The 72,089-nt window shown below is 32.3% G+C and overlaps 3 protein-coding genes and 1 long non-coding RNA gene across 5 annotated transcripts in view; 1 reads left to right on the plus strand and 3 right to left on the minus strand.

Moving 5' to 3' along the window:
• Nucleotides 1-1,009: 1,009 nt before the first annotated feature.
• LOC126717321 (40S ribosomal protein S24-1) lies at nt 1,010-24,464 on the minus strand. 2 transcript variants are annotated; one of them, XM_050418913.1, is made up of 5 exons: nt 24,282-24,464; nt 23,271-23,312; nt 22,951-23,121; nt 21,383-21,469; nt 21,075-21,298 (listed from the first exon to the last, which is right to left on the minus strand). In XM_050418913.1, the coding sequence occupies exons 1-5, from the start codon at nt 24,351-24,353 to the stop codon at nt 21,260-21,262; spliced, it is 411 nt and encodes a 136-aa protein (XP_050274870.1). In that variant the 5' UTR covers nt 24,354-24,464; the 3' UTR covers nt 21,075-21,259. The 2 variants fall into 2 exon arrangements, with proteins under 2 accessions (XP_050274871.1, XP_050274870.1); XM_050418914.1 differs by lacking the exons at nt 21,075-21,298; nt 21,383-21,469 and adding an exon at nt 1,010-1,404.
• A 2,252-nt stretch (nt 24,465-26,716) lies between these two features.
• On the plus strand, nt 26,717-35,177 carry LOC126717322 (uncharacterized). Its single transcript, XM_050418915.1, has 6 exons — nt 26,717-27,547; nt 29,591-29,693; nt 31,669-31,724; nt 32,315-32,479; nt 34,678-34,791; nt 34,870-35,177. Exons 1-6 carry the CDS (start codon nt 26,876-26,878, stop codon nt 34,960-34,962), a joined length of 1,203 nt encoding a protein of 400 aa, XP_050274872.1. The 5' UTR covers nt 26,717-26,875; the 3' UTR covers nt 34,963-35,177.
• Nucleotides 35,178-45,348: 10,171 nt separating this feature from the next.
• LOC126717323 (probable serine/threonine-protein kinase WNK9) lies at nt 45,349-49,035 on the minus strand. Its single transcript, XM_050418916.1, has 7 exons — nt 48,546-49,035; nt 48,413-48,450; nt 47,964-48,191; nt 47,613-47,833; nt 47,197-47,354; nt 46,661-47,099; nt 45,349-46,553 (listed from the first exon to the last, which is right to left on the minus strand). Exons 1-7 carry the CDS (start codon nt 48,618-48,620, stop codon nt 45,505-45,507), a joined length of 2,208 nt encoding a protein of 735 aa, XP_050274873.1. The 5' UTR covers nt 48,621-49,035; the 3' UTR covers nt 45,349-45,504.
• A 22,368-nt stretch (nt 49,036-71,403) lies between these two features.
• The window catches only part of LOC126717325 (uncharacterized), a 952-nt gene continuing 266 nt past the window's right edge, over nt 71,404-72,089 (minus strand). The window contains exon 2 of the long non-coding RNA XR_007652522.1: nt 71,404-71,837. This is a non-coding gene — a long non-coding RNA (uncharacterized LOC126717325). The remainder of the gene's footprint in view (nt 71,838-72,089) is intronic.

Below are 72,089 nucleotides of genomic sequence, written 5' to 3' on the forward strand. Positions count from 1 at the left end.
CAAATGGTAAGAACAACTATCATAAAACGAATGTCATGAGTTTAAATCATCTCTTAACTTAAAATTATAATAATAATGGGAATCCTTTTTTTTTATTATAAATGAAATTAGAATTTCAAAGAAAAAATTATTACTGACTCATCAGTAAAAGAATAATGAATTATTGCTAGATTTTTGTTCCAATTTCATGAATAGAGAGAGGACTGTACATTAAACTTGGGGAGGTTGCACTTAGGGACGTTGTGTCCATTTTTACTTTTTAAATATGGATTTTTTTAATCATATAGGACATATAATTGGATTGCCTTCAAATGAAGCACAATCTATTAGTATTTTATTTAAATGTGACTATTTTATTAGAGGCAACAGACCGGGTTTTTTTGGGTTATTATAAACCGGGGTTTTACTCTCACAATACACATATAATAGAAACATCATAGATAGAAAATGGAAATGCATACTTTAACAATCTCATTACAAGACAAACCACCTAGCCGCATCTTTTCAAAAGTAACAAAGCAAGCTGACTAATCTCTAACCAATAAGGAACAAGGACTCGCTATTAAGTTAACCACAGAAAATGAGAGCTTTCGCATCAACGTAACCGTTGACCTAAACTACAGCATTCTCTATTGTTTTTAGCACGTTAACTAAATGACATTTTGGCTAATTAATTGATAATTCGATGCTGACTGTTTTTCTTGTGTTCATATGCTATATTTTAAATAAGCCATGTGAATGCTCCAAGAATGCCTTTTGCTTGTCCAATCGAACACTTTAGTAACTCCCCCACTTTAGTATTCTGGAAAAAGAACTTCCACCCAACACATATAATAGCCCAAGATTGAGTTGAGATTGTGTACTAGACAGGTAGACAACACAATTTCAATCTTATAAGAAAACCCAGAAGCATCATTTTATAAGCCCACCCCGCATGGTCCTTAAATTCTACAACTAATTATCAGTGGCCTTATTCGCAGCTCATTGATGGAACATTTCTGGAAATGTGTTGCCAAAAATTTCAAAATCATCCTCTGCATAATACTCAAAATCTGATAGTATAACAAAACATCAGAAAACACCAAAACCGATGCTAACAACAAAAGATTTCATTTTGAGAAAACCTAACAAGAAAATAGAGCTATTAAATAAAGTCCATTGCTGCAAATCAGGTCTATAAGAATCACGAAAAACTCATTTCTTCTTTGCCTTGGCAGCATCTGAAGACTTTGTCTGCAACACAAATGGAAGAAACAAATACGTAAGAAGTGGATTACCATCAAGAAAGCACCAAACAAATTTAAGAAATCAGCTTACCTTCTTTACTCCACGGATCTTCTTGGCCCTGTTCTTCCTTTCCTTCATCTGCTTCCTTGACTTCTCTACCTTAGTATCAAGTCCATTCTGCCATGGAAAAATAATAAAAAATCAGTGCATATACACAGAAAAATCAACTATAAACACATGAAGAATTCTAAGTTGAAACATTATTTCAAGCTTAACTTACTATCAAAACAAGGATGTGCAATTATGACAGTATATTCAAAGAGGACAAGATAACAAAGTAAGGAACAAAGCAATGCAACCAACAATAGAAAAATGACATATGTCCCTATCAAGTGCAATGTACATGATTTACTAAACCACACCTAAGTGACCCTATACAATCAAGATTGACTAGCCAGCTAATATTAACTTCAAGATTGACTAGTCAGACCACCAAATATCTAAACAACATTGCCCAATAGACATAAATAATAAACACATTTTCATCTGACATACAACGATAATGGCTATTGTCCCCTCTTTAGCACTTATTGTTCATAAAACACCATAAATAAAGTGATAAACAAATTACACAAGTCAATGTAATTTGTTTATCACTTTATGATGTCGAAGAAACTCAAGACTTTGCTGCAGCCTGCTAGGTTTCCACTGTGAGCATTGGTTCCATAAATCCAGTAGCTTTGGGCAAGAGTATAAGGCATGGACCACATCCTCCTGTTGGACCTTACAGCAGTCACAAGTAGCGTCGTCAATGACCCTTCGCTTAACCAGATTTGTCTTCGTTGGGAGAGAGTCTCGACATGCTCGCCACACTAAATTTTTTACTTTTGCAAGAACATTCATTTTCCAGATTGCTTGCCACAAGTAGTGATCCAGCAAGTCCTCCCTCCACCTACAATTTTCTTGGTTAATAAACATACTTACTTTGGAATTTTCTGCGCCAATCCAACATGGGGATAAGATTTTGGTTTAATTTGTTCCTGGTAGCCAATTATTCCCCCACACCTGGACAGATTCTCCATCTCCAATTCGCCACATCGCCCCCCTTCCTTATCACCTCCCTACCTTTGATGATGCTCTTCCAAGCATAAGATGCCGAGCTTGGGTTTTTTGCTTCCATAACCAAATTGTTTGGAAAATATTTAGCTTTAAAAACTCTATAAAATAAAGAGTCTCCATATATTGTACCATGACTTGTTTAAAAACAATTTTCGAATCAATTATCACTCCTTCCAGGGCCGGCTCTATGGTGGAGCAAAAAATGCAACCGCCTAAGGCCCTAAGTAAAAAAAAGGCCCCTAAATTTTAACCAATACAATAATCAATAAATAAAATAAATTTTTTTATTAGATGAAAAAAAAAATAAAAAAATAGAGAAAAATGCAACGTCGCCCACAATATTTTTCACAACACTTGTACAACTAATGCTAAGTTGCAAGTTATTACAGCCTATTGTTGATGGCAAAAAAATAATTATAATGATATTTTCAAATAAAAAACAAAAAACAGTTTAAAATCTAGGATTTGTTGTAAAAAATATTGTGAATGTTTCACTTCTAAAAAAAAAAAGAATAATAATAAGAGTTTAATTAGCAAACTTTTACTAGTTTTCATCTAAATCTACCATTAACACCACTGTTTTACTTACCACTATCAATCTACCACATCAACAAGTATGAAAATTTTTGTCAATTTTTTTTTCTTAAAAATTCCAAAAAAAAAAAAAATCTATGTAGTTCATGTTAATTAGTAGTAATTTTGCATCTAAATAAGATGATCAATTTTCGCCTTAGGCCCCCAAATACATCAAGCCGCCCCTGACTCCTTCCAAAATCTTTAAAATGGGTAATTTGATCTAATATTTTATAATTATTGGATGATCACTTCTTAGATGTTCACGTGAAACTAATTGAATTGTGACCGAGTGTCCTTGACTTTTTCGAAAATCAAATATTTACATAACAATTATTATGAAACCTAGTACACGAGAAAAAGAAATAATATTTTTCTTTGTGATTAATTGATTAATTATATATTTCCTTCTAAAAAAATTGATTATATATTTCAAGTTTCAACATATCAAAAGTCAAAACAATAAAAGATCGGTTCAAATTACATATATATATATATATATATATATATATATATATATGAGGGAAAAAAGAATAAAAGAATGAAATTGTCCATCTCCTTTTTTGGATTCCTTATGACAGTCTTCTCCAACTATTTTTAGAGATATTTAAACTCCCCAGCATTTCTCAAAAAATTTATCAAAAACATGCCTCTTTACACTTCTGAAAATAACAAACTACAACCCTTGGTTCTTGGAAAATGAAAATAAAATAATTAAATAAAATAATTAACTGGATTCAAAATTTAAGTCAATTTTTAAGTAAATTTCCCCTTTCTTTTATATTCTTCAAAAACCAAAAGAAAATTCTTCAACTCTAGGATTAAAGAGCAAATGAAGGATCACACAAAAAGGTTTAATTCAAAACAAAAATAAATCAATTAGAACAATAATGCAAAACTATTATTAAAGAATGATTTCCAAATTGAAAATTTTTCTCTTTGTCACGTACAAGCCAATTGATTACAAAAAAATTTCACATACAAACTTTTCTCTTTACTTTCAACAAAAAATTTCAGAATTCAATCCTTCCTCCAAGCATACAACAACAAAGAGAAGCCCCCATTACTCCCACATGACCTAGTGGATGAAGAACATGATGAACTCCTCCCACCATCACTACTCTCCTCAGCCCATTGCATGCAGTACACTTGAGCATGACGGTGACGGTGACAACCATATCGTCGATGGCGTCGAACCGGAACTTGATGAAACCGATAAGCTCTTCCTCATTAATCTGTTCTCTGGACCTGCCATTTCTGGCCACACCCCACCATCACCAACTTGAAACACAAACACACCATGCCCAATGCCATTAATTAGTACCACTATTATTGTTATTACTGTTACTAGTACTAATATTATTGACCCAATTAAACACGTCCCAAAAAAATTCCACTTCAATGCCACCCACGTAAATTTTCTCATTCCCTCTAAATTTCCATGCTAACCTTTTTACTACAAGCCTAATTTCACCATCTACTTTTACTTTGAGCACTCCCCCACTGCACTCAATTCCAATCTCATGTTTGGTTCCCAAGAACTGCGCCCGGGATACATAATTCCTGCGTCCAAACACGTGGTCCCGCCTAGACAACAGAGTTGGCTCACAGAGCTGGCGAGTCATGGCCAACCCGGATCGCCAATTCAACTCGTCATGAAGATCACCAAGGAAAAACTCAAGCTTGGTATTGCAAGAGATGGCAACGTAGAATCCCGAGTCAGGCTCGGCCGAGTTGCGAGTGAACTCAGCCCGAGTGAAGTCCCAGTAAAGCTTGATTCTTTGGTAGTGGTGGTGGGTTAAGTAGATGGACTTGGGAGCCTGGGCGAGATTTGAAGAATGAGAAAGTTGATGGGTTGAGAGAGATGGTGATGGAGAAAGAGTCAGTGGCGTAAATGGTGAGGGAGTGAGAGAAGGGGGTTTTGGACCAAGTGAGTGTGAGATATGTTGGTGAGTTGGAGAGATGAGTTTGGTACATGCAAGTTATGAGGTTTTGAGGGAATTGATGATTAGAGGTGTTGTTGTGGCTTGAGACTGTGTTGGGTTGGCCGAAACATGCTGGAATCATGGTGTGTTTCATTAGACTTTGCGTTTGTTCTCGAAACATTCAACTAGTCTTTAGAGAGAGAGAGAGACAGAGTTGGTTCTTGGCTTAGTGACTTGAGGAGATAGTTTGGGTTTTGAATTACTTCAGAGTGAGAGAGAGATTTGTGTGGGTTTGCAGTTTGCTTCGTTTCAATTTTGGGGGGGTACATTACCTCTCTATTTGGATTTTTTTTAAAGCTTATTTGCATAAAGCAGGTAAAATTACAAATAAAAATTGTTTTTTTATTCTGAGTTCCGCTCTATGTTTAATTAATAATTATAACTTGTTACATATTTTTTATTTTCCTTATAAAATAATCAAATGTTAAAATGGAACAAAATCAAATATATATATATATATATATGACATATTCCAATTTTTAGAATATAAAATAGAATATGGGGCAAAAAATTCTATTCGTAAAATTACAATTACATGTAAAAAGATAAAATTTTAAAAAATTATACACAAATAAAACTAAAAAATTCCTAATACAAATGTACATTAGCTTTATTTATTTTTAGGTTTTTTGGGAGGAGTTTTGACATTCTTTCACATCTGTTGATATGTACACTTGTACAAACATTGTCCATATAACGTCACACACAATATCCACGTTTTAAATGTGAAGTGAGTAATGTGTATAGAAGATATAAAAGATATGTAATAAAGATGTGTACAAGTGTTCATAAAAAAAAAAGGATGTGTACAAGTTAATGTCCTTTTGGGCTTTGAAGGGATAGTTGCAAAAGGGTATAAGGTTTTGAAAAGTACATATGATTTTTGTTGTACTTAAGAAGTAAGAACCTCGTCCCACTCCCAGGACTCCTTCTCTCTCTCTGTTTCTGTCTCTCTCTCTCTCTCCCCCCAAACTACATAAATTAATGTTACAATTCGTGGACCAGTTTTTATTGTCTTCCTTTTCACACTCTCTCTTTATCCCTTTTTTTCTCTCAACACTTTTCTTGAATACCTATTTTCTTAAATCCTTCATTTCCCTCTCATTCTTCTTAGTTCCAATCATGGAGGAGGCCAATGGTAAGTTTCTATACAACTATTTTTCTTTGTTTTAATTTATTCCTCCTCTTGTTCTACTTGTAAAAACATGAACTTTCTTAACTTTGCAGTCTATATTGGTTGTCATTCTCTCTCTTGAATTATAATCTAGAGTTTTGTTTTATGGGAGTTGCCATGTGGATCCATTATCATCAACATGTATGTATCATGTATATTGGTTGTCATTCTCTCTCTTGAATTATAATCTAGAGTTTTGTTTTATTGGAGTTGCCATGTGGATCCATTATCATCAACATGATGTATAACATGTATGTATCATGCATAAATCCATTACCATCAACATGATGTATAACATGTATGTATCATGTATGCATGCATGATACATACATGTTATACATCATTATTGAAATTTGAAATGGGTGAGTTTATGATATTTGGAGTAAGGGAACACAATTTCTATGATACTCCTATTATGGATGGTGCTACCATGAGATGGATGTAAAATTATGCAAATTGCTTCTGGTTTGAGAACAAATGACTTTGTTGGTAGTGAGAGATATGAATATGCCAATCAAGGGATTCCTTGAGTCCTCATAGTCTGTTTTAGGAAATTGCACACAACCACTGTTGTATGTCTTTGTGAACTTTTCTTCCTCATGTTCCACCTAGCTATTGTTTTCTCCTCCTATGGTAGTTCAAGGATAATTTTGGCTTGTGTGTGTTTCTATTTATATATTTTGGCTTGTGTTGTCACTTACAGTCTTTTGCCCTCTTTCTGTTCATAGTGCTGGAAGCTAAAGACGGAACAATTTCTGTGGCTTCTGCATTTTCTAGACATTAAGAAGGTAATTTCAAAGTTGTCTCTTATCTCATCTCCTCCCACCCCTGAAATGAAGATTTAAGAGTTAGCGTATACACAGCTGATCATATACTTTTTGGTGATCAAGTCAGTTGGTCTAGTTACTCTTTTTTTTTTCCTTGAATTATACATGACATCATACCATATTATAGTTTTACTTTTAGTCTTCATTATCACAAACTGACTCTATATGGAGACGTTGTTTTCTAATCCTTTTTGAGTCCATTTTTACCATTCATCAGCTGGTAATCATCTTTAAAGAGCTGTTTTTTCCTTGATCAGTGTATTTGTGGAAAAATGTTTTTATAAAAGAATTATATATTCATGACTAGTAATTTCATCAGCCTCATATGTAGTCTACCAACTGAATGGTTACATTTAGTCTGTCTATTTCAATCAATAGAGTAATGATTTGCAAACTATATACACCTAGTCTTGTGACATTATCATGGTGTCCTTTCCTTGTAATTGTCCAACCAGTTGTACAGGATAGAGATCACAAGTTTTTAACCAAAGCGGTTGAAGAAGCATATAAAGGGGTTGACTGTGAAGATGGAGGCCCATTTGGTGCAGTTGTTGTTCATAATGATGAGGTAGTTGTAAGTTGCCACAACATGGTTTTGAGAAACACTGACCCGACTGCACATGCAGAGGTTACTGCAATAAGAGAGGTTAGACTAGAAATTATTCTGTTGGCTTGTGTGGGTTATTTGATTACTTGGAGTATGGTAGTGTCAGTTTTCTAGAAGTTTTTCAGTTGAAGTTTTATGTTTATATCGAAGGAAAAGATGCTATTGATAATCATATGAATTTTAAAAGCTTATTTAAAAATCTTCAGTTGATGGATGAAGTTGAAAATATCCTAGAAAAGAGCGGTACTTGGTATTAGTCAACATATCCTTACCGTAATACCTTGTTTGTCTGTCTGTCTATCTCTCACACTCTCTCTCTCTCTCACACAAAAATGTGTGTTGCTATAATTGTTTAGAAGCATTTATTGGTAGATCTTGCATTTGCATTGTGCTTCAAATTGATTCTCATTTGATGATGTTGATGAAATGATGGTTTAGACTTGTAACAAAAGAAAAAAGAAGGGTATAGTGACTATAGTCATATTGTTAGTAATAAGTAGTTTGTATTGCTTTGTTTCAAGTTTACATATAAATAATCTTGTTTATATTAAAAATGCTTAATCATTAACATTTAGTTCGATCATTGTCACTCAGTCTCTCTCTCTTGATGTATAAATTCTGAGATTTTTGGAATTGTGAAATAATATACAGTTGTAAACTTGTAATTCTCAAATGCATGGACTTGTGGGAGTAAATTATTGTATATACTAAATAGGAAAAGACAATCTTCGAAAATGTGTGGTCTCATATCACCAGTGAATTAGGTCCAGCCCTTAGCATGTTAGCATCTTCTTTGAGCACCTATATACTGGAGCTTTCCCAAAATTAACCTTCATCAAACAAAGGTTAATTTTAAGGAAAATACGGTGTAAATTTGGGGAAAAAATGTAACTCATAGACATATAATGCACGATTAGAAGAAATGCTGAGTGTGTGTAATGCATCTCAGCCAAACAAAGTCTCGTATATATATTATGCCTTGACATTTTCAAACATTGCAGAGAAAATACTCAACCAAAATGAAATACGTTCTGGTTACTATCTTCTTCCTCTCACCCGCATTCTCAGTTTCAAAGGGTATGGATGATGAGAGAGAGTCTCCCACCTATTTCACTCTTGCCATGCATTGGCCGATCTCTCTATGCAATGCCGGACAATCGTGCTCCAAGAAGTTCAATCGTTATCTTCTAAGTTCATTCACAATCCATGGGCTTTGGCCGCACAATGCAAATGGAGAAATACTAAATTATTGTCATACAACTGAAGCATTAACTAATAGCAAGGTATATTTATAGTTACTAAGTACTTTAATTTTTTCTTTTTTCTTTTGATAGGAACTAAGTACTTTAATTAACTAAATTAATTATTCGTTCATTGATACTTTAATTAACTAGATTAATTTTATGTGTTCACTGATTTAAGAATGAACTGATTACTAAGTACTTTAATTAACTAAATTAATTTTGTGTGTTCACTGATTACTAAGTACTTTAACTAACTATATTAATTTTGATTACTAAATACTTTAATTAACTAAATCAATTTTGTGTGTTCACTGATTATAATATTGTTTTTGTAGGTCAATATTATAAAGAATGAACTACATTCGAAATGGCCTGGTTTCTATCAGACTTCTAGACAAGGAGTTTTGGACAACTCAATGGGAAAAGCATTGAAGTGGCAGCAGAAAAAGTGTTGAGGATTATTTTCGATTTACCTTGCATTTAGCTTCTCTAGTCCAACAATCTCTAAGAGTTGCCACTCAATTAGCATTAAGTATGAATTTATTTTTTGAAAACATGACATTTTACTATGTTTTGCAATTTAGGTTTGAAGTTCTGTTGGTTGTTAATTACTTTCTTTCTGGGATGACATACGGCTATCACCAACCAAACATGGCAATGGAAATTAAGTTAATCCAATGCCATATTTTCAGGCTATAAATGCTAATAAACAATTATGGGAGTCTAATGTCTACAGTATATGATTGTAAACACATAACTAAATTGAATTTTATTGTTATTGGAAATGTAATACTTTTCGTATTTCATTAGTCAATGCAACTATATTTGAATTTAATTGAAAAATCTAATGTATGAGCCTAGATTTTATCCTAGTAATCATAATATATTTGTTGAAATCATTGAAAGTGCTTGCACACGTGCAGTCATGCTATATCATATTAGTATCTTGTTCAAATTAGTATGATATATAGTATTAGGTGGTTGAAATTCTGTCGTATATTAGTATTTTGTTTATTACTTTTTCCTGGATTGTTGTTGTTTATGTTAATCATTAGATACTTATTAACAGTTTGGTTAGATTCACTACAACAAAAAATGTTTATTACAACAAAAAAAATCGTTGCAATAACATCAAAGTCATTGCAATAGTTTATGCCAAGTGTTGTAATAAAATTTGAGGTAATAAGTTTGTACTACAAAAAAATTTTGTTGCAATAAACCTTAAATATTTTAATGAAAATTTTGATGTAATAATATATTTGCAATTGCAATAAACAATTTATTACTTTGAATATCTTGTAGCAATAGGCTATTATTTCATGAAATTTATTACAATAGATTGTAAAGAATTGACAAAAATAATTTGGATTCAAATTATTACAACGGTATATTTATTGTAATAGTTAAATTTTTCATAATTTTTTCTTACAATAGATTATAAAATAATTGGAATTAGATCATTGTAATAATATATTGATTGCAGTTTCATGTTTGTCATTGCAATAGATTGTAAAATAATTGATATTTTAGTTATTGCAATGTTAAATTTGTTGCAATAAGCCATCTCTTTGAAATTTCGATCTATTATAATCTATCGCAAAATATATAATTGGTATCAAGTTATTACAATGGTTTCTTCAATTTAAGTTATTAAAAAAAATTGATTTTTTCAATTTAAGTTATTGTAAAAAAATTTCTAAATTCAATTTAGTATTAAAATCTCTATTGCAACTGAAAATTATAAATTATTACAACTAATTATTATTAATGTAATAATTTACTATTTTTAAGTTACTATTGTAACGAATTTTAATTTTTAGATGTGATATTATGTCTAATACCACTATACTAATTTTGTTGTATTAACACTTGATGTAATAGACTTATTTTGGTGTAATGGTTGATTCTGTCTTAGGCCATTTCGTTTGCTCTTAACTTAATGGAACTAATCACTCAACGAGACAGAAAGTGAATATAATAATATAATATCAATAAGTCTTTGTGGATATGGCACAGATCTAAATGGGAACAAAAACTATGCATGACTAAGAACATTTTGTTATATGAAAACTTTTCTCTATGGTATTAAACACAGTAGTTGAATACTGGGAATTCGTGTCTATTTATATGTGTGCACACAGGAGTTTATTATACTGAAGGTAATATGTGGTGCTAATCTTCCAGCTATGTCTGAAATTCCTTAAATGAGCAATTCCTTTCTATTTCCATAATAAATAAAAAAGTGTGTCTACCTTTAAAGATATTTGGATCTTAAGAATTTGGTTTGGAATGATGTGGGTTGGAATTATGGGTTAAGTTTTGGGAAAATTTGGATGTATAATGTGTTAGAATCCTGTGGTGATTTGGGTGTTTGTTTGAATTGTTGTTTGTCAAATTGTCAGTGGTGCTATGAATTCACTTAAGTTCTCTAACATGGTAACAATTGATGCTAAAGGAAGAGTTGGGGGCCTGTGTATAATGCTTAAGTTCACTTGTAATTTACATTTTTAAATCTCTCCTTGTTTTGTTTTATTTTATTTTCTTTATGGCTGAAAGTTCTTTTTTTTTGGTTTTATCTTGGAAGGTTTGGGGTTTGGATTTTCTGTGGTTAGGTTTTCCTAAATTACTAATGGCAATTTTGGTTTCCTTCTGTATAGGTGATCGTAGTGGTTGCAATGGACACCTAAGGGATGTTTTATACCATAAATTCAATGCCGAATTTCAACAAAATGTGCAGTTGAAATGTAACTTTAGACAAGGTGCACCTCAACTATTTGAGATTCACATTTGCTTCGACACCGTTGGAATTCCTATACATTGTAGAGAACAATTTGATAGCTGTGGTGGTAAAACTAGGTTTCCGAGAATTTATTTTCTAGATGCAAATACACTCCCTATCAAGTGCGTTTTCTTTTTTATGAAATTTCTTTCTCTTTTTGTGAGTTTAAAATTTCATTTTTACTTTGGAATTAATTTTCTCATTTTGTTTTTCTTTTTGTTGTGCAGTTATATTAGCCGTGGTGAATTGTAAGATGTAGTCATGACTCAAATCAAAGATGCTGATGAGTGATTATGATGCTTATTTTTGGGTAATTATATGTTAATGTCACAGTGATGTAAGTGAACCCTTTATTCATCCTTAATTGACTTAAATGTGTTACTATAACTTTTGACAATTACAACATGGAAAATATATAGCTGATTATGTGTATGTGCTTACTAATATTATCTACCAGTGTATGTGCATGAAAAAAAAATTATCATTATTTTTCAAACTAGATAACTGATTTACAATGAGATCGACTAACCTAGCATTTGTTTCAATTACCCAAACAAATCTTTCATCTGGAGGCAATTCAGAATATATTCCATAATACTGGATTATATGTGAAGCCAGAGGATGAGTAGGGTGGACATAATGCAAATCAAGCATCACGCTATTCTGAAACTTTTCTTAAATCCTACATATAACAGATTGACATTGAGTTCAATTTAGCATTCAAAACATATAAATAATATGCGACAGCATCTAGGTTTGTGCTGTTAATGATCCCATAGATGATAGCTATCTTCCGTGCTTGAAATTACAGTTGGAGCAGAGTAAGGTTCTAAACTGACAATGCTGGAAAAACCAGAGTCAGCACATAAAGGGGTTTGGAGTGTTCAGTAATAAGCGGTACCCAAACACACCCTCACGGTCCTTTTTGGTTAAATGTTTGTGGGTCAATGGTGATAGATGCATACTCTAGTTGGCAAGTGCTTTTTTGTACAGATTTGGTTAAATATTTGTGGGTCAAAAAGGTGAAGGTGGGAGGCGTAGTTTCCTGACGTGGGACAAAACTGTGAGGGTCACACCTGAACCCAAAGCAGCCTTCTAGGGGAGCTCACCCCTCCACAAAAATAATTAAAATAATTGATGAAAACTCTTTTTTTTTTTTTTTTTTTTTTACAAGACATAAAATCTGCATGCACAACCCACCAAAAAAAAGAAAAAAGAAAAAGAAAAAACCCTCTAATCCTAGTATTTAGTTTAATATATTATTATGCTTATCTTGAAATACCTATGCAACTAATTAATATTCTTTTCCCACTAGTAAGCCCTCCACTCTAGAGGAAATACTTCTATAGTTCTATACCTAATCCTCACACGAGCAAGTGGTAGAGAGAGAGACATCGGTGCATGAAATAATGACCCACTTAGTTAGCATGATGACTTGGGTATGCACAAGTCATGACAAGAATAGGGACTGAGTTTCACAAAAAAGGGAGGGGTTTTTGACCAGTGGTCAGTGCCATTGGACGCGTTGGATATGCAACATGTGTCCAGTCTTGGACACGTGTCGCGTATCCAACGCGTCCAATGGCCACTGGCCACTGGATAGAAGCTGCGTCCACAAAAAAAAAAAAAAAAAAAAAAAAAAAAAGAATAGGGACAGAGAGAGATGTCGATGCTTTTGTAACTTGTAAGTTAGGTTATCTACTATTTTGTCCACTGGGAACTAATATTTACTATTACATTTCGTTTTAATTTTATTTATTTATTTCTTATAAGCCAAATCCAATTATACAAGAGTATTGCAGTTTAAGCAGCTGTCATTTTTTTTTTTTTATATTTTCAACAAAAACATTTAAGATTAAAATTATTTTATCCTCAAGCAACAAATTATAGAAAAAAAATTATATAAAAGGATATATGCCTATATATAGTATAATAGGAATATGTAAGGCACCTCTCATGCAATAGGTGTGATAGGAATGTGTAAGGAATTTACAAGATTTCCTAGATTTATGAGAGGCAAAAATAGAGAAAATATGCACACACACACAAAAAAAAAAAAAAAAAAAAAATCACATATGACAATATTTACGTGATTCGGCAATTTATCTACGTTCACAGGATTACAATAATTTTACCATTTTCAAGAAAAAATACAAGGTGCGGCAATATAATTTTTCTTTCTCAAAACAACACACCAAAATTCTAATAAGAAACAACGGTATTTATATCTCACGCAGAGGATTCACAATGGACTAAGAAACGGATCAAAAAAATTTCTTCGAGCTTAGCCCAAGCCTCCACTCTATAGATTAAACCTCAAAAAATCTTTCATTCAAAACCGTAACACCTTTATGTCAAGTCATAATTTGGATTAAACACATACTAGACTCCACGTAGCCAAACAGAATGTTACTATGATCATTACGGGATATGTTTTTCCAACTATGCATATATTTTATCCATAAAAAATTAAGATAATATGACGTGTACCACCTACTCTTTTTCTGCTTCTCTTGGCTAAAGGACAACTTATTCTACATTATTTTTTGAAATGACTAATGATTAACCAATATAATCAGCTTTCGTAATGTATGGGACTTTTTTATTTTGTTGTGTGAAACACAAGTAGCACCTTTCCTTTATTATATATGTATGGCCTATGGTGTGTATGGGCGGCTCACCTTGATTATTATTTTTTTTTTTTTTTTTTTTTGGCTGACACTATGAATTGTATATGATCTTTATAGGAGGAGATAGAACCAAAATGTGAATCGATGATGAACTATCTTAAAGTTAAACAGAATGTTATTAGGGTCATTACAGGATATGTTTTTCCAACTATGCATATATTTTAGGCGAAAAACACATTTTCGTCCCTATATTTTCATGCGATTCCTACTTTGGTCCCTAAGTTTTTTTTTTACCGCTTTTAGTCCCTATTTAGAAAAACGTCTTCTGTTTTAGTCCTTTCCGTCAGTGCCGTTAGGGCACTGACCTACGTGGCAAACGGAATTATTAAAATAATAATAATAAATTTTATTTTGTCATTAAAAAATGCCAAGTTAGCATTTAAATTTTAAAAAATAATTTATTAATTTTAATTAAATAAAAAAATAAAAAACAGAAATAAAAATAAAAAATCATATTAATTGAGATTGAAGTATGTCTTGAGCAAGAACAACAAGAACACAAACTCAAATCTAAGAACACAAAATTAAAATCTAAAAATCACAAACCCAATAAATAAGAACATCAAATTAAACCTGAACAAGGAATTAAACATGAAAACAAACACAAAACACAAACCCAAAACCTCACAAACCACTCCGTCTAACCTAAACACACAAAAAGAAATTCAAAACCTCACAGACCACTCTGTCTAACCTGAACACACAAAAACAAATTCAAAACCTCAAATTGCGGCCCAATTAGCTCTAACCAAAACTAATTCCCTCAAAACTGAGATCGATTTTGGTATCTCTCTATTGACTGAAACTTTTTCTCTCTAAGGTTTTTGGATCTTGGTTTGATCTGGGTTAGAGATAGTGAGAGGCTGAGATGGTTTAATCCGGGTTAGAGAGAGATGCTGAGATCAGTTGCTGGCGGCGGCGCAATGCAAGACCAGTGATGGCCATGGCTGATGGCGGCGCAATGCAAGACTAGAGAGATGCTGAGATCGGTTCTGTCTCTTTGATCTAAATGAAGAGATTCGGTCTCTCCCTCATGAGCACCGCTGCCAAGACAGCCACCACGACCACAAAGCCAAACCCAATGACATCTCCGTCTCTCCCTCTCTTCGATCTACACGATTGGAATGGGTTTTTGCTATTTGGTTTTCATTTGGGTTTGCTATGTTGGGTTTGTAAATTTGGTTGAAGGTGTGTAAGTTCTTTGTGTTTGTTGAAGGTCTTTGTGATTTGAATCTTTGAAAGTCTTTGTGTTTGTAATGAGAATGTGAAAGAATCGACTGAGTAATTGTTGAATGTCTTTGTGTTTTGTAAATCTGTGGGCATGTTGTTGTGTTTTGTAAATCTGAGTGATTCTATGGGTTTGGTTGCTAAGGAAATGTAAGAAAAGAGAAAAAAAAAATTGATTCTTTAATTTTCTGGGCAAGGTTGGATGATTGACCGCAAAGAACACATGTTCTTCAAAAAAAATTGTGTTCTTAGATCTGAGTTTGTGTTCTTATTGTTCTTGCTCAAGACACACTTCAATCTCAATTAATGTGATTTTTTATTGTTATTTCTGTTTTTTATTTTTTTATTTAATTAAAATTAATAAATTATTTTTTAAAATTTAAATGCTAACTTGTCATTTTTTAATGACAAAATAAAATTTTTTATTATTATTTTAATAATTTCGTTTGCCACGTAGGTCAGTGCCCTAACGACACTGATGGAAAGGACTAAAACAGAAAGCGTTTTTCTAAATAGGGACTAAAAGCGGTAAAAAAAAAAACTTAGGAACCAAAGTGGGAATCGCGTGAAAATGTAAGGACGAAAATGTGCTTTTCGCCTATATTTTATCCATAAAAAATTAAGATAATATGACGTGTACCACCTATTCTTTTTCTGCTTCTCTTGGCTAAAGGACAACTTATTCTACTTTATTTTTTGTAATGACTTATGATTAACCAATATTATCAGCTTTCGTAATGTATGGGACTTTTTTATTTTGTTGTGTGAAACACAAGTAGCACCTTTCCTTTATTATATATGTATGTCCTATGGTGTGTATGGGCGGCTCACCTTGATTAATTTTTGTTTTTTGTTATTTTTGGCTGACCACTATGAATTGTATATGATCTTTATAGGAGGAGGCAGAACCAAAATGTGAATTTATGATGAACTATCTTAAAGTTACGCTTTCACACCTAGAAAGATCATACATCATACATGTAAATTTCAAAAAGACTTGTTTGGTAAGAGATTTCTAATAACGTTGTTTAAGTGTTGCATGTGGAAATACGTGTAGGTGAAAAAATATTATAAAAATACGTGTTGTGTTGTGTTATTTAAACAACAAAAACTGTTGTTTAAACAACATTACCAAACATACCATTATCTTCCAATCCACCCTGTAGGTTGGGGCCCTACTTCTCGGCCTAGAGTTAATTCCCATTCAGTGTCTTTATCAAGACTTGGAATCTTGACCTCCTGTTTGGTGAGAGTCAAAATGTTTCATTCAATTCACATGGAATAATATTGGCATAGATTTCAAAGGATTGAGAGAGGGCTATGCTACATTGCTACTGCAACAAAAAAACATAATTTAGCCATGAATTTATAAACATAAAAATTATTCTTCCAAAAAAAAAAAAAAAAAAGGTGAAGGCAACAATTGGCTCTTGTTTGGCTTCATGCTCAATTAGGTCACCCTTTTTAGGAAACCACACTTTCATTGCTTCACATTAGGGAAAAAGGAAGGAATAATGCTAAGGATATAAACTTTTTTTTTTCTAATTTTCTCAAAATTATGGTAATTAAGTTCTGCAACACTTTCTCAAAAAAAAAAAAGTTCTGCAACAAATTTACTCAGCAATTGTGAATTTAAACAAAGAAAAAATTGTTAAAAGGTCAATGTCACTAGAATTATTGTTCAAGCAATTAATGCTAAGCTCCAGCATTTGAATATAGGGATAGAAAAATATGTTTAAGATTTAAGGTCCACTTTAGGCTCTTTCCTAGTGCCTTCGGGAATGGTTTACTTTACGGTTTACATTAAACCTATAAAACGCCACCACTTCAAACTCTGTTTAATATGACCCGGTCAAATCCAGGAAAAAAGGCAAAAGCCTGTCAAGTGTCTAAAAATTTTTGGGTGCAAGCTATAGCGGATTTGGATTTCATAGGGTTAGAATTTTTTTTTTTTTTAATCATTATTTTTTGTTTGACAAATTCAGAGATGACAGAGAAGTCGAGAAGTGCATACATATTTTTTTGAGAAGTATAGTTTAACAGCCAGTTGATAAAAAATAGCGGACTTGGATTTGGATTTTATGGGGTTATACATATATATATATATATATATATATATTTAAAAACGAGGTTATAAAAAAATAAAAATAAAAATAAAAAACATATTTAAAAACGAAAGACCACTTGAGAAATTTTGGTTTTGACAGGCAGTTGATAATATATGCAGAGTCTTGCTTTATTTCTTTGACGAAATGATCTGCTTCATACCCAAAAATAGAGGTTTTCTAGTGAAGCACATGGAGCAAAAAGTGAAATACCAATGGTACCGACCAATTTGTATGCACATATATATATCCAGAGTCCAAAACTGAAAACTCGTCAAACCGACCAAAGTTAGAACCATTAGCCCCACAAGCAATGCCAACTAAGAGGACTACAAGCCCCACTGTGACATTATTGTAAGATTCATTAGGGAAAATTTCAGCCTAATTTTCTTGTCGTAAGAGCTAAGCACTAGCCTTCTTTTCCACCAAAATGCACGGAAATGGCAGTGGTTAATTACTCGATCAAGTAATCAAACTAGATGGTCCGTTTGGCAAGTTTTGCCATCAAAAGTCTTGTGTCATCGAATAAGAAAACTCGGATTTGAATCCCGTCTACACCAAAAATTCATTAGCATCTTGACTTGATAGTAAAGATCAATCATCATAGAGTAGATATCATAAATTGAAATTCTATTGTATTTATCAAAAAAAATTATAAAGTTTTTTTCAAGAATTTTGTAACTCAATGACATTGCTTAGAATTTTTAATAAAGACATCAAACTTGAATGATTATGATTATTATTAACTCGCTCTCTCTCTTTTTTTCCTGTTAAATCCATAATTACTATGGGAAGGGGTTTTGAGCAAAATATTATTTCTATAATAAGTTAGAACAAGGCATTAAAAAACTTTGATGCTAAAAAATGAATTCCAGTGTTGGTCTAAAGCTCTCTAGCAAGATTACAAATGTGTAGCAATTCCTTGTTGGTAAAGGCTTGCAAAAGATTTTGCAAAGTAGATTCCCTGCTTTTTCTCCGAAGTTTCATCCCTATCTTCCTCTGACATTATTTAACACTTCGCTATTTGACTAAAAAAAAATTAAAAAGAAACGATCCCCTTCATGCAGATCTCATCTTAAAAGCAAACAAACAGTGATAATGAGCTGAACTGAATGTACTGTACTGCTTTCCAATCCATCTTTAGAGAAACTTTCAAAGCCAAGTGAATTGATTCCATTTTTCTTGTTTTCCACATGTACCAAACAATAGATTTTGCCAATCCTAAAGTGGAACCCACTAAGGTTTCAGACTTCAGAGTGTCCAAACCGTTGTCACCCTAAATTTCAAAGTAAATGGTTGGGATTTGGTACCCAATTGGGGCTACAAATAACAATTTGAAATTGATAGGACATGATTCCATGCTGTTTCTCATAGCCCAATCAATTGATTTGGAAAAAATTTGGAATTCACTTTTTCTTTTTTTTCTTAGGAATATTTTAGGATAACTTAGCATCATTCTTCATAAGATTTTCCATTTTTACACTCTTCTCTCCTTTAATTTAGAATAAGAAACGTACCGATTCTCAAAAAAAAAAAAAAAAATAAGACACATACCTCCTCTAAAATGAAAATTATTGACACTAAACTTCTTTGGATGACTGAAAAAGACTTTTGAAAAAAAAAATGAATTTCCTATTTTACCCTCTACTTAAATTATCATCCATACCTCCTCAAATAGCAAGTTTGAGATTTGTTTTCAAGCTTTTTTTTTCTTTGTTAAGGTCTTATTTCGATCATCTAAGGGAGGTCAATGTAAATAATTTGCATTTTAAGGGAGGTGTGTGTCGTACTCATATTCCAAAATATAGAGTGGGTGAGTGTAATCACAAAAAGCTTTAAAGAAAATTACTGCAATTTTCCTAATTATTTTGCTTATTTCTTTCCCAATTTTAAGTTGCTTTCATATATTTTTTTCTCAAATAAATAGAATCATTAAATATTAACATACACAACAAAACCATGTTAAAAACCTAATCACAATATAATAATCAAATTTAAGGTATATATAAATATACACCTCCTCTAGCCACCACTCTTCACACAACCTTAGTATGCTTCAACTTACGTATGATCCCACCCCCAACATCTCAATCCCACCTCACCACACTTTTCTTTATATGCTCCCTCTCACCACAAATAAATTCCTTAATTCTACATTTGAACAAATTGACCAAACTATCATTTTGGGATAAAGAATAAAAACCAATATAATATGCCATAATCACCAAATAGATTTTGATTATTCTTAACTTTCTATAAGACTATAACGATTGATTATTATTTATTACCACAAAAGAAGAGGGGAGAGTGATGGTTGATAGGTTTGCATACTAAATAAGGATGAAAGAGAGTGATTATTTAACATTTTCTTCCAAACATGTTTGTTAATTGTATTTGTTAAAAATTCTTGTCTTCGGATAAAGAACTTAACAAATGGTAAGAACAACTATCATAAAACGAATGTCATAAGTTTAAATCATCTCTTAACTAAAAATTATAATAATAATGGGAATCCATTTTTTTTATTATAAAAGAAATTAGAATTTCAAAGAAAAAATTATTGCTGACTCATCAGTAAAAGAATAATGAATTATTGCTAGATTTTTGTTCCAATTTCATGAATAGAGAGAGGATAGTACATTGAAGTTGGGGAGGTTGCACTTAGGGACGTTGTGTCCATTTTTACTTTTTAAATATGGATTTTTTCTTAATCATATAGGACATATAATTGGATTGCCTTCAAATGCAGCACAATCTATTAGTATTTTATTTAAACGTAACTTTTTCTTTTTTTTTTTTTTTTGAGAAAAACGTAACTATTTTATTAGAGGCAACAGACCGGGTTTTTTTTGGGTTATTATAAACCGGGGTTTTACTCTCACAATAAACATATAATAGAAACATCATAGATAGAAAATGGAAATGCATACTTAACAATCTCATTACAAGACAAACCACCTAGCCGCATCTTTTCAAATGTAACAAAGCAAGCTGACTAATCTCTAACCAAGAAGGAACAAGGACACGCTATTAAGTTAACTACCAAAAATAAGAGCTTTCACATCAACGTAATCATTGACCTCAACTACGGCATTCTCTATTGTTTTTAGCACGTTAACTAAATGACATTTTGGCTAATTAATTGATAATTCGATGCTTACTGTTTTTCTTGTGTTCATATGCTATATTTTAAATAAGCCATGTGAATGCTCCTAGAATGCCTTCTGCTTGTCCAATCCAACACAACCATCTCGGCCGCATTGACCTCAGAACTGATAGATAGCTAAAGTAACTCCCCCACTATAGTATTCTGGAAAAAGAACTTCCACCCAACACATATAATAGCCCAAGATTGAGTTGAAATTGTGTATTAGACAGGTAGACAACACAATTAGAATCTAATAAGAAAACCCAGAAGCATCATTTTATAAGCCCACCCCGCATGGTCCTTAAATTCTACAACTAATTATCATTGGCCTTATTCACAGCTCATTGATGGAACATTTCTGGAAATGTGTTGCCAAAAATTTCAAAATCATCCTCTGCATAATACTCAAAATCTGATAGTATAACAAAACATCAGAAAACACCAAAACCGATGCTAACAACAAAAGATTTCATTTTGAGAAAACCTAACAAGAAAATAGAGCTATTAAATAAAGTCCATTGCTGCAAATCAGGTCTATAAGAATCACGAAAAACTCATTTCTTCTTTGCCTTGGCAGCATCTGAAGCCTTTGTCTGCAACACAAATGGAAGAAACAAATACGTAAGAAGTGGATTACCATCAAGAAAGCACCAAACAAATTTAAGAAATCAGCTTACCTTCTTTACTCCACGGATCTTCTTGGCCCTGTTCTTCCTTTCCTTCATCTGCTTCCTTGACTTCTCTACCTTAGTATCAAGTCCATTCTGCCATGGAAAAATAATAAAAAATCAGTGCATATACACAGAAAAATCAACTGTAAACACATGAAAAATTCTAAGTTGAAACATTATTTCAAGCTTAACTTACTATCAAAACAAGGATGTGCAATTATGACAGTATATTCAAAGAGGGCAAAATAACAAAGCAAGGAACAAAGCAATGCAACCAACAATAGGAAGATGACATGTGTCCCTATCAAGTGCAATGTACATGACTTACTAAACCACACCTAAGTGACCATATAAAATCATTTTAAGTGAGTCATGTGCACTGTACATGACAAGAACACATGCCATCTTTCTATTGTTGGTTGTAGCCTAAGGCTCCAAGTTTGTAGCTAGACCTAGAGATTTAAGCTAAACTTAAGAAGTTGTTTAAGGTCAAGTAAAATAAAAGACAAGCACTACCAATTGTATAAAAACATTAACAAAACGTAGTGAAGGCTAGCCAGCTAATATTAACATCAAGATTGACTAGTCAGACCACCAAATATCTAAACAACAACATTGCCAAATAGAGATAAATAACAAACACATTTTCATATGACATACAACAATAATGGCTATTGTCCCCTCTTTAGCACTTATTGTTCATAAAACACCATAAATAAAGTGATAAACAAATTACATAAGTCAATGTAACTTCAACAGCAGAACCATTGAACCACGAATTTTAACAATTTTTTAAGGATTATCTCAAGTCCATTCCACATTGTTACTATCACAGATCTGAATGATGGGATATAAACAGAGGAAACACTTTAATAAATAGAGCCAGATAGAAAACAGTATGGTGTTACACAGAATTGACAGAGGAAAGAGGGGGGGGGGGGGGGGATGAGGAAGGAGAGTTGTGGCAAATTTTGGAAACTTGCAACAGAACTCGCATGTTTAGAATAAATTTACGAGGTCTCTAAGCAAGATGCCTATTAGCTACAGAGAATAACAGCATAAATTAAGCATAACACCAAAAAATGTTAGTGTTTTTTTTCTTGTTTTCTTCCTTGTAAATTTTTGGATTGCTTTGTGCTCTTTTTGCATAAAGTATCTATTTCAATATAATTCTTTCTTGCTTATAAAACAAATATTTCCAGAACAAAAATGTTATGGTAGAAACAAACAAGGAACAAGAATAAAAAAGATAGATCGAACTGCAAACTACAATCACCCAACAACCCATGGTGCAACCTAAAAGTCTAAAGCAACATTAATAGAACAACAGATATATCTTTAATAAACAGCAACACCTTTATCAACTAAATGGGCATTGATCCCACAATGTCAATCTTCATCCTCCATCCTATTCTTACAAGGAGAGGATACACTCGAGACAGAACTCATCCCCCCCCCCCCTCCTTTTTTTTTGAGGGGTGGGGTGACGACTTAATAAATCAAACCAAAACAGGTTGATATTAATCAATAAATTAGAATTACAAATTAAGTGAAAGGAGGCCATATAAAATTACCCTAATGAGCCTGTACTTGGGTTCGTATTTTTTGGCATTCTCAACAGAGTCATAAATCAAACCAAAACCGGTTGATTTTCCACCTCCAAAGTGAGTCCGGAACTTGAAAACGAAGATTGCATTTGTGTCTTTCACTTCATACATCTTTGACAGCTTCTCCTTCAGCTCAGCCTTTATATTACAGAAAATGAAAACCCCAATTCAATTAATGATGCCATTTAGTTGCTCAACAGTATATTAGAAGTTCAACAGTCTGGAACATTTCTTTTCTTTTTCTTTTTTGTATATGTATAAACATCTGTCATAGAATTTAGATTTACCTTGGAAACATTGGGTCTTCCTGGATGAAGAACATCAATGACCTGCAACAAAAGAGCATCAAGATAAACAGGGCTTTCAAGTCAAAAAAATCATAATCTCTTATTGTTGGAAATAAATTACATCCAACATTTAGTGTCAGGAAAAAATGAAGGAAGACCTAACCTGGTTGTGTTTGTGAATATACAAATGGTAAGAATCAGAACCTTTTTTTCCAGGATGACAATAAACAACATTTAATCCAACTCTAAATCACATAAATGACTACTTTTTGTACACAGTCAATCTTAATTCACAATTAATTTAAACACATTGCTAACTAGAAATAATTTACTCCTATAAATTGAGGATAACAACCTACCTCCTTTTCCATAACCTTAACAACTTATCTTCTTTTCCATAAGATCACACACCAAGGATTCAATATCTAAGTCCCACTAAAACTTCTCAGGTTGAACCTTTAAATAGTAGCTGAAACAACACAAACCCCATTTTGACCTGATTGGTCACCTAGGAAATGAGGGAAAACAAGCACCATCAGAAGCTTATCCCTTACACTTACACTTCCCAGTTCCTATTAAGCTCCCAAATAAGTCAGCAATAATTAATTTGGGCGCCAATCGAATGCAATAACCGGCTCATATTTCCATTCCTTAATGCTTAGAGATTATCATACTAATTGAGATCCAACATTTCTACAATCTGTTTTGTTATATCTAATCTCGCAACAAGAACCCAAATGAAAAAAAAAAATACATAGAAAAACAGACTAACAACACAAACCCATTAGTCCCTGTTTGCATACCAAGAAAAATAACACAATAAAACAACATAAAATCACATAAAACACAAAACCCCACCAACCCATCAGATCCAAAGTCGTTCTTTTTCATCGATATGAAAAGGGTTGTTCCTAAAAGATCTAAAATTTTGTTTGGTAACCGAGAATTCGAAGGGAAAACGCTATACAAAAGTGAAAATGGGAAAATTTTCAAAAAGAAAATAAAACTCACGAATTGTTTTCTGGAGAGAAGCCTGTTGGTCATGAACTTCCTGGTACGGATAGTCACTGCCTTTTCCGCCATGTTTGCTTGTTTGAAGATTGGTTTGCAAAGCACAGGGGCGCGACTAAGGCCACAAACACACACAGAATCTCACACACTCGCGCAGGCAATAGAGGCAGCTGAGAGACAAATATTAGGGTTTTATATATAGAGCTAGGGTTTCCAAATGATGCTCTCAAATGGGACTGCGTGGGTTGGGTTTTTTGGGCTGGGCTGGGCCGGAGAAGAAAAAACTAAACTTCTTTTAAATTGGACTATATGGGCCATTTGGGAGTTGAGAGTTGGGACCATACAAATTTCTGGCAGGCCTCATTTTTTTTTTTTTTTTAAAGACTTTTTGGTGTGGAATATATGACTTGTAAAGAACTAATGAGTTGGTTCCTCAAAAAAAAAAAAAAACAAAAAAAAAAAAAAGAACTAATGAGTTATGATTTCAATTTTTTTTATGTATTTATTTTTAAATATGCCCCTTTAATCCATTGATTTTTTTTTAGTACCAAGGAGTAGATAGATATTAAATGCAAACCATTTTTATATTACTAAGTTTAGTTCTAGCAAGGTATCCACCATAGGTAATAGGTTATCAAATAGAACTTATCGTTGTCTGAGTCGTTAAACTACAAGGCTTCTATCCATATCTCACTCTGATTTAAATGGATTTTGCTTTTCCCTCAATGGGTGGTGGTGACCTTTTTTCGATTATCTATTTGACCAATCCAACTTTGACTACAACATCTCATCTTCCCTCATTTGCGTGTGAAATTGATTCAATAGATTTACTGGACCTTCTCCAATTCCACTTTTCTCACCACCATATCCTCAACATAAAAGCCATTGCTACCATATCTATAAGACTATAACATAAAAACCATTACCACTAGTCTAGAGGGATGGGAGGGTACACCTACACATGGCAAGAAGCAATCTTCTAAAAGACTCATAGGTGCTAGGGTTAGAGAAGCCATATTACGCAATGTGGTTTTTCTTTTGGAAACAGATGGGTGTGATAACATGATTTGGACGAAGATAGATGGAAAAACTACATTAGAAAAATATTGGGCCCAATTGGTAGTGTTGTTTAAGTGTGTTTTTGGATTCCACTGAAGCTATGTTTTTGTTCCTTTCTTTTTTTTTTTTTTTTTTGGTTTTCACGCGTTTTGGAGTAATGCGGTTACTGTTCATGCATTGTTCATTGAACAGTAACTGTAAATGTTGACTTTGCACAGTGAATAGTATATACGTGCACTGTTCACGGACCCACAAATTACACTTTTCAGCAACTTTTTCATTAAAAATTGGTCACACGGAATTATTCACACATTTAAAAATTATTTTGCTACAGTGTTTTCAGTTTTCAGTTTCAGCAAAATAAGTTTTATCCAAACAGACCCTAAGTATTAATATTCAAAATGATGTGAAAATTTATAGTTTGAAAATTGTTGTGAAAATACATATTTAAATTATTTATAATACAAAAAAAAAATTGTGTTTGATACCATATTTCAAATAACAAATTTTATAATGTGAAAAAAATGATGAATGTACAATAAAAGAATACTATTATATATTTTAGGAGAGAGAGAGAGAGAGAGAGAGAGAAGAACAAAGAGGTGGGCTCATGGGAGAAAAAGAGAGAAAAAAAAATGTTTGATCTTGTCCATGGGCTCAACAATTTTCAACTTATTTTAAAAAAACCAATTAACAATATTACTTGAAAACTAAAAATTGGTATAGATGAGTTTTCAAAATACATGTTTTAAACACTCTAATTGAGAATTGTAATTCAAACTCCCATTATAAAACATCGCTACTAACTACCAGGAACGAAACTATGATTCATATATGGGGGGGCCAAAGCTTAAAACCAAAAAAAAAAAATTATGAAAATAAAAACTAACATCTATTTCATATTCAACACAATACTACATACAAAATAAGTATTTCTTAAACATTTCATATTATAAAACACATCAACAAAGTATAACATACAAAATATATGTTTTTTATTTTGTACGCGATTTTTGTTTAGTCTATTTTTTTTTTTTTTTGTGTTTTTGTAGTTAAAGGGGCATACTGAAAACCATTGTTTGAACAACACTACCAAATAAGCCATACAAGTTAAATGATTGTTTCTCAAAAAAAGTAAAAAAAAAAAAAAGTGTTAAATGACTAAAATGAGAAAAGATTAAAACTAGTGTTTAAGGAAAATATATCACACATTTTTTTTTTTTTTGGGTTAAATCACATACATACATATACAATGTCACGTGATACTCTCATGTAGTCACGTGCCTCCAAAAGAAGAATAAAAAAACGAAAAAGACGCGTTTGATATTGAGATGAGATGAGGTTGTCCACTCAAAACCACAGCTGCCTAGCCATGACTCGCCCAATTCACGATCACCCAGATTTTCCTCCCCAAGTCCACAAACACAAACCACAACACATTCTCTTCCTCAAGTCACCACCAACAACAATAATATCTCACTCCCAAAACCCAAACCCAAACCCACAATCTCTCTCTCTCTATCTCTATCTCTTACATGGCCACCACCACCACCACAGCTTCATTGAAATGGAACCACACCTTCTGTATCCACCTCCCTCCTCCTTCTCCTCCTAGGCTCCTCCCAACCACCACTACCACCACCTCATTCGCCAGACCCGTTAAATTATCAGGAACCTTGAATTTGAACCTTCAAACCCCCTCCAAACTCAGCGTTAAATGCTTTATCTTCACCAACAAGAACAAGAACCATGTAACCACCGACTTAGACTTGTCCTCCGACTCTAAAACCCAAAACCCATTTGAGGTTTTTGCAAATACTCTCCTTAATGCAATAAAAGCATTGAGAAAACCAGCGGTGGCCGCTGTTCTATTGGGTTTGCTGTTGTTATACGATCCCAATTCGGCATTGGCCGCCTCCGGTGGCCGAATGGGCGGCAGGTCGTTTTCCTCGTCGTCGTCGTCGAGGAGTTATTCGGTGCCGAGGAATTCGGGAGGTGGGTTTTCTTTTTCGGCGCCGTATTATGCGCCGTCGCCTTTCGGCGGTGGTGGCGGGTTCTATATGGGGCCGGCTGTGGGGGTCGGGTCGAGTTTCTTCTTCATTTTGATGGGTTTCGCAGCGTTTGTTTTGGTTTCGGGGGTTCTTTCGGATCGGGCGGAGGGTGGGGTGCTTACTGCCACTGAGAAAACCAGTGTGCTCAAGCTTCAGGTACTGTGGGAGAGAATTTTGGGATTGTTTTGATTTTACTTGCTCACATGGGTTTTGTTATCTGATTTTGATGTTTTGACATGTTTGTCTAAAGAGTTTGTGAAATGACTGTTTTGTTTAGTATAAAATTTCATTTGACCAAGCTGGGTAAAACTTAGTTATAGTTTCTTATGTGGTGCACCTTATGTTATTCTGTTAAATTCAATTATGTGACCTTGAAAATGATGACTAATAAGCCAAAAAAACTTCATGGTTGTGCCGGTTGAATTTGATCAGGGAAACTAAGGTAGAATAGATGAGTAACTGTACCTAAGTTTTGTCCAAAATAATGATTGAATTTTGGTCACACAAGTACTTGTGGCCACAATGTTTGTTGGACTGATAAGTGAAAGAGCTTTGGTTCAAATGGCACTTACTTGTAAGAGAAAGTTGGATGCTAGGGAGTTGGTTTAAGATCACTTTGTGTAACTTACCAATAAAAAAAAAAGGTTCTTGGTTTGATTCTAGTATTTTTTGTAACAGTTGTTTCTGTCTGTCAAAATGCTGATTTTTTTTTTAAAAAAAATAATCTTTATTGGTAAGTAAAACATTTGTTAGCAGTATTGAATCTGCAACCTAACACTCCGGTCCATATGGGGGGAGAAAGTGGCTCAGTGGTCATTAGCTAATAGAGAAAATTTGAGGGGTAGAAGGTTGGCTTTTGTTGACTAGTGTATCATGTGCCGTTGTAATGGGGAGACGGTGGATCATCTTTTACTTCACTGTGGTAAGGCTTATCGGCTGTGAAGTTTGGTATTTAGATCTTTTGGGATTTTTTGGGTCTTGCAAAGATTGGTTGCGGACACTCTATTTGGTTGGTGGAATTGGCCTGGAAAGCATGTCTAGCATTTGGAACTTAGCTCCATTATTCTTAATGTAGTGTCTTCGGAGGGAGCGAAATAGGAGGACTTTTGAGGACATGGAAAGTTCGGATGACCAGTTATTGGCCTCTTTCAGTGGCTCTCTATTTGTGACTAGTCTTGGGCTTGGGGACTCACCTTTAGTGATTCCCTCCCTTTGTTCCTTAGCTCTCTCCTGTGTAATTAGTATCCTTTCCTTTCTTTTTTTCTTTTTCTCTGTTTCTTTCCCATTGTACTTTTCTCTCTGCCTTATGTTTTTCTGCATAAGGTAGTTTCTTGAATATATATCCTTATTACTTATCAAAAAAAGAAAAGAAGAGCGCCCAAAGTCTAGTAGCTCAATTGGCTGGCATCTCCTAATGTTTCCAATAGAGACATTTAGGGTTCAAATCCCCTCACTCCCAACGATGTATCAAAAAATCTATGATCATATGAGGATGCTTTTATCTATCAAATCTAAAGCTAACCAAGAAAAGAGAAAGGGTGAAATTATTGGCGTCCAGTACTAGCAGTATAATTATGTTTGTTGGATGTTGCTTTTCTTTTTATGGAAATGTCTTGGGCTTTGTGATGGGACTACGGTGGTTGGACTTAAGTGGGAATTTTTTTTTTTGGGGGGGGGGGGGGAAGATAATTATTTGAATGATTCTTTTAAATCAATCTTGTGTTCTGCTCTACGAAGCAATATATTCAGCACCAAGAAATAATGTGTTCATAAGTGCATTCTGGCATGGAATTTAGGGTTTATGAATTGAAAGCTTTGGAGGAATTTCTGAAGTTACCATATTCAGCAAACTCCACGGTTAAAAAATGTAAAGAACATTAACCATGATAATACCAACATAAGCTCCAATTATATATCTTCTGCCCCTGCAAGTCAAGTACTCAACTATTGTGGAAATGTCCAAAAGTCATAAATATAGTTTACCAATTTGAAGTTTTAGGTTATACAGGTATAGTAGTGTATTTTTTTTAATCATATTTATAAGGTAGGTTCATTTAGTTGGCTATGAAGTAACTGTGGCGTTGTTACATCATACATAGAGCCTTTTGTTTGGAAGTTGAGTTCTGACTCACTTCTTAAAATCTTTCTTGAATTTGAGAAAGCAGTTCTTCTGAATTTTCTCATTACTGACTTTCATAGGTTGGGTTGCTGGGCATGGGGCGGTCACTTCAAATGGATCTTAATCGGATTGCTGAAACTGCAGATACATCTAGCTCTTCGGGTTTGAGCTATGTATTGACAGGTGGAACTTCTAAATAAGTATTTATATTATTCATCTGATTTGTTGTTTATTTCTTTTTTATTTAATAGATTTTCATCTTTCATTTGCCCATTTACTAGTGAATATGAGTAATCTTTTGCAAATTAACAAATGATGTAACCTAAAAAATTTATTCAAACAAATTTTACTGCCGTAAGGTTAGTTGTCATGGGCATAATTGGTTCCTCATTTGCTTTAAGTAATCTAATCCTAGTTGCCAATGGGTTGTACCCGAATTGATACTTTCACCCTCCTTAAAAACAAGGTTGTATGTGAGAGGTTTTAGAATCATTGAGTTCAGTGTTGTAAAAATATGAGAAAATGGTATAGGAAAGATATAAATAATCCAAGTAGTTGATTGTAAACATGCATCTAATCTCATAAAGTTTAAATAAAAATTTAATGATAAAAACTTTTCATTGGTTTAGTGCGTTCTCTAGGACATTCATCGATTTAATCTAATTTTTGCAAATAATTAATCTGTATATTTATTATAGGATTTTTAATGTTATAAAGGAAAAATGAAATTTATGTAAGGGCTGCTGCTAATCACAAGGTAATCAAATATTGAGTTAAACTTATAGAGAGAGGTTTGCTATAGAACATCGAAGGTCAAGCATTACTATGAGGCAATGATAACAAACATCTCATTGAGCTAAATTTATAGAGAGATTTTTTTTCCCCAAATACAAAGAAAAAATACAGGTGAAATAATAATGTGTGGATGAATAATTTTGTAATGATTTTTGTGAAATAAAGTGCTGTAGAAAATTAGCTTGTGTCTTTAGAAAAATTTCACATATATACATTGTTTAAGGGGGTGATATGTTGTAGCACAAGGTATTATAATTTTATGTTAATTCATACTTACATGCTTAAAGAATTTTCCAAATGGCATCAAAATCATGAAAAGTTTCGTTATAGTGATTCTGGAGGGGTCATCACCACAAGGTTGACCTGTTCAGATTTAAATTTGGTATCTATCCATAATATCCTCTTAAGAAAAAGTGATGTTGACTTATTATACTTGATGAACTCTGGGATATCAGTGGACTGAAAATGCCGGGCCTTGATAAACTTGCGACTGGATCCTGAGAAAACAAGTAAAAACTCAGAGGAGACCGGTGGAAGCCGGCCAAGAACCCTCCGATGGTGAAGTTAGTCTCTGACTGAAAAATGTAAACTCAGTTTCTCAAAAACCGAATGCCTTACTCTTTCATTGGCGTGTGCTTATATAGTATGCGGAAAGCGGTTACTTGTTTAGTAACCGCTCCTACAATTGAGGAATCCAACAGGCTCGGAAGTAACTTCCGTAACTGATGTAGAAATTTGTATTTCACAACGGTTGGGCTTGACTGGTGACGGTTCATTCTTCCACTCAGCGGAGACGTAGTAACCTCCCTTGTCCTTTATGGACGAGGAGATGGTAGCAAGCTCGTCCGTCCTTTACAGACGGATGAACGCTAAAAAGCCCGTCTGTCCTCAAGGACAGACGGACGATAGTGAGCTCGTCTGTCCTTAAGGACAGACGGACGAGTTAGCAAAGACTTACCTCTTGTCTATCCTTTGGACGACGCATATGGACGGGAGATGACTTAGCGAATTTTCGTTGCACATCAATACTAATTGTTACGGTTTTTAGTAATGTTATATGATTAGCTCTTCTTTACACAGAAGATGAGTACAACTAAGATCTCTCTCTCTCTCTCTCTCTCTCTCTCTGTGGAGTAATAATTACACATGCACATTATGGGTCTTGAATCCATGGCCTCACCCTCAAGGCGTTGATTTGAACTAGTGTTTATAGTATATATTACAGTATTAAAGTTGGCTCTATATTGATTTCATCATCTAAGACTTGTCATAATTAACATGTCAAGCTAAGGCTTTCTTTTAATTTTTGTTGTTGATTTTATCAAAATTCTGACGTTTTTACTATCTTAATTTTTGGGCGCAGAGACAACGCTAGCTTTGCTTCGGCATCCCAGTTATTGTATCTCAGGTTATTCAGCTGTAAGTTGAACACCATCTCCTAGAACTTTTTATTCTACTAAAGTGAGGTTAGGAAACAAGTACAGTTTGGTAACTTTGGTTCAATGTTCTTCAAAAAAACAAACAAACGAGAGAAGGGGCCACCTTCCATTATGGCTTGGGGGAGGGTTGACTTGTTTTATGCCTATTGTTATAGACACACATGGACCCCTTGTGTTTGTGGGTTGTGACTGACAAACTAGTTGATTCTCTGTTTGTCATTCACTTGCAGTTGGAACTTGGCACTGTATGAATCAGTATCTCGGTTTTGTAGACAACGTTACTTGGAGAAAAGTTTTATTTTGTTTAGAGCTCTTGAGGGATTAACTTAAATTTCTGAGTTGTGTATCCAGGACATAGGATTTTATGTGGTTCATGTTTTCATTTCTTATACGGAAGAATCTCTGCAGTCCTCTTCAGAATATATTCCCTGCAGCTATTACTTCTTATAGTGGCATCTTCTTTATAAACTCTCTCTCTCTCTCTCTCTCTCTCTCTCTCCCCATTAAGAAATTGGTTTGACATGATTTCAGCAATGTTGACGGCATGCTTAACTGGTGCCACTCTTGCAGGTGGATATAAAGAGGAGCATGGAGGACGGAGAGAAACGCTTCAATCAACTTTCTATTGAAGAACGGGGGAAATTTGATGAAGAAACACTAGTCAATGTGAACAACATTAAAAAGCAAAGTACATCTAGCCAGAGAGCTAATGGATTCAGCAATGAGTACATAGTGGTAAGGTCATCTTTAAATTGGCTATAGTTAAAATGAATATATCAAAATACTCCATTTCTAGCTTGACTTTGGGTTTTTAGGTGATCTGCTGCTGACTAGACTCATAAATGTGTTGTAATTTTCAATTTATTTATGGGTTTGCTTTATTTAAATGCATGATTAATAATATATGATATTCCTTCAATCACAACTAAGGTGCTTTGTTCTATCTATCTTCATACCATGAGCATTATCATTTCTATGGTGTGTCAAGTAACAAGTTCTCTCTGTCCCTGTCAAAAGAAGGATGTGGGTGGGGATTAAGATGAAGTTGACGCAATGGTCATAGAAGTAGTAAACTTAGTTGGGTTATATGGTATAACATAGTTCAGGCGGCAGTGCTTGTCTATGAGATGGTACTGAATCCATCTTGATTGGTTTTTTCTAATCATCTGATAACATGATTGACACTTTATTTCATTTGATTTATATACTTTTATCTTTTTTTTTTTGTTTGGGGGTGGGTTGGGGGTGGGGGGGGGGGGGGGGGGGGGGCGGTGTGGGAGGAGAGAGTGGTGTTAGAAAACAGAACCTAACAAATAACCTTCCATGAAAAAGCCACATCTGAGAGAAACTCCTGTTGTAATTTAAAATCCAGAAACATTATAACTGCTCTGGTATAATTTCTCCAAACTTACATTCTAAATAAGGGGAAGAATAACCATGATGAGAAGGATGTTGTAGGCATGGTTTTGTGTAGTTTGATTGCAGAAATTTCAGAATTTGCCATTGAATGGAAATTTGTGGTGTGAATCAGTTCAGGTATTTTCAGGCCTACTAGAACCATACCAAATGCCCCACTAAACAAAACCAAGTCAGCATTAAATTAATTCTGGCTGATTACAATCAATTTTGGATTTCCTGTTGAAAGACTAATAGACTATAGATGAACTTTCAATGTTGATCTGTTTGTTAATTTGTAATTTTTTTCCAAATATCACCATTCACTAATCTATGGCCCACATGAAATCAATGGGATTATGAGGGCTGCAATGACAACATTTAGCCTAGCAGCATTACAAAGCCTCAGCTCACCTTTTACAATGAATTTGAACAAAGGTTTCCACTACCCCCCCCCCCCCCCCCCCCCCCCCCCCCCCCTCTCCCCCCTAATTTTTTCTTAGATGTTCTCACCTAGAAAGCACGGACGCGGCTGGGAGGGTGCTGCACCTGAGTCCGACACGGGACGCGGCGTTCGACTTGGTTGCCCACGCAACGGTGCCGCGTTGGAGAGTTTTTTTTTTTTTTTTTTTTCTCTCTCTTGGATTCTCACCAACTCGGTTTGATTCGCGCCGACTCGGCTTCGATTTGCGCCGAATCGGCCTGATTCGGCCAGAATCGGACCGTATCGGCCGGCGATCGAAACAGCTGAAACAGGCTGAAATTGGCCTTGAATCTAGCCGGAACAGCCAAAATTCCCGCCTCAGAGGCATAGTAATGTGTTTCTTGCCTTCTTTCTTTGTTTTGTGAATCAATGCATAGTAACGTGTTTTTTAAGAATATTTTAATAGTAAAAATATATTGAAAATATAAATAAAAATATTTTTAATAATTTTTTAATCGCTGAGTCCCGTTGCACCTGCACCCTATTTTTTCAAAAATTGCCGAGTCCCGCACCCGCACCTGAACCCGAGTCCCAAAACGCACCCGTGCTTCATAGGTTCTCACTATTAAAATTCTGTCAGACCTTTGTAATAAGAAAGACCTTGACATGCTTTGGAATAATAAATGTTTCGAGTTTACTTAGCCTTTAAATCTGGGACCACAACCAGTTTGTCTCTGCATCTCAATTGAAGGTGCTCCCATGATTTTATAGGATCCATAATAAATCTGCATAGGTGTTATTTACTTTCACTCTCTTCTTACCCTGAATAATGGCAAGAACTCTAGCCTTTTGTTCATCTTTGGATTGCATCCTTTTTCTATCTGTACACATCTTGGGGTGGCTCAATGCAATAGTTTTATCTCATTATAATGCTCCCTGTATAAAGTGATTAAATTATGTGCATTTTATCTCATCTTTCTATTCTATAGACATAACTTTATAAACTCACAGCATCTATGACTCGGTAGTCATGGGACATAAATATTTGATTAAAAATAGAAACGTAAATTTTCCCCTCCTTTTCTGTGGTTTTTCTGAAATTTCTTTAAAACAGATAACAATCTTGGTGGCTGCTGAAGGAGTACATAAGCTCCCCACCATCAATGGCAGTGGGGACTTGAAAGAAGCATTGCAAAAGCTTGGATCCATTCCCTCAAGTAAAATACTAGTAAGTATGAAATTATTTCCAAAATCAGAACTTGTAGGTGTAAAATATCTATGCCTGATATCTCGTGTTTTCATGCAGGCAGTTGAGGTATTGTGGACCCCTCAGAATGAGAATGACACCCTGTCAGAGCGGGAACTTCTTGAAGATTATCCACTTTTGAGGCCTTTGTAAGAGTATTGTAATAAGCTACCTTATAACATGCAGTAAGAGGTATGAGCTCAACCGCATATTGGATCTAAGATGGCATTTGTATAGGAAACTTAGTCTATAGTTCACAGAAATTGTAATTGTCTAAGATTTGACTAGATGTATGCAGCTGTTCTCAATTTGTTAGTTTAAAACAGTGGTTGTATATTTACTTCAAGGCATTCCCTTTCTTTTACCAATTCTCCAATCTGTCATATGAATTATAAAGGTGCACCTTTGTATATTGATGATATTAACTAAACATTACAATTAGAATCAACAGATGAGCTGCATATTAAAGCTTATACAATCAATCAATAATAGACAGAGATGCATGCTTACTACTGAGCATTTGCCCACACCCCACCCCACCCCAAAAAAAAAAAAAAATTTCATTGCATCTCTCTCATTGGTCAGCAGGATTTATGCATATATATATATATATATATATATATATATATATATATATATAATGCGGTACAATTTTTTCTTTCCCCCCTTCTTCTATTTCATCACATCTCTCTCATTGGTCGGCAGTATGCCATGCATATATTTATGATGCAATACAATTGTATACGGCCACCAACATGTTGCATCCATATTCTGTGAAAGTGCTTGTCCACATTATCTGCTTGTCCCCAAAGGGACTCCAAAGTTGCTAGTAGATACAGGTACTTGTATTTATTTTGGTTGATTGGGGAAAGGAAAGTGGTGGTGGTGGTGGCGGCATTGGCGGTTGACCAGCGATGATGATGGTGGTGGTGGGGGTGGTCAACAGTGACAACAATGGTGGTAGTATTGGTTGTTGACCATTGGTGGCCGTGATGGTTGGTGATTGGTAATTAGAGGTTGGTGATGGATGAGTGGGCGGGTGAAGGCAATTGTCATTGACGGGGAAAGAAGTTAATGGTGGCATAGAGGAGTTGAAGCGGATAATAGTGGTGGGGATGAAGCGAAGGCTTTTTCTAGAAAATGGTGTATGCATTTAAAAACATAAGCCAGTTTCTGCCATTTTGTTGTAATTTTTCATTTACTAAGGAAAGCGTATGTCCTTTGACTAATATTTTTAGTTGCACTAAATGCTAGAAAACACTTAAAATTAACAATTTTCATCAAAACAACCAAGATAGAGTTTGAAAGTTTTGTTGGTGCTGGGATGGAGTTTCGGCCAGAGAGTCAGGGAATGGGGATGATCCAACAGCATAATGGTCACATATGGAGATTGTTCAACATTTGTTCTCCTTCAACTCTAAGTTCCACAGATGCTGCCAGTGGATGGATCATAAGACTGATTATTGATTTGAGTTTAGCTCGTTGAAGCTTCTCAACCTTCCCAGAATTCTAATGTGGAAAATCTATTGGTTTTTTGGGTAGTGCTATTTACATTGGATTCCTCTATTTAAGCGGTAATATAGATTAATTGTTAAATGAGTTCCTTTCCTAGAGGCAAAGTTGACTAGAGGATGTCATCAATGCATGAGGTCCCAGGTCACTCTGATTGGGAGGTTGAAGAAATTGTTGAAGAGGTTTTAGATCACTTTTGGATTCATTTTGCTCGATTTAGTTAGCTAAATTTGTTCACAGAGACCTAAATTTTCTAACCCATAATATAGCTTCTTGGGTTACTTCTTGTTTCTCCCGGGGCCAGTCCCCAACCCTGCTCTCCCTTCTTGGGATTTTTGTCAAAGCTGAGATGGGCTTGCCCCTATCGGGCTTTTGTATTCTAATTTGTTTAACAAATAAATAAATAAAGTCTATAGATACAATAAAAATTTCACTCTCGGTTGATGTGGTAAATTGTTAGTGATAAATAAAATATTGATGTCCATGGTTCGTTCAGATAAAAATTAGTAAAAACTTGTTAACTCAATTACTATAAAAAATATTGTGAAATTTTGTATACATAGCATTACTCAAAAATAAAATAAAATAAAAATCGGAGGATACCTATATTTCTAGTAAACCGTTCTAATTGCCTTTACCGTTTTTGAAAAAGAGGTTCTTGAATTTTTTGTATTTTTCCTGCAGAAGGATTCTTCTGCCTACTTGCAAATGAAGGTGCCGTAGTGGTTAAGGGTTACATCTGATTAGGAGATGAAAAGGACATGGCATGGGGTTTATTTTATTAAGCTTTGAAAGTATTGTTGTTTTCACTGCTGTGGACTTATGCCTAACATTCACTTCTCTTTTTCATAAGTGGGAGCTGCACCTGCAACACATTGAGGGTCAACCATAAATTTTATCATCTTCCTCTTTTTGGGGGGGGGGGGGGGGGGGGGGGAGGGGGGGATGATATGGGCAAATCTTGTATTGGTTGGGAGTTTTCTAGTTCTTCAAATATTTCTTTCTCATATAGTATCATGGTATTCTATGCTTATTTGCTTGTAAGTAAAGGTTTGCAAAAAAGTCTATGGACACAAAAGAGGTGTAAATGAACTCTATTAGGCTTTTCCATAGACTTGAATCAATTATTCTAATCTTGGTTAACCCTGTAAAGATTGAATTGGCCCCGACATATTTTGACAAATTTGTGCCAATGAGCTGTAGTGCAAGTGGATTTTCTTCCTTATTGAACGGGTTGAAGAGTAATGATATTCTTGCATATTGAGTGAAAAAAACATGGACCCTTGACCAAGTCGTGCAAAAGTGGTAGAGCATATTAAAATTCACATTTGCAATCACCTTTGCCAACCGAGTTTTCCCCTCCTTTATGGTGTCTCATCTTGAATCCTAGGGCAGTAGGGCTCATTTCAAGTCCTATTTATGAGCATTGTATTTTAGAATGAAGACTGTCGCACTTGATTTTTTGAGTTTAAACTTTAAAGTGAAAGAGAGACCCTTTGCCAAGCTTATTGAATTGCACTGGTGAAGGTCTGAAAGAGATCATTTGGTTGGAGATTATTTATTACTTCCTTCTGTCTTCTTTTAAATTTTTCTTATTTTTACACAAAAGATAACATTTTTGGGTTCTTCTAAGTTCCAATCACAAATGATGAGCTTTTCCCTCACTCTATTTTCCTTAAAAATTATATCTATCATAACCCTCTGACTATGTCCTCAAGGACAATAACAAGATTAACCCCACCCCCCCCCCCCCCCCCCCCCCTCCCCCCTTTTTTTTTAAATTTATTTAAAATTTTTAAATGTAAATGTAAAGGGCTCTTTGAGGACCTAATTAATTCCCTCGTCTCAGACTTACTAAAGGTTCATTTGGAAATAACTTTTTTAGTTTTTTGCTGAAAATTTATTGTGAAACTATTGTAGAAAAAAAAAAACTAAAAACTAGTTGATATATTTTTTTCCCCGAAAGTAATGTAGAAAAAAGTGAAAAGTGCTGAAGGTACCATAGAAGAAAATTTATGTGTAATTTTAACCCTATTTTAATGTTTGAATATGCAGAATGACTTCCAAACATGAAAAACAAATATTACAACAACAATAATAATAACTAATTTTTTTGGCTTTAGTATAATTTACTATCAAGTTTGTTATATCATATTGGAGATACATATTTCATCAAAGCTATCAATTAGAGTCGCCAAAAAATACCATAACGTTAATGATAACTATAACAACAGTCAACTAGATTTAGACCAAAAAAAAAAAAAAAAACATAATATGAGTGAATAGTGGCCAAACTTTCACCAAAAACGTTGTGGCATTGGAACTGAAGGCAGCTTTTTAAGTTTTTTTTTTTTTTTTTAAATAATAAAATGTGGCCTGTGAGCACAACAGCCGATAAACATGTAAAAAATAAGCTGATTTTTCTAACAACTAGCATTATTATCACAGGCTTAATCAAAATTCATATGTAAATAATTATTTTATTAATTTACTTAAAATAAATAATAAAAATAAATGAATATTTTACTTTTAAGTTACATAATGAATGTATGTTTTGTGAGAATAAGGTATTATAATATATATATATATATATATATATATATATATATAATTGAATGGAAGATGACAGAGGTACCTAAAAAATATATAAAAAATAATTTTCAATAATACATTGAACTTTAAGGCTCAATTAATCACATATATTTAAATGGAAAACCCTTGAATTTAATAGTTAAAAACTATTCAAAATAATAATTGAAATCATGTTTAAGTAGAAACCTCAATTTAATAATTAAAAACAATCTAAATTATTAAACATTTAAAAATTTGAAGTAGAGAGACTCACATGAGAATTTAATTTTTGTCCTTGAAAGTATGGAAGAAGATATTGAAACTTGAATGAGTTTCACCCTATCAAGTTTAAGTTTAAACTTAAAGTTTAAGTAATGTGCATTGCACGCTACATGTGCATATATATGCATGAAAAATTATCTGAATTTAACATCTATTGTAGAAAAGAGGTGGTATAGTCTTACCCTTATCTAACTAATTTTTGTTATAATCCCTTTGTGTAGCGTGTTTATATGCATGAAAAATGATCTGAATTTAACATCTATTATAGAAAAGAGGTGGTGTAGCCTTACCTCTATCTAGTTAATTTTTATTATAATCCCTTTGTTTTGCAGGGAGAGAGAGAAACGCTTCTTTTGAAAAAAAAAAGTCAGCGTATAATATATAATAGCTAAGCTATTAATCTTTGGAAGTGGTATCTCATACAGATTAGTATTTCAATTGTGGGTTTTGGTAGTTAGAAATTAGTGCATAGTAGTTAATAATTAGAAAATTACTTTGAATTTTTTTTTTAAGAAATCCCTTAAAAAAATTTTAGTAGAGTTTAAATCACGTTAATAAATTAACTCTCTATTCAAATTTTTTTTTTCAAATCATGTTAATAAAAAAGTTACTGATAAAACTATTATTAGCAAACATTTCTTAGGCTTATCTATTTAGCTTTGTTACCAAATTTATATAAACTTTTTTTGGAGAATATAACACAACCAAAAACCTATAAACAACAATTTACATTCAATATAAAGAATATAATAAAACTTATTCATAATTTAAAATTAAGAAATTAACACAAATTATAAATTAAGATATAAATTTAGAAAAAGAAAAAAAAATAAACTTGTTTGTTTTTTCTATCACTTTGAGAGATGAAAGTGTGAGTATGTAACTAAAACTTGAACCAATTATTGTAGAGGATATATATATATATATATATATATATATATAGAGAGAGAGAGAGAGAGAGAGAGAGAGAGAGAGAGAGAGAGAGTTTCATTTGATATAGAATTTAAATCCAATTGGAATTAATATTTCTAATCAATTTGTTTGTTACTATCTCATAAATCCCATAAAAAGTGGAATAAAAAAAAGGTCATATGAATAGAAAGAAAAAATAAAACATTTTTTTTTTATGGAAAAAAGAAACTTTTCTTTTATAACCAAAAAAATAAAAATAAATAACAACAAAAAAAACAAACTTTTTTTTTTTTTAGAAGAACAAACATTTATTGTATATAGCTACTTTTTTTTTTTTTTTTTTTTTTTGAGAAGAAAGAGAAGGTGTTGATTTTAAACTTAAATACTTATTACCTTATTTACAATTTTTTTTTAACTTTATCCAAAAACATTTTTGGTAAATCTGTATAAACAATAATTATCTAAAAAAATAAGTCACGTGTGAAGAGAAAGATTTTGCTATTGAATACGTTGCTTTTTTTTTTTTAATTTTTTTATTTACGGGTAGTATGCTTTTTTTTTTTTTTTTACACAAAGTAATATAATTTAAATTTAAAAAAAGAAAAAAAAGATGATGATTGTTGTTGTTTTTTGTTTTTTTAACATGTATTGTGGAATTAAAAAAAGGTCATATGAATAGAAAAAAAAAATAAAACATTTTTTTTTTATGGAAAAAAGAAACTTTTCTTTTATAACCAAAAAAAAAAAAACAACAACAAAAAACAAACTTTTTTTTTTTTTAGAAGAACAAACATTTATTGTATATAGCTACTTTTTTTTTTTTTTTTGAGAAGAAAGAGAAGGTGTTGATTTTAAACTTAAATACTTATTACCTTATTTACAATTTTTTTTTTAACTTTATCCAAAAACATTTTTGGTAAATCTGTATAAACAATAATTATCTAAAAAAAATAAGTCACGTGTGAAGAGAAAGATTTTGCTATTAAATACGTTGCTTTTTTTTTTTTTTTTACGGGTAGTATGCTTTTTTTTTTCTTTTTTTTTTTACACAAAGTAATATAATTTAAATTTAAAAAAAGAAAAAAAGATGATGATTCTTGTTGTTTTTGTTTTTTTAACATGTTTTGTGTTTTGTTTTTTTTTTTTTTTTTTTTTTTTTACTTTGTAATATAATTTAAATAAAAAAAGGATTAGATAAAGAGTTTGAGTTGTAATCAAATTAAAATTTTTTATCAACTTATAAATTATAATAATATAAGGATTAGATGAAGAGTTTGGATTGTAATCAAATTAAGATTTTTATCAATTTAGAAATTATAGGAGAAGAAGACTAGTACAAAAAAATTTATATTTATTTTTTTTAAATTCTAAAATAATTTCTGCAATTTAGTGCAGCCACTTGGCGCAACCATGGTTTCTAAGTCCAACTTTTATTTTATAGTCTATGATATGATATGAGCCTACAAATAGTGCAATTGGACCATCAAATAGTACCAAAAAAATAAGCTAAAAACTTATTTAAGCTAAAGCTTAAATCAGTTCCCAAACGCACTCTAAGTAACTATAAGGAAGAATCTCTTAAGATGGGACCAAAATGTTGGTTAGGAGATTTAAACCTAAGATCCCATGAATAACATGAGACTTGAAAATTACTAAACCAACCCGTTGAAATTAATGAGATTTAAACTTTTTTTTTTCTTTTAATCTTTTCTTTTGAGAATCAATGAGATTAAAAACCTAAAAAATAAGTAGTAAGGTCAAGTATATTTAGCACTCATCTATCTATAATGGTGTTTGGATTAAAGGCTTCAAATGCAAAAATATGAATAAAGTAGTAATATTTGCTTCCACTTTCTAAGACCTTAGCATTTCCTTATGTATTATCAAAAATCAATGTCATATTAAGAATCTTGTAGTTCAATGATATTTAAAAAAAAAAAAAAAATGATTTTAATGCTTTTTATGTAATTTGGAGAGAGGAAGAGAGAGAGAGAATTGACTTGTCACACGGGCATATTTTCATTTTGGGGTGCTGTCATTAGTGTTGACTATTGAATTATGAAATAAAATCCTATACGATGGCTCCTAAAAAACAAAAGGAAAAAAAGAAAGAGAAAGAGAAAAGAAACCCTATGTGATGGAACATAAAATAAATACTTTGCCGAGTTGCCCTCGTGTAATTTGCCACGGATTTCATATTATATATTCAAAAAGTAAAGCAAGAAACAATGGAATATTCTGTAATATATTTTCCAATGCATACTTTATGCCTTAATTCTCAGTATCCAACTATAAAGAACATTTGACTGCGCTTGTGGGTCTGCTTTGTGAATAGACTATGGAGCTCAAAACAAACATTTCCAGTAAAAACAAATAAAGTGGGCATTGCATTGTTTTCCTTCTTGTAGAGCACCCGGTAAAAGGAGCAAACAATAGTGGATTTTGCTTTGAATGAAATTATGAAAGTGATGTAGAAGAACTCTTTATAAAAAGTTGTACGATTGGAATTTGTCTACGTAGGTGTAAAAAAAAAAAAAAACACTATTATTTTTCTTTAGGATGAAATGTAGCTTTATTATGATCTAAAAGTGTCCACTTATCATATATTTCCATGGACATAATCACAAAAAACTATAAGGAACTTGCACATCATCATCATCATGAATTCATTATCACATTATTAATAGGACAAAATTTAGGTATAGTACTTTAGGTGTTTTTTCGGTTTTCCTCATAAGATTCAGTCATGTGACTATTTAACTAAAAAATTCACTTTTATCCTAAGAGAAAAAATCCACATGGCAAAAAAAAAAAAAAAAAAAAAAAAAAAAAAAAAAAATCTAAAGATCAGCACCTAAGTATTGTACTTAAGTTTTCTCCTTATTAATATTTAATATCTAAGAGAGGTAAACCGTGCAATGATTTTCAATTATTCAAGTGACCCCTCTCTCTCTCACCTACCACCATAGTCCAATTCACCATTCCATTTCATTAGTGATAATGCTTATCGTTATGTCTCTTTCTAAAGTGATTTAGATGATCAATTTGTTTATTGAGTTGAGCCCACGAAATTCGAGAACAAGATCTTTACAACTACTTTTGCAAAGATTAAAGACTAGATTCTAAATCCACTCCTAAAATATTTATGAAACAAAACATTACCTTTTTACAGTTCCTTAAACAATCATATCTTTGATAAGAACAAGATTCATCCAAAAAAAGAAAGAAAAAAAAGGAAAAAAATTTGGTTGGATATTATAAAATTACCAACTACACTAATTGACAAATTAGGCCTACATTATTCACTTTCAGTCATGTTTATGATTTTTTTTTTAATTTTAATGTTTTGCATGGATTGTTGCGTTAGCCCCAAATTGCAAAAGTTTAACCCAACTTGGCCCCAATTGTTGCATTGGACATCCACCCACCAGTTTTGTCCATATCAAGCCGAATTACATGATCTTTTACAATATTTGCTTAAAAAATAGTATGGTTTTTCAAATGATTTAACATAAAACCATCCCAAATGTTTCATGGAGAGCAAATCAAGTCTAGCCAACTAAAAGCAAACAAATTATTTCCATACGGAATTGGGTTTAATTTATTTAATCCTCTTGTTATACCATACTCATGGTCTTCCGACCGATACAAATAAATCATTATCAATTTTAATGACCATATGAAATTCTTAAGCAATTGATAAGAAATAACTTCTTTTTATTAGTTAGGACTTAGGAAGTTTGCACGGCCATTTTATTGTATTAAATAATTTCATCCTATTGTATTGAATAATTTCTTGAGAATTGTTGACACACGTAATGCTTCCATACATGTTTGGATATTCCAAATCATCTAAAGTGCTTCCATTACAGGCACCGAAAAAATGCACTAAGAAAATAGTAGCTTGCCTCCATTTTGCGCCTCATATTACCACAAGTATACAATGTCTTTCAATAGTGATCCATTTAGGTTGCACCAATGACTTTTATCCAATTTATTAGGTACAATCTGAGAAATTAAGTGCTTCACTCGAAAGGTACAATTTTTTGTACAAACTCTAATGGCATGGCATAATCATGAAGTGGATTTTTTTGTCTGTGTGATTTGAATAACCTTAGATGTGTCTCTCAAAGTCAGCCTATGTGAGATCACTAGGACTTTGCTAAAATAAAAAAATAAAATAAAATAAAATAAAAAGAGCTTCTTGAATGGACCATCTGATATTAATAGAACCATCTTGTTCATGTTGGTGTGTGGGTAAATCCAGATTACAAGTAGATCAGCATGCATGGGACTTGATCTTTTGTGGGCCATACATTTTCTTTCTTCTTTGAACTCGACTCTATAATTGACTATAAAAAAGTTGGGGCCCCACAGGACATGCCCCTAGAAAAAAATCCCAATTGGCAAAAGCTAATCTTTCATTGGCCACCTACAACTGACAATCCCTAATAATTCAAGACTCAAGAGTGACAAATAATTACATATTATAAATTTGATCAAGTAACCCAACAAACTGACATATGAATTTAAAAAAGATAAAAAAAAAATACAAACTTCAATTTGTTATCTTTTTTTCAATAATTTATAGTTGGAGATGGAGAATGAAAATTGAATTACAAGACTCTTTGTAGTTTTGCAATATGTCGAGTTCATCATGTTTTTACAATGACACAAATCACGATTAAAAACAAAAGGAAAATAACAAAAGTTGTGTCAATGGATCTATAATACTTCAAACAGGACAAACCGTATCAACAATTTAAAAATAAATGTACTAAAAATATTGTATCCCTAACATTACTCGACACACCTACTCCGCGAGAGCGTGCCACACTGACATCGCAATCAATGGTGACCAAATGGACTACACGGGTACAGGCTTTTGCACGCTGTGTCTTGGAACGTGTTGAACGTCCGCAGGGAGTCAAGTTCAATCCAGTCATTACACATGGAGGACCCTACAAACCTCATTGTTCACACATCTATACTCTCATCAAATCTATCTATCTTTCTATGTATCATTATGGTAGTTAAATGGTACACTCGTCCAAGTCACCGCACCATCCTAGCCGTGTCAATGATTATATCCCTCTTTTGGAAAAGAATATACAGAGATAATTTCAAAAAAATACTCATTGCAATTTGTCAATTTCGAGCCTATAATCTTGAATCTCTCCCCCACTAATTATTACTACTACTCATATCCATCACAATTTATTTTGACATTATAAATTTAGTTTGTGTGTATGTATGTTTGGAGACAGCAACATTGCTTTCCTATTCCTCTTACAATATAAGTCATGCTACATATGGTGAAATTTGATATTGCCTGGCCAAAATGGGTTGATTTTGATAATGTTACAGCCTCTACGAGTGTATGACATATATAAAAAAATTCACAGTGCCTTACAGGTTTTATATATCAACAGCATCAACTGGGAGAGAAACTGTCCTGTGAAGAGAATTTGGAAGCAATGAGCTTGTGCAGAAGCTCTTGGCAGTGAACATATCTTCAGCATTTGAGGGATCCTTCATCGCCTTGCAATTTTTGGCCCTTTGGGTTTCCGTATTGGGGCAGCTCTTATTGACATGAGCAGGGAAATTGGAACTAAACTCCCCATCATAAGAACAAGATTTCAAGGGAGCTCCATTGGTGTCATCTTGTAGTGTTAAATCATCTACTTTGTCTTCTCTATTTCCACAATTTGAAGATTTTGACATTCCTAACTGTTGATCCTTAAGTTCCCTTATTTCCATTTGGTACTTTGCTTTAAGCCATCTCAAATCCTGCTGGATTTCTTTCTCATGGTGTCCAGACAGGTCACGATACAAGGATGGCTTCAAAGAGAAAGAATGTGAACCTGATAAATTTCCAATTAAGTTTCCTTCTTTGGAGGTATTATCATTGTTCATACTAACGTCATTCTCTTCCTCAGTTACTATTGATTGCTCCAATTTCTCATATTCCTCGTAAGAATTGCTTTGGCCAGAGCCAACTGAACTAAGCTCACGGCCCTCCTGCCGACTCCATATTTCCTGATAATCACTTTCGCTTGACATGTTTGGTGTACCGTATGTCACGTGATTCTCAGACTCCTCTGCTTGGAATGTAATCTCCTCGAACCGGCCATGCATTGAAGCAGCACATCCATGTCTACAGCATTGCAGAACTTGCATATTCTTGGTGCCTTGATTATTTGACAGAAAATCCATGAAGGAACCACTTGAGGTATGGTTGGAAGCACAATTATGACAGAGGCCTTGATTAGCAAACCGGGGTGTTTCCTCTAACCCTGGCCCTGGTCTCCATTCAGGCACCAAGGAAGCAATTTCTCCATCAATCATATCTGCAATTCTGGTCACGTCCTGATCAGTAATATCAAGTTCTGCAACCATTTCGGTTGCCACGCTCAATGCAGTATCTGTCTCAACATCGAATGGGAAATAAATGTTCCGGATACGGCCTGCAAAAAGATACAATCACAGTGCCACATTTGATTTCCACTAAAAAGGAAAAGTAAACAACCCACTAAAAGAATGCCAACAGAGAGAAGATAAAAGAGATTCCAACCTTCTTTATCTGAGATTCTAAGTCTTAAAAAGATGCCACCATCTTCACTCTTCTTCCCTTTGATACTTATGTCAACATCTTCAGTATGATCATCATCGTGGTGCTCAAAAAGTTCAATTCCATTTGATTCGATCTCAACTGAATGATAGCTCCATTCATTTTGGGCTTCAAAACCATAACCATTTGAGTATCCATCACTAAAGCCGCTATTGCTGTGATGAAATTCAAGGAGAGGCTGCCTCATCAGGGGCCCTGTGTCATCTAGTTCTCTACCATAATCTACTGGTCTCAACTCATATTCACAGTTATCTAATTGGAGAAAAGGGTCATTCAGAAGCTCCCAAGCAGACAGCCTTAGAGACACAGTTGCCAAGCATTTCTCCACAAATTTTCGCACTTCGGGATCCTTTACTTTGTATAAAGCATCTGGTTTTCTTCCCTGTAGAACTAAAGCATGTAAGTGACATCTAGGCTTAATCATTTGGCTAAACAAACAAAAGCAGGCCAATGGAGAGGAATCCAGAGTATCCACTTACAGAAGTAACTTTCTTGTAAATTTGAGCAGGATGAGTGCACTCACTATAAGGATATTCAAAAGTGACCATTTCCAATATACACATCCCAAATGAGTAAATGTCAACTAACTCATTATAAGCCTCCTCATACACTTCTGGAGCCATGAACTCAGGAGTCCCTGTCAAAAAGGAAACCCAAAAACACATCAACTCCAAACTAAATGTCTTTCCATTAATAATTCCACTACCTATACCCAGGAGATAAAATTAGAAAAAAGCACATAAAAACAGATACAGCTTTTTGTTTCATTGGAAATACATTGATATACTATCTTCCACTCTACCTGTAGTTTTTCATTGATTTCAATCTAGTTATAATGATTATAGCATACACTTGAGATCCACATAGCAAAATCACCAATAATCATTAAGCATACCAACACAGTGAGCTGCATGCGATTTCTTTAGAATTGCAGCGAGGCCAAGATCACCAATCTTCACTTCCCCTTGGTTCCCATTAACAAAGATATTATCACACTTGAGATCTCTGTGGATCACAGGAGGGTCATGGCTATGAAGATACAGAAGCCCTCTCAAGATCTGCCTACACCAGTGCTTTACTGCTCTAATGTTAACTCTCTTGTGCTTTAGTCTATACCTATCAATAATAAAAAAGCAAAAGAATCCACAAAAGGTAATCAGAAATCTCACAGACCCACATGGAAAAGTTGACAGAAAACAAGGAATAGACCAAAACAATCATTAAAAATTTCAAAAAAAATGCTTACTGCCTCAGAGTCCCAGAAGTGAACATTTCAGTCACAAAATTGATGTTCCTATTTGCAGTATCAACCCAAGAAGTGTAGAATTTCATAATGTTCTTGTGCTTCAATGTTTTAAGGAGATGAATCTCACAGTAGAGTCTCTCAAGGTCTTCAGGGCTTTGCAGGAAATCATAAAGCTTCACCTGGTTCCAAGCAACTTCAATCCCTTCATACTCATCAAATGCCTTGTAACTGCAAAAAAATCAAACACCCAATAAATGACAAATCTATCAAATGCCCATTTGCAGAAACTTACAGAAACACCCATTAAAGCTCACATTTTGAAGAAATCTGAGATGGGTATGCACCAAATTGAATAAAATACCACAAAAGCTTCAAACTTTGACAACAAAATAAATAAATAAAAATTCTGAAATGGGTTGTTCGGGTTGTTTAAGAGTAAGAATTCTTACACTGTCTTTGAAGCTCCTTTGCCAAGGATTTCATTGTACTGCAACAAACAAAGGAATCTAAAATTCAGACTCAAAAGTAGATAGCAATAGAGAGAGATAGAAAGAGAGAGAGAGAGAGAGAGAGAGATTTTACTCTGCCATATCTGCCAGTCGGATCAACTTCAACAAACTCAGAGTAATCTTGTTCAAGATGTGTAAGAACATTCATTCTCCAATTTTTTTTTTCTTCTCTTTTGTTACTCTCCTTTTTTCTTTCCTATGATTTGATATCCTCTAATGGCTCTTCTTCTTTTTACTGTATTCTGCCAGACAGGAGAGAGAGAGAGAGAGATTTTATATGACACAAAAAATGTAATACTTTTTTGTGTCCTTTCTGAAACTTTGAGAGGGAGAGAGAGAGAGAGAGAGTAGAAACGAAATGAAATGAACAATTATTTATTTGAACATGTGAAAGTGAGGAGTAGGTCTGAGTTAATAAAAAGGGCAAAGCAAAATGTTTTTGTAAAACACAGTGTCACACTTTTAAGCAGATACAAACAGAGCCACCCAACCACGACGGAACGTGACAAACACAGATACACAAAACAGAGAGCGAGAGAGAGAGAGAGAGAGAGGGAAAGAGTTTCTTTTTCTTATTTATTATTTTTTTCAGAGAGAGAATTAGTTTTAGCTGGCCAGCAAATGTGAAAAAATCCGGATTTATTTTTTGATAAAGCAAAAAAAACGGGATCACAAAAATAGGGCCCACATTTTATTTTATAATATTATCTCAAAAAAATATATTATATTGCTTCCAAACTCATAATATTAAATTGAAAAAAAAAATCAGAACACTAAAATATTTTACAGATTACTGATTTTTGTGTATGAGTTTTTATATGACATTTTTTCTATTTATTTCGAATATTATACATTATTTTTTTTCTTCAAAATCTATATATTTTATTTTACCATATTCAAAATTTGGATGAGCTTACTTTCATTTCATGTTGTTTGAATAATTATCTCTTTTAAAAAAAAATTGTTTAACTAATAAACATATAAATATATAGATTTACTTAGGAAAAAAAAGAACTTAAAAAATTGTTTGAAATTAAAATTAACAGATAATTTTTTATTTAATGGATTAACCAAAATATTTTATTTTAATATTGTTTTAATCATTGTAAATACGGGTTTTGTCTCTATATGTTTAGTAGGATTCTCCAATACCGTAGGTTAGGAAGTAAGACGTTGCATATCTACGACGAGAAGTAAAATTCTCTTAACGATTTTTTAACTCAATGGCACTTATCCGTACACTTACGTCTTGTACGTTTGACTCGTCTCTACTTTTCTCTAAAAAGAGGGAAGAAATATATTCCTTCCATATGTGAGGGTGCCAATGCCTATTCTTAGGAAAAATTGAGTATTTAGCTTTTATTGTTGTCTTTGCAATTTGTGTATTTTTGTTTTGTATTCATTGAATACTCTTTTAGTTAAGCCAAGAGGCTCATAATTCTTTTTTGATTTTGTTTCTTAAAAAAAAATAGGGCCTTATAATTCATTTGGCATTTTCTGATGTTTTAAACAGAAAATGTACATTTTCTGATTTTCTTTTTTTTCTTTTTGCCATTGTGAATGACTTATATCATTTATGAAAAGAAAATATTTTGTATAATTTCCACGATATGAAAAAATTACTCCTTTGATTTTCAAAATAAAAATATAATATTTTGTATAGATAGATCATTTAAAATTTTTTATAATTATTTTACTCTGGTCGTTTAACCAGTTATTTGAAAGTTTGATACCATCACCATGGATATTTGTATTGTATGATTTTCAAGGAAGCAAAATGCTTCATTAAATTTTAGTAAAATGATTTAATAAATTGTGTGCATAATTTTAACAAATATATATAATCATATAACCAAAACTTTAAACCAAATAAGGAGTAATTTAAGAGTCGTAAAATGATAATTTTTTTTTTCAAATTTCAGGGAGGTTAATTTATAATTTGAACCAAGGAAGGGTAATTTCACAAACCCTTAAAACTTCAATAAAATGAATGGAAGCACAATCTTGCCGTTTGTTCTTCTTGCATAACAAATATTGTTATTAAAAAGAAGAAAAAAAAAATTCTTACTTTGTATAAAAAGAATTAATAGTTGTTTGAATTTATTACAAACTAGATAAGATCAAAGTGATGTTTCAATGGTTACCAAAAAAAAAAAGTGATGTTTCAATAAACTAATTAAGGTATTATTAATGGGTATTTAATTCTTTGTTACAGTGACATGACAAAATATAGAGGATGAGGATGATCTGCATGCACCAGATCAGTCTCTGAACTGAAACTATAAGTGAGTCCGTAACTGTTGGGAAAAATTAAACAGGTTATTAGTTGGGGTGGCAAACTTTGCCTCATCTGAACTGAACTATTTATTAGCCATTAACAATTTAGTACAGGTGTCTTTAATCTTTAGCCATGCATGCATATATAAAAACAAAAGTAGTGATGAGAATGGTTGAAAGTTCTGGATTTTTGGTTTCACAATTCTACATGCAACTCCACATAAACATGCAGGTTGCATGTTATACATGTGTATGGAAGATGATAATTAAGAAATATACGACTTTTCCTTTTCGGTTTTGGATAAGGAAGGAATTAGTGGCAACCAAAACTTTTTGTCTACTTATCCTATCTCTCAATATTCCATCATTTTTGTTATACTTTGAAGGATACAGCACGGGAGCTATTTTAGTTAATAGAGTAGAAAAAGAAAAAGAAAAAAAAAAGGCTATGCAACCTTATGCTACTTTCCTTTATCAACCAAATTGGATTTGAGTTTTAGATTTTTTTTTCCCCAAGGTGGATGAGAAAATAAATTATTTTGGGTTTTAGTATCACAGATTGGACAGAAGGCCTAAGTTGGTAATAATAATAATAATAATAATAATTGAAAACATAATCCTAGTTGAGACAAGTTATTGTTTAGGAAGTTCATAATCCAAATAATTTTTTTAGTCTTTCTTTTTTTGGGTGAGATAAGGGACTATAAGGTGCTAAATTAGGCTTTACCAAATAGAGTATTTGAAATGTATCTGTATCATATTTTCTACAATACTATTTATTATGTGAGGAAAATGTATTTTATGAGACGGTTTCATGAAATATCTCTCTCACAACATATGAGATTATATGTGTGGAGCTTACACATGTTATGAGAGTGATGTCTTATAAAATCATCTCATAAAATAATTTTTTGTAATATAGTGAAGTTAATTTGTTTTGATTTAGAGTCTTTACACTTGATCCACAAACGAAGCATTTCTTATATGCTAGATATTTGAGTAAAAGTCACAAATTTAACAACTATTTTTATGAATCTCGTATCCATAATATATTTACCGTACAAGTATAATAAATATAGATTACTTTACTTCACTAATTCAAACAAAAATGGAAAATGATCCACTCTTATGCTTTATTAATTTATTTGAGCTATTTAAAATTATAAAAAAATGGTATTATACATTAAAAAAAGGGTAATGATATCCCATCAAACTCCATCTATCATAGTTTCTCCGATTGACTATATAGTATTAGTTGGGTTGTTAGAGGAGCTTTCACTATAACTCAATAGGGTTGCTGAACAGCTGAAGGAAAGGTTTCGGTTAAGTTAGGTACAAGACCTAAATAGGTTCTTGTTGCAGTTATCCACCATAAATTATGAAGGCATTTATAATCTATACGTATTTGTACATCATAAAGTACAAAATTTTACTAATACCACTCTTATTAGATATTAGTGGATAGATTAATATTAATTTAGTGTAATGGCTATATAATTTTTGTAATTTTTGATTTATGTTACAATAACGATCGTAATTTAGGATGAATATTTATTCACATCTAATAGTTTATACAATGATTTGGATGATGGGGTACGTGGGTATTCAAAATTAATGATTATGGAAATTGCCCCCATAATTTCCTTCTCTTTAGTAGTCTCTAGTAATTTTTATAAAAAAGATACAAAAATAAAATTTTACTAATTAACTTGCTCGGAAAAAAATAATTCTGACTCCACAGTTGATTACATAATAGATATGATTTTTTTTTTAACCCAATGAATTCAGTAATTGCTGCAAAACTAAATCAAATCATCAAGATGACCTAAGTTTTATACAATGAATGGAGTCCAAACTAGAAAAATCTTGAACCTTTAACAATCACATGTATTTGACTAATGGAAGCCATCAGCTCAATGGTTGATTTTCCTAATACTTAATTTTGCCTCCATCCTAATCTTTAATTTGAAGAAGAGATTAAGCATGAGTTAATGAACCGAATTTGAGTTGGTGAAAGCCTCCATCCTTCAAGCTATTTAATATTCAAACATTAAATCTTCTGTAGTGCATAACAAGTCAAGGTCACAACTCACAATTCATTTATGCACCAATTAAGCAAAGCTTGACGCATTCCAAACAGTGTTCAGGAAATCTTTCTAATCCTACAGTCTCTTACCTTTTGTGTTTGGTGAACATCAAGAATACTAGTTAGAAAAATATTGTGATTTCCAAAAGAAGATTCAAGTTTTGATGCCATACCATAAAAGAAGTGGAAAAAGAGGATGCCCTATGCGCTAGCCCCTAAGCACTAAGAGTGAAGACATTGTGGTGCATAAGATGGAAACTTTTGTGAAATTGTTTTCACAGGAAAAGCGAAAAAATGTAAAACCCAAATTGAGCATTAGTGATGCAGCGTAGGCGTGTAGAAGTAGAATCTGTAACACACAATTACTACAATTCTTCCACGAAACCTAAGTTCTACAAGAACACTAGGCTAGTAGGCAAAATAATAGAGAAAACCTCTCTAATAAGCTTTTATTAATCAATGCATAACAATAATCAATCTCTCTATAAAGAGTATTTATAGGAATAGAATTTCTCCTACTTCTTTTAAGAAAAGACATAATAAACCTACGCCTACTTGAAAAAGGAAAAACAATTTAACTTGGAAAAGAAAAACAATTAAAACCCTAATTCAACTATGAAAAAAGAAAACAACATAAAATATTAAAATATTTTATTCTTCCTTAACGTATCTGCATCAATTAATCAAATACATTAATTTGATATCAGTTTCAGGAAAACCTTGTACAATTTTTTTTTTATCTGAAATTTTATAATATTATATTATTTGCAAGGAAACATTGGGTTACTTCAAATAATTACAAAAGACATACGAGAAAATTCCCATAAAATTACAATGGCTAGTCAAATCTAAAGTTGAAAAGCTTTCTACTAATTACGTTTACTTACGTCAATTATTTCTAGAGGACGGTGTTGATGAAAAGGAGAAAGGCTTGCAATAATCTAAATTAATATGGCTGCGTCATGTATCCTTTATCTAGAGAGTAGGTAGGAAAAATTTGATAACCCAAAAACCAAAAAATAAAAAATAAATCACCTAGAACTTTACTGCCCAATAGTCCTCCTCTAGGCAAAAAAAGTATCCCAAGACCAATCACCAACATTAATTGAAAAAACAAAACACCTTTATTGCGTAAACCAAAAACAAACCAAATTACAAAAAGAGTCTCTTCGAAGATATTGCAAGAAAAACTTGAAAGGCAATGACCTAGACTAAAAACCAAGGGAGTCAATACCATATTGGAGGTTATACCGGTTTGGTCAATAGTATGATATATTTTGGATACCGGTCAATACCGGTATACCGTTTTGAGTTTACCATTATTTTTTATATTTATAAATATATATATATATATATATATATATATATATATGTGTGTGTGTGTGTGTGTGTGTGTGTGTATTATAATAAATATAAAAATTTACCATAAAACATTTCCTCAATTCAGAACTAATTATTCATGGTTTTAGACTTGAGTATCAATTAAAAAAAAAAACACAATATAAAAAATAGAAAGCTTAAAAGTTATCATTGCATACTAAGAAAACAAATAATACTGATAAGTTAATGCAAATAAGTTACCATTCTACCCTAACAAAAATTCAAAAATTACAAAACTTTAAAAAAAAAATTTTTAATTTTTTTTTTTCTGTTCCGGCCGGTACACCCGGTACCGGCCAGTATTGCCCGAAATTGACCAGTATGGTCGGTATTTTTTCCGGTACGAAATAGGGGGGTCGAACGTACCAGATTGCTGGCCAATATGGTATATTCCGGCCGTACCGGCCAGTACGATACGGAATCAACTCCCTTACTAAAAACTCCAAAATAAACTTTTTTAGAGATCATTTAACAAGGTCATGAATACAAAGATACAAATACATATGTGTACAAATATGTTACGGAAAAGAATACATTTGATCAATTTTGATTAATCTGTGTTATGGATTTTATTGGGTTAAATTTTGGATGTTATAGTTATATATTCATGTGTATATAAATGCCCATATATAAGTGTACGGCATTCAATACATGTATGTCCTTCTTTTATTTATTTATTTATTTTTATACGTTTGTACTTTGTGAGATGCTCCTGTTCCATCCTCTTATGTATACTGATGCTTCACGAATTGGATACTAAATGGCATAATTTGCTAAAACAATTTATGTTTAATGATTTACTTGGATTTTATCTTTATCACTTATCAGTGTGAAGACGAGTTTTTGATGGAGAGAATGAGTATATGACCATTTATCTTTTTAATTTTTTTAAAAAAAATTTACTTTTTACCTTTTTTTTAATGGCTAAGAATCAATAAGATAAAAGAGGTTAGATTAATTTCCCCGTTTGAGGATCTCCTCCCTTCTTCTATTTCACCTCAAAAAAAAAAAAAAAAAAAAAAAAAAAAAAAAAATCTCGGAGAATAAGAAATGAACAAATAGCCATATGACTATATGAGCCTTTATGGATAAAATAAATGGTGGCTCAAGTCAATGTTGTACCACAAGATATATGGTTTAAGTAATAGCCGAGGCCATTTTAGTTGGGGGATACACTACCAAAAGGTAGGATGGGTACCACATCCACAATAGCAACTTCTTCCCCTTCTTCTATTTCACCTCAAAAAAAAAAAAAAAAAAAAAAAAAAAAAAAAAAATCTCGGAGAATAAGAAATGAACAAATAGCCATATGACTATATGAGCCTTTATGGATAAAATAAATGGTGGCTCAAGTCAATGTTGTACCACAAGATATATGGTTTAAGTAATAGCCGAGGCCATTTTAGTGTGGGGATACACTACCAAAAGGTAGGATGGGTACCACATCCACAATAGCAACTTCTTCTAATTACAAAATTATTAATGAATTACGACTTTCATAACCACACTGTAATAACACTATAATAGCAACAATAGCAATAGGTATCATCATTTCAAGTATTTTTTTTTTTTATAGAGTTTTATTAACGGGTGTCATTAGAATATTTGTTAACTAATTATTTTAGAAAACTTTTTATATTACTTTTATGAAATAAAAAACTATTGAAACTATTAATATTTTTTTTATTTCATTAAATTTTTTTTTTAAATATTTCATGTAAGAACTGAAATTGGATTGGTCCCAAAACAGGGTTGGGTTCAAACCCAAGCAGCCCAAACAATAAATTTGTAGAGCGTGGATGAAAGATCTAGATCTATTCCAGAAGAAAAACAATTAAATTTGGTAGTTTAAGACTGTTAGACACAAGTAAGATTAGAAAATCTGTTCTCGGAGTTACTCAAAGAGTTTGTATTATATTGTCTTGTTGAACAATAAAGTTATACCAGAGTTACAGTTCTGTTCTTAGATAATCTTTTATTTTTTCTCCTTTTTTTCTTTAGTACATCTTTCCATGTTATATACTCCAGTCTTGTTGTCGCCCCTACCACACATGTGTAGGTTAGATTCGGAGAACTCCTTCCTGTCCCATCCAACACTTCCCAGAACCATCAACTAGTACCTGTAAGGCTGCTTGATCACTGTTCAAGCGTCACTTCCACATTAATGCGGCTAGAGAGTTGGTTGGGAGTCATTTAATGCGGAGGTAGCAACTTTTTGAAGATATTTGTTGCCCTTCTCCTTTCTTATCACTTGTCTGACGTCTATCTCTTAGCGATGATGTAACTCTGAAGTAAGTCCATGATGATATGCACTCGTATTGACCTCGGACACATGTTTCCGAGATGACTTTTATCCTCAGACACTTGTTGGACTTATCTCACATTATTTCTACTCCTCTCTTTAATCCGTTCTCCTTATAATCTTATCTGGACCTCCTCGGATAGTCTAACGTTCTCGGATCGGGCCATAAGCCCAATTAGTACTGCCTTAACAGTACTTCCTGATTAACTGGCCCCCACATTTCATAAACCAAATCTTAGTCGAGTATTTGTTAACTCTTTCTTCTTTTCTTTTTAAATACATAAAAAAATCAATTAAAGTTCATTTTTTTGGTGAATTGTCAATGAAAGTTTGAACCTAAAACCAAGCAACTCCATCCCATCATTTAAAAAAAAAAAATGAGAGCAAAAGCATAAAGGGATTTATTCGAAGCATACAAAGTTTACACTTCATAGACCCATGTTCATGTGAGTTCTGTCAAAGTTTTAAAAGATGGTAAGGAAAGAAGATACCCCCATGTGGGAATCCAAAATCCATTAACCATAAAAATGGGATTTTTAAAAAAAATAACTATAAAACCCAAACTATATTATTAGTTAAGCAATGTTTGAAACTAATTTCGTTTCTAATAATTCGAGTCCAGAGGACTCGATTTTGGGGAGCTGAGATGTCCATGTAGGCTTGGAAATCGAGTTCACTGGACTCGGTTTATGTACATGGAAATCGAGTCTATTGGACTCGGTTTCTGTACATGGAAAACGAGTCTAATGGACTCGATTTTCGTTCATGGTGATCGAGCTCAGAGTACTCGATTTTCTTCGTTCAGCACATGAAATCACCAAGGAAGAGCATGGACATGAAATCACCAAGGAAGAGAACACTCACATGCTCTGTTTTACTCTCCACAAAACAGAGCATGTGAGTAGAGATTAAGAAAATAAGAAGAGTGTAAAATTCATCTGGGTTTCTAAAAGCTGCTTTCTCCTTTAGTTTCTGTAGAGCCAAAAAAAAAAAAAAAAAAAAAAAAAAAAAAAAAAAAAAACCCATTTACAAAACAACCCCATTATGTATTTGAGAGTTTGATTACCAGCTAAACAAGAAGCAAGAACACTTACCCGCAAAGTATCCTCCTTTTTATGAAATGCTTGTGCACGCTTAACATAGTCCTTGTGTTTTTCAAGAAGCTCAAATTTTTTCCTTGCATGTCCGGATATGAAAATGAAAAAATATTTATATATATTTGAAAGGGTACAATATAAAAAGAAATTATTACTTCTGGTGAGACTTACGGTTGAGCTCGCTCCTTATGAGCTCGTCTATTAACAGCATTTCTTAGGGATGACATGTTGGATAAAACAAAGCAAGCAACACCTACATGCTTTGTTAGCCACACATGCTCTGTTTTGTGGAAAGTAAAACAAAGCATGTGTGTTCTCTTCCTTGGTGAGTTCATGTCTGGCTAAACGAAGAAAACCGAGTACTTTGGGCTCGATTTCCAGGCCTACGTGGACATCTCAGCTCCCAAAATCGAGTCCTTTGGACTCGAATTGTTAGAAACGAAATTAGTTTCAAACGTTACCTAACTAATAATATAGTTTGGGTTTTATAGTTATTTTTAAAAAAAATCCAAACATCATATCATTTCTGTTCTCAATATATGGGCTTTGCTTCCTCGAATCTTGGAGCCTTGGAGGCCATCTATTAATTTATGTTTCTTATTAGGATTATTAGTATTTTTTAATGTAAAGGAGATAGGTTATTAGGATTAAATTACCATTATGACTGTTGCAAGTAATTAATAACACTAGTCCTGTGTGGGTGTGGTTATCCGAGATAGTAGGGGCTTGGTGATTGCTGCAAGTAGCAAAGTCCTAAATGGAGCCTTTGCTGCAGATGTCACAGAAGCACTTGTTGCAGAGGAAGGAATCCGCTTGGCAAAGGAGTTGGAGCTTCTCCAAGTGATTATAGAGTCCGATTCAGTTGGGTTGGTTGAAGCCATTAATGCAGGCAATTGTAATGGAGAGCTAGGTCCGATCGTTCAAGGCTCTTTAGAGTTGATGCGTTCCTTTAAGAGCTGGAAAGTGAGGCACCTGAAAAGGGAATACAACAAGGCAGCACATGTTTTGGCACAAGTTACTGAGACAGCTGGGATATCTCAACAGTGGAGAGGCTTAGAGCCCCCAATGATCCAGAGGATTCTTCTAGTGGATAGGGCTAAATGCTAATTTTGTTATTGTATTCCTTGTTTCTGCCTCTCTTTGGGCCTCTGTTGTACGCCAATTTCAGGTTAATGAAATATCCAAGTTTAGTTTAAAAAAAAAATAAAAATAATAACACTAACTCCAAGGACATTTAAGTCATTAAGATCGGGAAGTAATCGATAACCCTGTGGTGATGAAAGGAGAGCACGTGGATGGCCAGGAAAAGAGATTTTGACCTTAAAGTATCTTTTTATGTTTTTATCGATTATATAAAAATATTTTTATTATTGGGTCTAGGTATTTTTTAAGACATTAGTTAATAGATTATTTTATGAAAATTTTAATATAATTTTAAAAAGAAATGTAAAAAATCATAAAAAAAAACCAATTACTTTTTTTCCCATAAAATTTTCTAAAAATAATTGTTAAATTTATGCCCTTAGGCACCTATTAACTTTTTCATTTTATTTTTTTACAGAAAGATTTAATGTTTAAATCCTTCTACCACAAACTTTTGAATTATATATTTATAAAAAAAATACTAGATATTTATTAAAGAATAATAAATATTCAAATATGAAGGATGATGTACTCTTTTTGAAAAGAAAAATATTTTATTAATAATTTCTTATTTGGGTTTGCTCTCATGAATAATTGGGGCATCGGTGATGTGAATCCTTGAAATATTTGTAAAAAAATAAAAAGTAAAAACATAAAAAAATGTCAGGTGAGTCAGAAGACTCTTGGCTACAATTATTTAGATCTTTTGTGGATATTTACATATCCTTCCCATGTGAGCATAAATGTTGGTGACTTTTATTTTTTTAATAAAAATTCAGGAATCGATAAAGTTGAAAATAGAGTAAAAAATCCTTGAACCTACACTAGTAATAAAATTATTATTATAATTGTGTAGAAGTGAAAACCGGGTGCAAATGCAATTAGACTGTGATCGAAAACTATATTATTATATAGAAGTGGTCAGTTGGTATGACGTTGCTTTTGCCTCGAAAATTAGACAAGGGGTATAATTGACCATAAATAGAAAGAAAACTATTGGCGTGTTTGGAAGTTATTAACTTCGTGAGATAATGACTTATATTTTCCACAAGAAAACTCCGAAAAGATTTCGTACTTTGCATTTAGATCTCCAGTGGGAATATAATTAGATATTTGTGCAATTTCTTCTCTCAAAAAAATTAAAAAAAAAATCTCTCAGGGGCAAAAAAATAAATAAATATATAATATACATCTTACAGTGTTAAAAATTATGAGTTATGCTAAGGAAAATAATGTAATTGTAAATATAAACTGTTATGATTGAAATAATATTATTTTCAACTAAGTTCACAATTGATATCATTTTTATTATTTACTAATTATAATAGATCATTTCTATGATATGGTTATGAAAAAAAGTTTGTGAATTATTAGCAAAAAAATTAAAAAAAGGTTTGTGAAAATTGTTGCCTTTCTATTCTTAATGTAAAATTTTTACTTATTTCCTTGACTAAATTAGAGTTTCCTATATATAAGCAGATGGATTTTGAAGAAACACCCAATTTGAGATTTTAACAAAAACTTTACTTTGACACAAAACAATTTCAAGTTTTATTCTTATCCATGAAAACAATAATTAAAAAAAAATGGTGCTTCTTCTAAGAAAAAGAAAATGATCAATAGAAGTGGGGACGTACGATTTTTTGAACACATTAAATTTGAGTTGGGATGGGACCATTAATAAAGAGGCAAGAAATAGACTAAGGAGTTAATTGGCCCTATGTGTAGCTTGGGAGGATAGGGCACACTCATGTTGTACATCCATGTACGGATATATACCATTGCTTCATGAATCCTTGTCTGATCTTTTCAAAACTATAGACTTCTTGGACAACTTTGGTATATGGTATTGTTTTGTGGGGTATAAGATAAGCTTTGGTTGCTTTTCAAATGTAAAGTGATGATAATGATTTAAAACCAGCTAATAATGCTTATCTCTAATGACTTCCAAAAAAATAAAAATAAATAAAAGTTATGGCTTATAGAAGCTCTGAAAGGACAATTAATTAATGTGGCATTTTTATTGATTGACAATTTTTTATTTAAAAAATATATGTATAATGTGGCGGTAGATATATTTTTTTTCTTTTTCTCCAATACAAAATAAGCTCCCACAAAAATTACAAAAATAATGTTCAATTTAAAAAAAAAAGTAATTAATTCAACCAAATTTGTCATGAAATATGCCGAAGATTTAACTAGTGCCGAGAATGTTGAAAAGTCTACATCAACATGTTCTTTTCAGCATGCTATTAGCCGCATATGCATAAATTAATTCATAGAAAATTAATGGAGGGATTAAATTGTTATTTTATAAAAATTTGAGAGACCAAAATCAAGTTTATCCTAAATTTTAAGGACAGAAAAATAATTGAATTATTTTTTTAAAGTTTTCTGGTCAGAGCCTGTTTCTAATATTAAAGTTTCTTCGAGTGAGCATTATTATATTCTTTGTGGGGCGTTTTGATTCTAGAAAAGTTCTTTTGATTGAAGCATTTTCAATGGAAGACTTTGAAATTTCCTCCAAAAGGCATACGTGCAAGAAAGAACCAAAATTTTATTGTAAAGCAAAAACTTTTATTTTATTTTATTTTATTTTAATTCTTAGTCTGTTGAGTATAAGGGGCTGTTTGGATTTAGTATTTTTCATCACTCTGTTCTCATCACCCATAACTCAAAACTAGTGGGTTTCACGGTTGTTTGGATTTGTTTTTAATTTTTATTTCCATCACTCAATTTTCTAATTTTTGAGTGATGAGTTACGGAAATTGAAAACAACTTTTAGGTGTTTTTGATTTATGGAAATAGAGTTATGATGACATTTTGGTAAATACACACACATTTGAGGGATCCATAGTCAGAGAGTAGTCAAACCTTTTGCTCTCTCCAACACGCATTGTTTTTTTTTTTTTTTTTTTTTTTTTTTTTTTTTTTTTCACTAGGTTCAATGAGTTTGGGTATTGGGGGTTGAAGGAAAAAAAGAAAAAGAAAAAGAAAAAAGAAGTAAAAGCTGCACTAAGTCAATCTGTGGGTCCCACAAAAAGTTAAATTATTTGAGTTATCAAAATTGGAAACAAGTGCCAAACATGCCACCTTAGGAAGTTGTGGTATTTTCAGTGATAATTGATAAGTTATAGAGTGATGAGTGATGATATTTGAGTGATGAGCGAGCATTTTTTAAAATCCAAATAGAGCTTTTCAATGAAGATCACGAGTTTTTTTATGTTTAACTTTTTGTTTATTCTATTAATGTATAACGTTTTAAAATTTCACTTTTTCAAGTATAAGTATATTTTATCTTCCTTTTAATAAAAGGCGATAGATAAAAAGTTAAATAAGTTGAAGCCAAATGGACAGACACCAACTGACCAACCTTACTCTTAGTACCTGTTTGGGTACTGATGAAAAGCTAGCTTATTGCGTTTGGGTATCCTTCTTTTTTATTTTTTTTTAGCCGCTCGTTTCTGTGGCTGTTGGCTTTTCCAATGGGTCCCGTGCACTGTTCACGGGACTCACAAACTTCTTTTTTCAACAAAATTTTCATTAAAAATGGGTCTCACGACACTATTTACATATTTAAAAATTATTTTGTTACATTATTTTTAGTTTTCAGCAAAATAAATGGTATCCAAATTCACCCTAACTTTGTAGGATTGTGCAAGAAACATTCTTGGAGTCAAAAGTTAGTGGTCCCTACTTATATCATACACATTTTATTAAGAGCAAGATGACATCTAGACTTATGACTTTTAAGTTTCCTTAATAGGCCTTATGATTCTTAATTATATTGTGCATCTGGAATTGGGCAGGCAAAGGGTTTAGTATAGGTACGATAAAACCAAGGAAAAACTACCTAGGTGCTATATCTTAAAATTTTCATTTAAATTCAATTATATAATGGTATTGATCACATAATTGAACTTAATCGTCTTCAATTTAATTGTCCTTAGGGAAAATGATTCATTTTTGTACAATATTGGTCAATATGTATAATCATATTATTAAATTTAAGATATAGTACTTCATAAGTTATAGCTATATAAGAAATGGTGTTCTAGTCTTTTGATGAGGCTTTTCCACTCATTGCTCATGAGACATTGCAAAAACTTCATGAACTGTTAGTTTACTAGTTGCTAACTCGTGTGATGCATGAGATAGTTAAATAAAATTATAAGTATTTATTTTGCTTAAAGGTCTATGACTTGACGTGGGCTATTCTATACTGATGACTTCACATAATACTTAATTACAATTAAATATACTATCCATCACCAATCTAATCTATGTTATCTTGATAGTAAATCAACAAATTGCATTCTCATATTTTTAGAGCTTGCCACATTATTATTATTATCTATATGTAATATACAACTGAAATCTTTGACTTTTCGAGAGGCTTACGTTAGAATTAGGATAAAAAAAATAATTATAATTTTTTTTCAATTAGACCTCACGTTAGAATTTTTTTAAAAATGACTCACTTTAGGTTTTAAAAAAGAAAAGAAAAGAAAGACTTACACAAAAAAAAAAAAAAAAAAAAAACTTTAGGATTAAGGGAAAAAGAGAGAGAGACTCCTATTAGGACTCTCTCTTCCCTTCTCAAATTTTTTGCAATTTGGTGCTATAAAATTGAAAGAATTAAATTAAATCAAATTAAAAAATATAAATAAAAAATGCTGATGTGAAAAATTGTGGAGAGATCAACCAAAAGTCAAAGGTTTCGGTTATATATATATATATATATATATATATATATATATAAAACTAGGCTTGGGTGTTTCATAAGGTTTAGTCTATTTTTAAAAGGTAGTCCATTTTGTGGAGAATAACTTTTGGTCTAATTGTCAAGAGCAACCCATATTTTATATAATAGTAAAAAGAAGTTATTATAATCTATTGGATAATAGTTAAAAAATAATAATAATAAAAAGAGGTAAAAATGCTAAATTTATATCATAATAAAAAGAAGTTACTATAATATATTGGGTAATAGAAAAAAAAAAAAAAGAATGAAAAAAGGTAAAAAAGTCTAAATGCAACATTAGAGCACCATATGTCAGGACCTCATGCACTCTTACATGAAATCTCTGCTTATATATATATATATATATATTGATTATTGTAGTGAATGGAACTTAAAATCTCCAAATTTACGGAACATCCTTCAAATCCATCGAGTCCCACCAACTGGTTTTAGCGACTCTACTTTAATTAGCACATTTGTGGAGAATTATTTTTATCTCTAATTTTGTCCCATATTATGTGTGTACCATGCGTTACTCTCTCTCTCTCCAGTACACAAATCCTTTTGTGTGTACGTTGTTGTTATTGTTGTTTTTTTTTTTTTTTTTTTTTTTTAAATAAACCAAAATAGATTCAACAAATGGAGTTCATTTTAAGGAATCAAACCTTTTTTGAGAAAAAAGATAGAAATGAATCAACTTTAATTAGTACATTTGGTTTAACTTATTTGCTTAAAGTCACATTTTGTCTCATGATGTTTAAACGAATGAACTACTATCAAATGAGTTAATTAAATGCATCAACCTCTTAACATTACTCAGAACAGGATGCTATCCTTCAAGGGATTTTTAACATTTCCCCATGTTTGGTTTTATATTACAATTCTCTTTGTGCTGTTTTCTTTCCGTATCTTCATGGGGTTTCTTTCTTTCTTTCTTTCTTTCTTTCTTTATTATCTTTCATTAGTTGCAAGGCTAGCTCTTCTGTTTTTCTTTAAATAACAAAGATTAGAATATATAGATGATGTACATTTCAAAATTCTTAGCTTGACCAGTTGCTGTTTGATTCCTTAAAATGCCGTACAAATGGTCAAAATTATACACTAATTAGCTAGCAAAAAAGTCCAAAATTGAGGCTAATTGTAAGCCACGCCACAAGTAGTTGGGAATACTTGGGATACTCTCAGTAGTCAGTAAATCTTGCTCTTGGCCCAAATTCATAGAGATTATGACTTCTATGTATAAAATAATCGTTCATACGTATATCAACTTTCTGTACCCTAACCAGTTGTTTATTCATTGAAGCCAATGACTAATACTCTAAGAAACAAACAAAGAAGAAAAAATCGACAAAGCTATTTGATTAAGAGAGGTTTGAAGTTCTAGAGGTCTTGAAAGCAGTCTGCTTCAAAGGGTGCAAATTCAAGTGATAATAATGGGTAAACGCAATTCAAGCTGAGGTATGGTAAACATGTATGTTGCGTAACGTGGCCTTTGTTTTATTTATTGAATTCTTGGTGTTATAAACTTGGATTCACATTCATATAATTAGGTGTTACTATAACTATATACGCTATCTCTTCGAATTAAAAGTTGACTTGTTTATAGGTAATCATAGTTAGGAAGACGAGAGTTGTATTATCATCAACTTGTATGAAAGAAAGAACATTGAATTTTAACCCTGCTTCATTCAACAAATTTTAATTTTGCATCATATTGTTCTATCTTCAAAACATTTATTATAAGAATTTTCTTTTGAAGCAACCTTATAAGATTTGGAAAGTGCTTTTACTGGTTATTTATTTTTGAGAGGTGCTATATTTACAACATTTTTACAACAAATCATAGGTGGTTAGTTATTATTGGTTCAAATTTGAATTTAGCACTGAGATTACTTTTTTAACCCAACAATAATAATCAACAACGACCTGTCACTTAGAATTTGTTGTAAAAATATTGTAAAATTGTTGTAGACATATCATTTTTCTTTATTTTTATTTTTTACTAGTGAAAAGTGAAAACTGATAAGCAGTGACGTAGATTCATTTTATCTTTTTTTTCTAAAAAAAAGAAGGTTCATTTTTATCTTATAGTAATATAATGGCCAAATGGGAGCTTAAGGTGTTTGGTAAACTACCAAATTGGTTTGATTTTGATATTAACTAAACCAAAAACAAAACCAGTTCTAATTTTTAAACTGATTTTATTTTATATCATTGGTTTTAAACTTTAGATTCAAATTAGAATCAGTCTTAGGCTTTTAGCCAACACATGCATATACAAATTTCAAATTTAAAACTAGAAAATTTGATTTCAACAGGAGTGTATATTTAAAATAACCAAAGTTAAACAAGTTTTCTTAAGGGAATATATTTTATCTCGTTTTGAACTTCGTTTTCTGTTAATATATATATATATATATATATATATATATATATATATATATTATCAACAAAAAAACAATTAAAACCAGTTATATTGTTTTTCTTCGCATGATTTCACAATTTCGTAATGAGAAAATTTCTTAGAAACCAAGCAATGGTGTCATGATTTTGATTAGGATTGTTACCTCTGGAGATGAATGAATGATGGACTTCCTGTAATGTGTGCGACTTCTAGCTATGCAAATAGTCAATATATTGTCCGTTTCACTCGGTGAATGGCCATTTGGGCAGACCAATATTGCTGCTAGCTAGCTAGGCCATCAGTAATTCTCAATATTTTTTACATTTTCAATATTTTTTTTAACCTATGTGATGTTTCTTGCCAGTAATTTTAATTTCAAAGATAACACCCATCAGTATTTTTCAACACTAACTAATTTTTAATTATTTAAGTCAAGTTGAAGTGAAGTAAAAAAGTAGGACAAGACATAAATTAACATGGGAAAAAGTAGTGAAAGAATTCGATCAAAAAACAAAAGTAGAGAATTATTATATTATGATGTTGAATATATAACAAAGTAGTGAGAAGAAATTTGCGACAGATGATCATACTCTTTCCCCTTTTTTTTTTGGAGAAGAAGACAATACTTTCTCTAATTAAGTGGGATTATTTGTAAAAAAAGAAGAAGACAGGTTTCACTTTGTTTTTCTCCCCTTTTGTTGCTTCATTTCCGTCGGTATCCATAAAAAACAAAAATAATGAGAATTAATATGGTATGATTTTCTATATAAAAAAATAGAGAAATATTAAGTAATAGATCCCAATTAGTTGATTAGGATCCACAAATCATACTCTAATTAAGTGAGATCAAGGTTTGGTTAAGCAAAGCTATAGCAGACTAAACTAGCTGAATTCCACTCCCACTTATAAAAAACAAAGGTTAGGATTTCACTATATATTTGTCCCCTTTGTTCCTTTATTTATGTCGGTATCTATATGATTATATGACTCTAAGTGTGTTTGGCATAAACTTATAAATTCAGCTTTGAACTTTTAGCTTTTTTTAGCTATTATATTCAACTTTATGAAATCTCACTTTTTCTTGCAGTTTCTCAGGTTTTCAAATTTTTTTCAAGATACAAGCATATTTTAGCACACTTTTAACAAAAAGTTTTCAGTTTCAGCTAAATAATCTATTCTCAAATGGAGCCTCTAATTCTTCCATATATTTCCCCGATTATCAAAGATATTTACTTTGGTCAATCGTCTTTATACCAGGATGATACTTTCTGCTCCTAATGTACAAATTGCTTAGGGTTTAAGGAGGAGAGATTCAAGTTGTAGGATCAACCATATATTAATTTACATATATAATTCGAACCATCTCAAAAAATAAAAAATCATTTGGATAATTATATTATAAAGAATATCATTGGCACTACAAATTTAAACTCTCTAAAAAAAATATTATGGACACTATAGATTTAAACTCTCTAAAAAAAAAATTATAAAGGATATCGTACACACCATAACTATTGAAATGCCAAAAGTTGTGCTACCAAAAACACCCAACAAACCACATTTATATGAAATGTGTTAAGGTAGCACAGCATTCTGGCTCACGGCCCTTTGTTGCTATAGGCCAATGTTTTATCTTGCAGGGCTGCCAAGATTTTTTTCCCCCTATGTAGCAAACAATGTGGTGGTTTTTTTTAATAACTTTCCAAAAATATTGTACGGGTAATTGAAATTTCAACGTGCTATGAGACTAGGACATGTGTGGTGTTTGTGGTTTGGGGCACATTGATACCAAACAAAACATTGATTCACATGCTTTCATATGTACAAGTGCCAAGTGGGATCCTATGCATTACTTCCACCTATGGCATCAAGTTTATCTCTTTTTGCAATAATCCCTCAGTGCAAATCCCTAGCTGGCTAATGTGTTTTCTACAAAAAAACAAAAAAGAAGAAGATATTAGTACTCAGAAATCCAATGAACCTAAATCAAACCCAACACCCATACATGTCTTACCTACCTTTATAAAAAATATATATATATACTTGTCATGCAAATGGATATGCCTTAACTACATGACCATTTGGAACTAAAAAACAATATTGAAAGCTCATACAAATTGAACCTAATGGTATCTGGTGTATACTTTTAAGTAGAGGAGAGTCCAATAGGTTGTTTGTGTTCTTTGTCTTTGGATGGAAGTTTATATAAGTAGAAATAGTTTATAAATAATAGATATAAAGCTCAGATTGAAAATTTGAAATTACTAATGTAAACTTGCCTGATGTAATTCACATGCCGCTTGGTATTCAGAAAGGGAAATTCTAGCTAATAGGACTTTATATGCGATTGAAACCTTAGAAGAGATAGAGAAGAAATTAACCTGAGATTGAAACTTGATAATAAAATGTACTTTATTAACCCTATTGATCTGTATGTAATTGCACAAGCAGGGTTGATTGCAATATACGGAAATAAAACTTTGTAAAGGGACAAAAACAGTGAGTTTCATCCGTAGTGAATAGTGACTAATTATGTAATGAGTTGAGCTCGGCTTGTGTTCCAAATGAAATTAAATAAACAAGTTAAAACTTTTGATACTAGCCTCATCTCATCTCGATTTGTGATGAGATGTAAGTTATTGATTTTCACATGCCTACAACATTACTTTAATATCAATAAATATAAACTAGTCACTCCAACATTAGTGAAATATGTCTCTAGACTTATTGATCCTAACTCCTATGCAATTGTAGGTGATTATTGAGTATATGAATCTGGGCTTTCGGTTTTTACCCACATGGAAATGCAACACTTGCGGCCTAGATTGTGTGCAATTCTAGCAAAGATTGTTCTACATATGTAGTGAAATTATTCAAATTATTAAGCATTGTACCGCAACTTCCTTTTACAAAAATATAGATCTCATATTTGGGTTCATACATAAGACCCACATTTATGTGAAATAATTATAGTCTTTGCTAGAATTGCACATAATCTAGATTGCATTATTGATAGTCTAGATTGTGTGCAACTCCTGCAATGCTTGTTCTACCTACTTTAGTGAAATTATTCAAATTATTTAGTGTACTATACCCTCCTTTATAGAGTAGAAATAGAGATTCAGAGAAGAACATGTCATCAAAATTCGACTTTTTTAAACATTGAAAGTGTATCTATCACTATCAAAAGTAAATTGATATCGTGAAGGGGAAGGGAGAGAAACTCAGAAAAGCCAATAGATCTTCCAATTTGCCATGGTTTACAGTAAATACACTCAATTTGTGTGTGTGTGTGTGTGATAATTTCTAATTAAAACACAATATACGTATTATATATACATAGATAGATGAGGCAGAGCTTCAAACAAAGAGGTTGGGCTATTCCTGTACACTATTTATTTTATTGGCTACAACACCGATAGAAAGGGCCCAGGCCCAACACCTTTAATTGTGCTTTAGGAGTTGGGCACCAATGCAATGATTAGGATGCACAACAGCACAAGCATGTAAAGATGGTTTCAAGCTCAAGAGGTAATCACGTAAACTATAAAATCAAATACCTTAATAGATTTATCCAGATCATCAAAAAAAAAAAAAAATCAAATATCTTTAGTTCCAAATCTTCTATTTATCAAATATGCATGATTCCCTCATTTCTTTTAAATAAACCAGAAAAAAAGGTGCTCGATTCCATCATTCTTGTAAATAAATCAAAAAACAAATTTTTTTATTCCGGCAAAATTGGCAATCTATAAAATTCCTAAACTATCAAATCCTGATAAGACATATATGTTCTAGAATATAAACTAAATATTAGTTGATAAAAAGAGAGAGACTAAATTGCTATTTGATCACTATAGTCAAATTTTGATATTTTCACCATGCAAACACACGTTAGAAGATCACAGGTCTCTCACAATTATATATGAATTAACTAAGATTCTATGGAAAAAAAAAAAAAAAATTAACCAACTAATATATAGTTTGAAGGTTAAAGTGCAAAATACACCTTTAAAGTTTGGAATCATTTTGATTTTGTCTCCTAAGGTATAAAAGTTTTAATCCGCTTCTCTAACGTTAGGGTTTATTTTGATTGATAGCACTTTCGTTAATAGCTATGCTTATGTGTTTGTTAAGTACCAATTAGGGTTGTCACGTATACTAGTTGGCCCAATAAAATTAAGCCTAACATTTACGCAAGTTGGCCCACATGTGCACACACACACATAAACTATTGAGGTAAAAAAAGATCAATGTTCTTCAAGCTTGCATTTCTATGTTCTTCATGCTTACAAGATATTAAAATAATAAAAGATCAATAGCTATTTTAAATTATAATCAGAACTCGAGTTTGCTAATTAGATAGTAAATACATCAGACTAATACAAATTTTCCATAAATGTTTAGGACAATGAAAACATGTAATCTAGTGTTATGATTTTGAATATACGTATTCAATAAAAAAAATTATTAAGGGGCATAATATTAACAAAAACATAAATTTCCACGAATCTCAAAGTATTAGAAAATTGTGAATTTAATAATTTAATTAGTATTTAACTCTTTTTTCAAGTGTGGACCCAAAATCTTCCTTACTAAATATAATTTAAAACGTGAGATTTTCAACTTTTAAATAGAAGGAGAATGGAGACAAAGTCAAATGCAAAATCACCTACTATGATATTATGATACATTACTAATTTTCCAAAAAAATTTTTTTTTGAGAATCAATTTTCCAAAAAAATTAAAGTATTAGAAAATAGTGAATCTAATATTCTAACAATAATCAATATTTTATTATTTTTTTTTATAAGAAGTTAGAAAAACAATAACAAATCTTAGAATAAAAAAACTAATTCAACAGTAAAGTTAATTTCATGTATATATAAATACATATATATATATATATATATATAGACCATTCATAAATGTGTCTCATTATTTTTATAAAAATATGAACATGCATGTTCTTGAAAATTTAACTGTTAGATTACATGTTTTTTGAAAGGTTGGATCCAAAAATTTGACTCTCTTAAAAATTGAAATTGTTTATCAATCTCAAGAAATGTTGAGTATCGTGAAGTGAAGGGGAGAGAGCAGCCGATAGATCCTCCAATTTGCCATGGTTTACAATAAGCGTGACTAAAAAACTTTAGATAAATGCTAATGCTAAATAAAATAAGCTGATTGATGTTTTGTTGAAAGTATTGTAGAAAAAACAGGGTAAGAGTTAGCATATAATCTAATCCTAAATGCACGCTAAATACACTCAATTTGTATCTCCTGTGTGATAATTTCTAATTAAAACATAATAAAAGCATTATACATACATAGATAAGGAAAAGCTTCAAACAAAGAAGTTGCACTTCATTTATCGGCAGCAATAGTGGAATAAATACCCATGGAGAGGGTCGAGGCCCAACCTTGGAGGACCCAAGCCCAACACCATAGGCCCCCGGCCGAGGACTGAGGGTCAGCCCAGTAAACCAAACAAGAAAATTTAGTGGGAAAATTTTGAAAGAATTTCGTTGAAAATATTCAACTGTATGTATTCACTTTAATATTTTAGTATTACAATGCCACACGAATCCTCACATATGATATGAGTACATTTTATTTCCCAACTAACAGTTTTATTCAAACATATTTTATGCATATACTATGATCAGAATCTGAAGCCTTAATAATATCTTATTTAGGCATCAGACATATATAACATAGCATTAGCATGCATATACAAATACAATATCTGATAGATTTGTCTTCAAATAGTAAATAGCATAGATCTTTTGCCTCTAATTTGTTCAAGAACCAGCTGATCAGTCTCTATACTCTCTCAGCAATTATGGGTGCGTTGGGGCAACATAGCCTCCTCCTCCAATTGGTTGATAGGTAGGCATAGGCATGTTATAATCGGCAAGAAGTCTTCGTCCTGCAACATATAAACCATGCATCTATAATCTGTTCTATAAGATATATAATTACAACATGCTTTTGATCAAGCTTAGTTCTTACTAACCACACACATATGTATTCAAAGAGTTCATGAATTAAATCATGCACTCTTATTATGAGAAAAAAGTGAAAAAAAGTTTTGGAAAAATCAGATTTCATATAAAGTTAAATGAGAGAGCAAAGAAGAAGAAATATTCAAAGTGATAATATAGTCTTAGATAGCAAATGA

Source organism: Quercus robur, chromosome 3 (genome assembly GCF_932294415.1).
Source record: "Quercus robur chromosome 3, dhQueRobu3.1, whole genome shotgun sequence".
NCBI lineage: Eukaryota > Viridiplantae > Streptophyta > Magnoliopsida > Fagales > Fagaceae > Quercus > Quercus robur.

Bases quoted from the DNA above. Each gene is read 5' to 3' on its own strand.
- LOC126717322 (XM_050418915.1), top strand. From the start codon at position 26,876: ATGGCCACCACCACCACCACAGCTTCATTGAAATGGAACCACACCTTC. The intron at 32,480-34,677 runs GTAAGGTCATCT...TCTTTAAAACAG, and splicing joins TCAGCAATGAGTACATAGTG to ATAACAATCTTGGTGGCTGC. The intron at 34,792-34,869 runs GTAAGTATGAAA...GTTTTCATGCAG, and splicing joins TTCCCTCAAGTAAAATACTA to GCAGTTGAGGTATTGTGGAC.
- LOC126717321 (XM_050418913.1), bottom strand. From the start codon at position 24,353: ATGGCGGAAAAGGCAGTGACTATCCGTACCAGGAAGTTCATGACCAAC. The intron at 23,313-24,281 runs GTGAGTTTTATT...CTTTTGTTGCAG, and splicing joins TTCTCTCCAGAAAACAATTC to GTCATTGATGTTCTTCATCC. The intron at 21,470-22,950 runs GTAATTTTATAT...TTTCCATGGCAG, and splicing joins CCAAGTACAGGCTCATTAGG to AATGGACTTGATACTAAGGT.
- LOC126717323 (XM_050418916.1), bottom strand. From the start codon at position 48,620: ATGAATGTTCTTACACATCTTGAACAAGATTACTCTGAGTTTGTTGAA. The intron at 47,355-47,612 runs GTATGCTTAATG...CCTTTTTGACAG, and splicing joins GCATGCAGCTCACTGTGTTG to GGACTCCTGAGTTCATGGCT. The intron at 46,554-46,660 runs GTTGGAATCTCT...ATCTTTTTGCAG, and splicing joins TAGAATCTCAGATAAAGAAG to GCCGTATCCGGAACATTTAT.